General features: G+C 33.4%; 11 protein-coding genes and 1 long non-coding RNA gene across 14 annotated transcripts; 8 read left to right on the top strand and 4 right to left on the bottom strand.

Moving 5' to 3' along the window:
* The first annotated feature begins 490 nt into the window (after positions 1 to 490).
* Positions 491 to 4216, top strand: LOC104646534 (uncharacterized). Its single transcript, XM_069296033.1, has 7 exons — positions 491 to 1101; positions 1170 to 1314; positions 1429 to 1795; positions 1844 to 2003; positions 2946 to 3110; positions 3531 to 3977; positions 4105 to 4216. The coding sequence occupies exons 1-7, from the start codon at positions 491 to 493 to the stop codon at positions 4214 to 4216; spliced, it is 2007 nt and encodes a 668-aa protein (XP_069152134.1).
* Positions 4217 to 10425: 6209 nt separating this feature from the next.
* On the bottom strand, positions 10426 to 15092 carry LOC101257947 (senescence-induced receptor-like serine/threonine-protein kinase). The gene is made up of 14 exons (XM_010320221.4): positions 14849 to 15092; positions 14217 to 14766; positions 13666 to 14138; positions 13362 to 13497; positions 13178 to 13249; positions 12899 to 12970; positions 12731 to 12802; positions 12473 to 12553; positions 12034 to 12233; positions 11724 to 11953; positions 11516 to 11642; positions 11383 to 11445; positions 11073 to 11262; positions 10426 to 10984 (listed from the first exon to the last, which is right to left on the bottom strand). Exons 1-14 carry the CDS (start codon positions 14928 to 14930, stop codon positions 10648 to 10650), a joined length of 2685 nt encoding a protein of 894 aa, XP_010318523.1. The 5' UTR covers positions 14931 to 15092; the 3' UTR covers positions 10426 to 10647.
* Positions 15093 to 17269: 2177 nt separating this feature from the next.
* Positions 17270 to 18730, bottom strand: LOC101250288 (uncharacterized). Its single transcript, XM_004235580.5, has one exon. The coding sequence runs from the start codon at positions 18582 to 18584 to the stop codon at positions 17658 to 17660; it is 927 nt and encodes a 308-aa protein (XP_004235628.1). The 5' UTR covers positions 18585 to 18730; the 3' UTR covers positions 17270 to 17657.
* Positions 18731 to 19489: 759 nt separating this feature from the next.
* Positions 19490 to 23517, top strand: LOC101250585 (mediator of RNA polymerase II transcription subunit 6). 3 transcript variants are annotated; one of them, XR_740636.4, is made up of 6 exons: positions 19557 to 19885; positions 20340 to 20514; positions 22023 to 22092; positions 22628 to 22737; positions 22997 to 23214; positions 23393 to 23517. XR_740636.4 is itself a non-coding variant. In XM_010320222.4 (5 exons), the coding sequence occupies exons 1-5, from the start codon at positions 19647 to 19649 to the stop codon at positions 23144 to 23146; spliced, it is 744 nt and encodes a 247-aa protein (XP_010318524.1). In that variant the 5' UTR covers positions 19490 to 19646; the 3' UTR covers positions 23147 to 23517. The 3 variants fall into 3 exon arrangements, 2 of the variants coding, with proteins under 2 accessions (XP_010318524.1, XP_069151510.1); XM_010320222.4 differs by having other exon boundaries at positions 19490 to 19885; positions 22997 to 23517; XM_069295409.1 differs by lacking the exon at positions 22023 to 22092 and having other exon boundaries at positions 19553 to 19885; positions 22997 to 23517.
* A 1018-nt stretch (positions 23518 to 24535) lies between these two features.
* On the top strand, positions 24536 to 25210 carry LOC138347325 (uncharacterized). Its single transcript, XR_011220186.1, has 2 exons — positions 24536 to 24705; positions 24895 to 25210. It is a non-coding gene; the product is annotated as an uncharacterized lncRNA (long non-coding RNA).
* Positions 25211 to 33132: 7922 nt separating this feature from the next.
* Positions 33133 to 35688, top strand: LOC101251962 (GDSL esterase/lipase APG). Its single transcript, XM_004235584.5, has 5 exons — positions 33133 to 33987; positions 34240 to 34370; positions 34591 to 34824; positions 34959 to 35214; positions 35298 to 35688. The coding sequence occupies exons 1-5, from the start codon at positions 33726 to 33728 to the stop codon at positions 35492 to 35494; spliced, it is 1080 nt and encodes a 359-aa protein (XP_004235632.1). The 5' UTR covers positions 33133 to 33725; the 3' UTR covers positions 35495 to 35688.
* Positions 35689 to 38062: 2374 nt separating this feature from the next.
* LOC101252264 (GDSL esterase/lipase APG) lies at positions 38063 to 40503 on the top strand. Its single transcript, XM_004235585.5, has 5 exons — positions 38063 to 38737; positions 38995 to 39125; positions 39309 to 39542; positions 39708 to 39963; positions 40050 to 40503. Exons 1-5 carry the CDS (start codon positions 38302 to 38304, stop codon positions 40244 to 40246), a joined length of 1254 nt encoding a protein of 417 aa, XP_004235633.1. The 5' UTR covers positions 38063 to 38301; the 3' UTR covers positions 40247 to 40503.
* Positions 40504 to 42629: 2126 nt separating this feature from the next.
* LOC104646634 (putative F-box protein At1g67623) lies at positions 42630 to 43683 on the top strand. Its single transcript, XM_069296081.1, has 3 exons — positions 42630 to 42817; positions 42908 to 43088; positions 43224 to 43683. Exons 1-3 carry the CDS (start codon positions 42636 to 42638, stop codon positions 43635 to 43637), a joined length of 777 nt encoding a protein of 258 aa, XP_069152182.1. The 5' UTR covers positions 42630 to 42635; the 3' UTR covers positions 43638 to 43683.
* A 1664-nt stretch (positions 43684 to 45347) lies between these two features.
* On the bottom strand, positions 45348 to 48147 carry LOC101252567 (protein CHUP1, chloroplastic). Its single transcript, XM_004235586.5, has 4 exons — positions 47649 to 48147; positions 47466 to 47566; positions 46436 to 47197; positions 45348 to 46357 (listed from the first exon to the last, which is right to left on the bottom strand). Exons 1-4 carry the CDS (start codon positions 47800 to 47802, stop codon positions 45494 to 45496), a joined length of 1881 nt encoding a protein of 626 aa, XP_004235634.1. The 5' UTR covers positions 47803 to 48147; the 3' UTR covers positions 45348 to 45493.
* Positions 48148 to 48344: 197 nt separating this feature from the next.
* Positions 48345 to 51950, bottom strand: LOC101252860 (uncharacterized). The gene is made up of 9 exons (XM_004235587.5): positions 51705 to 51950; positions 51548 to 51613; positions 51356 to 51461; positions 50729 to 50771; positions 50338 to 50410; positions 49293 to 49380; positions 49134 to 49190; positions 48929 to 49007; positions 48345 to 48712 (listed from the first exon to the last, which is right to left on the bottom strand). Exons 1-9 carry the CDS (start codon positions 51773 to 51775, stop codon positions 48699 to 48701), a joined length of 597 nt encoding a protein of 198 aa, XP_004235635.1. The 5' UTR covers positions 51776 to 51950; the 3' UTR covers positions 48345 to 48698.
* A 1868-nt stretch (positions 51951 to 53818) lies between these two features.
* Positions 53819 to 63351, top strand: LOC101253170 (uncharacterized). The gene is made up of 15 exons (XM_004235588.4): positions 53819 to 54566; positions 54949 to 55004; positions 55609 to 55667; positions 55770 to 55841; positions 56232 to 56315; positions 57392 to 57499; positions 57899 to 57961; positions 58412 to 58492; positions 59022 to 59087; positions 59582 to 59737; positions 60565 to 60642; positions 60998 to 61036; positions 61624 to 61706; positions 62445 to 62517; positions 63010 to 63351. The coding sequence occupies exons 1-15, from the start codon at positions 53974 to 53976 to the stop codon at positions 63178 to 63180; spliced, it is 1782 nt and encodes a 593-aa protein (XP_004235636.1). The 5' UTR covers positions 53819 to 53973; the 3' UTR covers positions 63181 to 63351.
* An 8-nt stretch (positions 63352 to 63359) lies between these two features.
* LOC101258245 (pentatricopeptide repeat-containing protein At1g51965, mitochondrial) lies at positions 63360 to 67295 on the top strand. Its single transcript, XM_004236348.5, has 2 exons — positions 63360 to 64305; positions 65448 to 67295. The coding sequence occupies exons 1-2, from the start codon at positions 63538 to 63540 to the stop codon at positions 66669 to 66671; spliced, it is 1992 nt and encodes a 663-aa protein (XP_004236396.1). The 5' UTR covers positions 63360 to 63537; the 3' UTR covers positions 66672 to 67295.
* The last annotated feature ends 794 nt before the right edge of the window (positions 67296 to 68089 follow it).

Below are 68089 nucleotides of genomic sequence, written 5' to 3'. Positions count from 1 at the left end.
TATTGGTGCTATTTTGGCCGATATACAATTAATACTTAATGAATTATTTCTTTCAGTTGCTTATCTCTTAAATGTTAGATGGTTGATGATGAACGATTACAAAATGTTAAGAATGTTCAGCAAGTATGATTAAAGAATCAAAAATTTCAAATTTTCCGCTAAAATTAATCTATGTAAAGTAAGAATGACGTAAGCAGGCTTGTCTGCGACCTCTGAGAGGTCAACGACGCCGGTCTCGTCTGGGGTCTAGATTCCGGTCGTGACAAAGTTGGTATCAGAGCGCTAGGTTAAATTCCTCGAATAATGAGTTCACATCAACCACATTGAGTAGTTTCTAAGTCATGGTAGTGAAGTGCACCATTATCCTGGATTAGAGACTGCATGATGCGTAGGAAAGACTTCCCTTCTTCTTATCTTATTGTGCTCTTCCTAATGTTTAAATTCTTGGTGTTACGAACGTGTCTAACATCAACCTTGCTGTTTTCAGAGAATGAATACCTGGGGAACTAAGGGTCTGAGGACGGGAGCAGCAGCAGCTAGGGGTAATCAGAATCCACCCCAGGCTCCAGCTGAAGGAGTGGCCATGCCAGTGAACCCAGCTGGGTTGACTGATGCGGAGGTGAGGGCATCTCTAGCCCAGATGGCACAGGCCATCACGATGCAGGCCCAAGCTATGACTGCCCAAGTCAACCGGCAGGATGTTCTAAGGGAAAACCCACCGGCTCGCAGCATAGCTGACAGACTGCGAGACTTCACGAGGATGAATCCTCCAATTTTCACAGGGGCTAAGACTTCAGAAGATCCCCAGGAATTTATAGACGAGTTGCATAAGATACTGGTGGCCATGGGGGCCACTGATATTGAGAAGGCTGAGTTGGCTTCCTACCAGCTCAAAGATGTTGCACAGACTTGGTGCAAAATGTGGCGAGATAGCCGTGTCCTAGGAGGGGTGCCAGTCACCTGGGAGCTGTTCAAGACAGCATTTTTGGAAAGGTTCTTCCCTAGAGAGATGAAAGAGGCCAAGGTTGAGGAGTTCATCAACCTCAAGCAAGGATCCATGACTGTCAGGGAGTATTCCCTGAAGTTTGTGAAGTTATCAAGGTATGTACTTCCCTTAGTATTTGATAACAAGAATGATGAGAGTACTTAACTTTGTTGAAATCATCCAGGTATGCTACTCCCTTGGTTTCTACTAGCAGGGAGGAGATGAGCAGATTCCTCACAGGAATCAATGGAGACCTGGAGGAAGATTGTCGGGCTGCGATGCTCCATGATAATATGGACCTTTCTAGATTAATGATGCATGTCCAGCAGGTAGAGGACAGCCGAAAGAGGAGAGGTGTACGTGATGTTAGGAGGCCTAGGCCTCAAGATCAGGCAGGTCCCAGTCATGGAGGCCATAGAAACAATTTTAGCGTCCGCGAGCAGCCCAAATTCAAGAAGGGGCAACAGAGTGCTGGAAATTCTGACCCTCAGAGAAATACAACGCCTAGAGGAGGCAGACCCGAACCCAAGAGGGGCAATGGAGGTGAGATGCAGCGTCCAAGGAAGACTTGTACTAAGTGTGGCCGAATGCACCTTGGAGAATGTAGACAGGGCACTAATGCCTGTTTCGGTTGTGGTAAGAGTGGACACATGGTCATAGACTGTCCCCAGAACAGAGGTCAGGCTGGGGGTAATGCTCAGCCTAGGCCTACCCCACATAATGCAGCAGCAGCCGAACCTCCGAAGATGAACAGATTTTATGCCTTGAAAGGTAGGGAGGAGCAGGAGAAGTCCGCTGATGTGGTCACAGGTATGCTGCAAGTATTCTCAACTTCTGTTTATGCTTTACTTGATCCAGGGTCTACGCTTTCCTTTGTAACTCCTCTGCTTGCCCTTACCTTTGAAATACTACCTGAAGTTCTGCATGATCCTATAGTTGTTAGTACGCCTTTAGGAGAAAATGTGAGAACCGAAAGGGTATACAAGAATTGCCCAATAGTTGTGAGTGGCAAGGCTATGTGTGCAAACTTGATTGAGTTACCCATGCATGATTTTGATATTATTCTTGGCATGGACTGGCTTCACAGCCATTATGCTTGCTTGGACTGTCGTAGTAGAGTGGTGAGGTTTCGTTTCCCTAATGAAGAAGAGTTAGTCTGGGAGGGGTACAATCCGATTCGTCCTAACCCCTTGATTTCAAATCTTAAGGCCAATAAAATGATGGCCAAAGGGTTATTATGTCATCTAGTGAGTGTTAATGATTTAGATCATGATGTTCCTTCCATAGACTCGGTGCCTGTAGTAAATGAATTCCTAGATGTGTTTCCTGAAGATTTGCCTGGAGTCCCTCCCATTCGAGAGATTGACTTTGGTATCGACTTAGAACCTGATACTAAACCAATCTCAATTCCTCCTTATAGAATGGCTCCAGCAGAACTCAAGGAGTTGAAGCTGCAGTTAAAAGATCTCACGGATAAGGGTTTCATTCAGCCGAGCATATCCCCTTGGGGCGCTCCAGTGTTGTTTGTAAAGAAAAAGGATGGGACCCTTAGAATGTGTATCGATTATCGGCAGCTCAACAAAGTCACTATAAAGAATAAGTACCCACTTCCCAGAATTGATGATTTGTTCGATCAGCTCCAAGGGTCTAGTTTCTTCTCTAAGATTGATCTTCGTTCAGGGTATCATCAGCTTAGAGTTAGGGATAGGGATGTCCCAAAAACAGCTTTTCGTACCCGTTATGGTCATTATGAGTTCTTGGTTATGTCATTCGGTCTCACGAATGCACCTGCTGCATTTATGGACCTCATGAACAGAGTTTTCCGTGAATACCTTGACTCTTTCGTCATAGTATTCATTGATGACATTCTCATCTACTCTAAGACCAAGGAAGAGCATGAACAGCATTTGAGACTAACCTTGCAGGTACTTAGACAGCATCAGCTGTATGCCAAATTCAGCAAGTGTGAATTCTGGCTGAGATCAGTGACCTTCCTGGGCCATGTTGTGTCCGATCAAGGTGTAGAAGTGGACCCCAGAAAGACTGAAGCAGTTAAGAAATGGCCAAAGCCTCTTACACCCACCGATATCCGTAGCTTTCTGGGATTGGCTGGTTACTACCGCAGGTTCGTGGAGGGATTTTCTTCCATTGCTGCCCCACTTACAACCTTGACAAAGAAGAAATCCAAGTTTGAATGGACGGACACTTGTGAGAAGAGTTTCCAGGAGCTCAAGGACAGACTCACTTCAGCCCCGGTGCTTACTCTGCCTAAGAGTGGCGAGAATTACACTGTCTATTGCGATGCATCTAGGGTCGGTTTGGGATGTGTTCTTATGCAGGCTGGTAAGGTGATAGCTTATGCTTCCAGACAGCTCAAGGTTCATGAAAAGAATTATCCCACTCATGACTTGGAGTTGGCAGCTGTGGTGTTTGCGTTGAAGTTATGGAGGCATTATCTATATGGAGTACACGTGGATGTGTTCACGGATCATAAGAGTCTCCAGTACGTGTTCACGCAGAGGGAGCTGAATCTACGGCAACGCAGATGGTTGGAGCTGTTGAAGGATTATGACATGAATGTGCACTATCATCCAGGTAAGGCTAATGTTGTGGCTGATGCTTTGAGCAGGATGAGCATGGGGAGTACAACCCACGTTGAGGATGAGAAGAATGAGCTAGTGAAAGAGGTACACAGACTGGCCAGGCTGGGTGTACGGTTGGTTGACTCTACTAGTGGAGGTGTATCAGTTCACCCTAGTTCTGAATCATCCCTGATAGTGGAAGTCAAGAAGGGTCAGCATCTCGATCTTGTGTTGATGGAGATGAAGGACTCAGTGTTGTTAAAAATGAATGAGTCTTTTGCTTTGGGAGATGATGGCATACTTAGATACCAGAACCGGTTGTGCGTACCAGATGTAGATGATTTACGGACCAAGATTGTTACAGAGGCCCATGGTTCCAGATATTCCATACATCCAGGTTCCACAAAAATGTATCATGATCTTAAGCAGATTTATTGGTGGAATGGCATGAAGAAGGATATTGCAGACTATGTGGCTAAGTGTCCTAATTGTCAGCAGGTTAAGGCAGAGCATCTTAAGCCTGGTGGTCTGACTCAGATTGTTGAGGTTCCGACTTGGAAATGGGAGGCCATTAATATGGACTTCGTTGTTGGTCTTCCGAGGACTAGGAGGCAGCATGATTCTATATGGATTATTGTGGACAGACTGACTAAGTCTGCCCACTTTATCCCTGTGAAGTCCACTTACAGGGCCGAGGATTACACGAGACTCTACATTGATGAGATTGTGAGATGGCATGGGATTCCTTTGTCTATTATTTCAGATAGAGGAGCTCAGTTTACTTCGCATTTTTGGAGATCTTTCCAGAAAAGCTTAGGCACGCAGGTGAAACTTAGCACTGCCTTTCATCCTCAAACAGATGGGCAGGCAGAGCGCACTATTCAGACATTGGAGGACATGTTGAGAGCGTGTGTGATTGACTTTAGAGGTAATTGGGATGACCATCTACCTTTGATAGAGTTCTCGTATAATAATAGCTACCACTCCAGCATTGGGATGGCACCATTTGAGGCATTGTATGGTAGGAGGTGTAGATCTCCAGTTGGGTGGTTCGAGGTTGGAGAGTCATCTATTTTGGGTCCAGAGATCATTCATGAGGCCTTGGAGAAAGTTAGAATGATTAGAGACAGGTTGGCTACCGCTTACAGCCGACAAAAGTCATATGCAGACAACAGAAAGCGACCCTTAGAATTTAACGTTGGTGACCAGGTTTACTTGAAGATATCGCCTATGAAAGGTGTGATGCGATTTGGTAGAAAAGGGAAGCTTAGTCCGAGGTATGTGGGGCCATATGAGATCCTACAGCGCGTGGGTGAGGTGGCCTATGAGTTAGCATTGCCTGCGGAGCTAGCTTCTGTTCATCCAGTCTTTCATGTCTCTATGTTGAAGAAGTGCCTAGGTGATCCAGCATCAATCCTACCTGTAGAAGGTTTGGGGGTTGGTGAAGACTTGTCCTATGAGGAAGTACCTGTTGAGATCTTAGACAGACAGGTCAAGCGGCTGAGGAACAAGGAGATTGCCACAGTGAAGGTATTGTGGAGAAACCATCTTGTTGAGGGTGCTACGTGGGAGGCTGAGGCCGACATGAGATCCCGATATCCACATCTTTTCAACTCTTGAGGTTAGGCTTCCTACTCGTAAGGCTATAGTTCCTTATCTCTTCATATTTGTTGCTATTGGCTGATTGTACATAGCAATTAAGTTATGATCTCATTGGCATTATGAGGTGAAATGGTAGTGTCATTCGGGGACGAATGTTCCTAAGGGGGGGATAATGTAACGATTCAAAAAAAAAGAGAATTATGTAAATAAGAATAAATAGGTATTTAAGGGCATAATTGTCCTTTCACGTTTTAAATGAATAAATAAATAAATAAATAAAACAGATTTGTATTTATTTATTTTAATGTTATTTGACTAATTCTTGAATTAGTCTCCTAATCCAATTAGCCCTCTCTCTCTCACGCTTCTAAACTCCCTCTCTCACGTTCTCCATCTTCCTCACATTATTTCTGCCAAAATATCAATAATTTTCATGCTTGAAGAACTCACAAAAATTTTTTTTAAGCAAAAGAAAAAGTAATCAAAACGTCAAGGCTAAGAGAGGTATACTTTGAAGTGAATTGGGAGTGGTTTGGAGGAGTTTTCCGGGCAGCAACATTAAAGTTTGAACATCGATTAAGGTATGAGTTTCTCTCATGGAATTCTTTCTCCAAGAGTACTTTCTTTCGGACGTTTCTTAAACTCTTGAAACTAAGGTTGTTCCCCTTCGTATGTCCTTGTCCTTAGCTCCCTAATGAATTTGTAGGATGGGTATGTTGTGCTGCTAGATTTTTGCATGAATGATGTGTTTAAATTAAATATGAGTGTGTTTATGTGCGGGAAATCGCGATAATGATCATCAGAATATGACCGGAAAAAGTTGATGTATGGGTGTGTATAGGGCAGTGTTTTAGGCATTGTTTTGGGGTATATAAGTTGTTTATTTATCATGTATTTTATGTGTGAAATGGGTGTGCAATGTGATGTTCATTTTGATGAAGCATAGTGAAGTGAATGAACCATGAAATCTCCCTAAGAACTAATGTGAAACTTGATGAAAAAGTGCAGAAAAAATAGTGGAATAAATTTCCAAAAACATAGAAATAGGTTTAAAAAGAATCTGGAAATTTTTGGATGTCAAAGAATTAAAAAAAAAAAAATAGAGGGGCTGTGGGGGTTCGAACCCACCACCTCACAGCCTCCTCTTCAGCGAAAATGAGAGGAAAAATAAGGGGGCTGTGGGGGTTCGAACCCACAACCTCCCTATTCAAGCGAATTTAATTAAAAATAATAATAATAGTAAATTAAAATTCTAATTAAAGTTGGAAAATTAATTCTCTTATGTAAACATTGAGATTTAATTTAGAATTTTAATTAAAAATAGAATATTAATTCTTTTATGTAAATATTGAGATTTAAATTGGAATTCTAATTAAATTAGAAAATTATTCTTTCATGTAAATGATTGAAATTTAATTTAGAATTCTAATTAAAATAGAAAATTTATTATTTCACGAAAATGTTGAGACTTAACTTAGAGTTCTAAATTTATGAATATTAGAACAAAAATCAATGAAAAATATAAATGATATCCAAATAATTCAAAATTTGGGTTCTCGTGTCCAAACCTCCGTATTGATACATAAGTCATACGTGAGTGAAATATTCAAGAATAATGTCATCTACGTAGATCAAAAATCAAAGATCTTGGCATATATACAAGATACATAAGTCTTGTAATACATAATCTTAGAAAAACAAGAATTCACTTAACGAACTATAAATGAAGCCTCATGGCTTGTATGTATAGATATATAAGTTTAACATACGTTCAAGAATAAGTGAACCTAAGATATACGTAATGAAATGAAGAATGTGGTGACAATCATGATGTGAGGTTAATGCGTATGATGAGAGCAATCTTAAATGAGCTTAAGTAAATGTTACCGATACATACTCACCAATGAGAGTGTAAGATAATGAAGAGACCAGTCTCTATGAATACTCTAATAAAAATATTGAGTTTAAAACACTTAATACTAATGATGAGATGAGAAATCATCTATTGAGCTATGATGTCTTCATACTAGAAGCAAACTTCTATGATGTATGAGTTGCATGTAATGGAACTTTATACCGAGCACCGATAGGCTAGCTATGAGTGGTGATGCCTTCTTTCGGGAAGGGCGGAGGTTCACGTAATTCTCATGAGATGAGACTGTCCGGCTTGCCGGGTATGGGTCTCCACACATCTCCTAGTCTTTGAACCTATATTGCCACTATAGGGATCTGGCGGGGTTAAATTCCCATATACGCTAGCATGTTATTTGAATCGCTTTGGCCGGTGATTCCACCTCTTTTCGGTGTGGGGAAGACACTGGATTTTATGATGCTCACATGATCTATGTCGGTTAAAGTTAAAGTTCCCAATGAATGAATGAGGCCAGCCTCAAATGAATCATATAAAGAAATGAATGATACCGAAGGTGTTAGGATAGGATAATCAAGAGGTGAGCTAGATTCAGGTAATGACATTAGGTCATTCCTGATCATTGCACAGCAAACCCGATGAAAGTCTTAAACTACATCCTAGGTATAGCTGGTGTTCGCACTGGCCTATGAATGAATTGAAATGAAATACGAATGAATGAGTGAAGCAGACTCTGTGTTTGCTAAAGAAGGCTCCCTAGTTGAGGTCCCATATGTTGAGCCCTCATTTTGGAAAGTCTTAAAGTTAAGTCTATGATAATAAGGTCTCATGGTATACGAATGAATAATATGAAAGAAAGTATGTGTTATATGTTATGTGTTATATGAATATGTTATGTTTTGTGTGCTATACGATAATTATAATGATGCATGTCACTCTCATGGCATAACTTTCCCAATCTCAATTTGGCAAGTCCACTGACTTGACTTCCAAAAATCATGTTGTTAGGAAAGAGCTATTCTTCCTCATGCATGTCCCTGGTGTGTACTTGCATATACTCATACTTAGTACAAGTGTGTACTAATTCCATACGAACATCTATTTTTAGGTGCAGGCACAGGTGGACGCTAGAGCTACAGGTTCGTTGTTGCAGCTATCCGGACATCAGTATTCATCCGGAGTTTGGTAGGTCCTCATGCTTTCGAGGATGCTACTGTTTTACATTCTAGCGTAGTTTTAGAGTTGAGCTAGCGGAACATGTTCCACTAGCGTTTCTTTCCTGTTTTGGTTCAAACTTTGTATTGGTGCTATTTTGGCCGATATACAATTAATACTTAATGAATTATTTCTTTCAGTTGCTTATCTCTTAAATGTTAGATGGTTGATGATGAACGATTACAAAATGTTAAGAATGTTCAGCAAGTATGATTAAAGAATCAAAAATTTCAAATTTTCCGCTAAAATTAATCTATGTAAAGTAAGAATGACGTAAGCAGGCTTGTCTGCGACCTCTGAGAGGTCAACGACGCCGGTCTCGTCTGGGGTCTAGATTCCGGTCGTGACAACAACTGCATTCATGTTGCTTTCTATATCCTCCAAGGAATCTTCAATTCCTTTTGCATTTTGCTCTTCTAAATTAGAGATTTCAAAAGTTTCCTGCAATACACAATTATTAGATATTAGACTGATAGGGTAAGTTAGCTTTAAAATTTTAAATATTTTTCATGGCTAATATATTGAACTTCTTCAATTTGCTAAAAAGTTCTTAAACGTATTCTTTAAATATCTTCATCACTACAAAACATAAATTTCTTCATACATTAAAACAAGAATATTTCTTTGAAACGTTTATTCATGTTGCGAAAAAGACTTAATAAGTTATGTAAAAAAAGATATACGAGGAAAACGCTACCATGATAATTGTTTCAAATTGCTTCAATGGTGAATAGTTGGTTGCTTCAATGGTTTATGTAGAAAAAGAAGAACGTTAATCCAACTAAGAAAACACAAGAAATTATGTATTTTTTATTTTTGGTAAGACAAATAAGAATCCTAATTAAATTTGTACAATTAATTTATAATTCAAGTTACCATATAACACTATGTTATTATTTTTATTTTAATATTAATAATGTTAAAATATATTAATTAAAAAAATAAAATATTTCCAAAAATAAAATGTCCGTGTAATTTTTTTGTCCACCGTCGGTGGATAGCAGTTAAACTCAAAATAAAATTAGAAAAGAAATCTAAAAATAGGATAAAGATTAAAGATACCTTAATCAAATGGATTCTTGTTGATTCAATTTTGGATTAAAAAAACAACCAAAATATATGACAAAAAAATATTTGCAACTTGAATGATGGAGGAAAATCAGAAAAGATAACCATGAGAGAGAGAAAAAAAATTAAATGGAAGAGAGAATTAACAATTTGAAAAGATAAATATGAGAGAGAATAATTTTTTTTTAAATAAAAGATATACAGAATTAATTGAAAAAGAGAGATAAAATAGGAAGAAAATTGGGACACATAAATTTTTTAAAATAATGACATTTTTGACATTATTGCTAATATTTATAAAGTATGGATATTTTTACTAAATATGTTATTTATTTTGACTAGTTTACTAATTTTTCCTTTTGTAAAACTATTTTTAACATGTGTCCAATTGTAATTTGGTTAGGTCATCAATTTTTTAAATAAAAAAATAATAATTCTGAAAAAAATAATAATTTAATTTTTTTGGCTTTTTTTATATTTAAAAAAATTGATGGCAGGCATGTCATCAATTTTTTAAATAAAAAAATATAATTCTGAATAAAATTGAATTTTTTTTAATTAAAAAAATTGATGATGTGGTCAAATTATGTTTGACCACGTATTAAAAATAGTTTTGCAAAATGATTGTTAAAAAATAATGGCATGAATGAATCTTTTTCTTTAAAGGTGATAGCATAAATGAGCTAAACTTTTAACTGATTACATAAATAAGTCTATCCTGAAAGTTTAATAACATATTTGAGCCTTTTCTTTAAAAATAAAATAGAATTTTGGCAAAGCTACTTGATTATTGAACCCATTACTCTTATTCTAGCGTGACCCCTACTATATTGCTTGGAATAGTAGTGTTATATGTATAATTGCAATAATAATTGCTGTTGTACATATATATATATAAAATTACATATATCTAATTATTTAATCGATATACATATAATTTTTACCTCTTTTTCACTTTCTGCCCTAGCTCGCTCGCCTCTCTTCCAGTTTCACTCGTCACTCTCCTCCCTATAACATGTAATTAGGAAGTGTAATTAGCAAATTTTAGCTATGAAGAGTAATTAAATTATTAAAATGTATATATTAAAGATGATGAACTGGTATAATGAAAATACTGTCTCAATGATCATTCCAAATGCGCTCCCATTATCAGAAAAGAAACTATCAATGTGATAGTGCTCTGCACTCACTGATCAAAATACAGTATCTGTACATATATTACATGAAACAAAACTACTAGTTTGTCTTCTACATTCACAATCAAATAAACACAGGGTCATCAATCTCATCTTGGGATGGAGGACATCATCCAAATTTTCTGTTCTTCAATTCGAGTCATAATTCTCAATCATCTGTCTTAAACATTGTTTTATTATCGTGACAACGAGAGATATAGCTGGTCTATTTGTTGGTTCAAGAGAAACACAAGCCATTGCCAATGCCACAATTCTCTTTGCTGAATTCAGATCAACTTGTCCTCCTAATCTTGGATCGATTACTTTTGAAACATCTCCGTTATCATTAATCATACCATTGACCCATGTTATTACATAAATCTTGTCATGTTTTCCTAGTAAATGCCGTCCTGTTATTATTTCCAAAAGAACCACACCGAAACTGTATACATCACTTTTCTCCGTTAGCTTATTTGTCCTGTAGTAACTGCAGGTCAATTCGAGAGTTCAAATTAGATATACATAGTCGTTATTCTTTTTGAGACAAACTAAAAATAAAATGACAGAGCACATACTCAGGGTCAAGATAGCCTGGACTACCCGCGATTATGGTGGTAACATGACTTCCCTCCCCAGTTGGTAAAGTCCTTGACAAACCAAAATCAGCAAGTTTTGCTTGGAATTTATCATCTAATAGAATATTACTAGACTTGATATCTCTGTGTATTATTGATGGCTGGCAACCATGATGCAGATACTCCAGTCCTACATTATTTTTTCAGATAAAATTAAAAGAAACACGTCAAATATATAGTTATTAATCATTCTAAAAGTATTGTGGTAAATCGACTGAAATGATTTTCATCTAGTAGTGTATACATATACCTTGTGCCGCATCCAAGGCTATATGAAGTCTTTCCTCCCATGTTAAAGCATTTGGATTTCTATCTGCACGCCATGATAAAAGACTTGTGAAACATCTGATCTAAAGAACATTTGTTGACTATAAATCAGGTACCTGATAGTTGCATGTCTAAGCTTCGATTGGCCATGTATTCGTAAATAATACCAATGTGGTTGCCTTCAACACAATACCCAACTATAGAAATCAAGTTCTTATGATGTATGCTCATCAGGAGACTAGCCTGTCAAGTCAAGTTTATGTTAGTAAAATTCGAGTTAACTAAATATAATGTCAGGTACAAAAAAGTACTTCTTCAGTTTACCTCAGCCTGGAATTCCTTGAACCCTTGAACTGAAGATGGGGACAGCATCTTAACAGCCACGTCACGGTTATCAACATAGCCAAGATAAACTGTTCCAAAACCTCCTTTACCAAGGACTCTCTGGAAGTTATTTGTCATGTGCAACACCTGTGAGTATGTGAACTGCCTGTTTTTCAACTCCAATGCAATTTTTGGACTCTGTACTGTTGTTTCTGTCTCAGTGATCTTACCTGTTTCAGAAATTAATTAGATTTACTTCTTCAATATCAAATCATCGCGCAAGTATTAATAGATTTTATGATTTGTTCACCTTTTTTGTTTTTCATCCTTCGAATTATAAACCAAAGAAGCAGTAGTAAGGCCAAGACGCCCAAGACCACCACGGATGCAATAATTCCTGCTAGTGCACCAGCACTGAGGTTATTACCATCTTTCGGAGGAAGAAATTCATCTTTCGGAGGAGGACTAATTTCATCTTTCGGAGGAGGAGGAGGACTAAATTCATCATATCTGTATGACAAAAAATTATTTGAAATGTAATTATAAGTAAATAAAAGTGAATCTTCAATATCTAATGACTTGATAACAATTCAATATAACATCATACTTTAACTTTAGATGAGTTGATTTCACAATTTAACTTGTGACCAATTATATGAGAAATTAATATCGATAATTTTCTAAATCAATCTTGGATGTTTTTTGTATACTCATAAATTAATTCATGGATTCTGAGAGTGGAACGAGACCTCAAATCGAGTGATCCATTTCTTGATTTTTCCAGCAATTCTTCAGGAATTTTTTCGGAGAAACTGTTTCCTTTCAAGTATCTGTCACAAAGATAACCAAATTACTCTGTGTTTTAATTAAATAAATAAATATACCTTCTGTTCTAATTCATGTGACAATTAAAATTTTAAAATTCTAAACTTTGATAGTGACTTTGAACGTAAAAATTATCGTAGATCAAGATAATTAACAACAAAGGTCATGAGTGATGAAATTACAGTTTTTTTAAGTAGGGTAGTTTTGCAAGATTGGCAGGGACCTTTCCCGTCAGCAGATTGTTTGACAAGTCCCTTCAACAGAAACACAACAATAATGTAATAAAAATCATATTACTGCAACTGTATCGCATAAATTGAGACTAAATGAGTTATAGGAGAGTAAATTACAGCTCTTGTAAGAAGGCTAGTTGTGAGAGATTGGGAGGCACCTCTCCCGTCAGCTGATTGTTTGACATGTTCCTTCAACAAAAGCACAACAATCTCATAAAAATTACTTAATATATAACTGGAAATTTTATTTTATGCGTCGAGACTTCATTTGTTTCACAAATTGGTGGATTCAAAATTTGTTCGACTCAAATTTGTGAAATAACAAGTAGCCTCGTACAAGTTCTTCATTTTCTAGTTTGGTTCAAGTGACAAAGCTTGCAGTAGATAGATACTTACAACGTTTCTAGTTTTGTGAGACTTATTATGTAAGGCGATATTGCCCCTTGTAATTCACTTGAAGATAAGTCTCTACTCAACAAATTAACTATATGTTAGTTTCATCCTCCAAAGAGCAAAATTAGAAGAAACATGTTTATACTAAAAAAAAAAAATCAAATTTGAGAGCATAGAAGGAAAATACAAGGAAATAACTGTGGGGAGATCCCCATTAAAATTGCATGTGACACCCTTCCAAATGTCAGCTACAGGGCCGCATGGATCTCCTTGCCAGTTCTTTTTAACCTCGTATGTTGATTTGACATTCATAATAGCCTCAACTAATAGCAAAATTAATGTCAAATAATTAGTGGAATCGAAATAAGGACCAAGTATAATTAATCCATCCAAACTTAGGACATAGTTTGTTTGACCAAGCTTTTACGAGTTAAAAGTATTTTTTTTCCTTCTAAAAAGTGAGTTGTTTGTGCGCGCGCACATAAACTTACCATCTAAGTCATTTGTTTGGGGGTTTATGATTTGCTTGACAACTTTATACAACTCTATGGCATTGATGGTAGGATGACGAATTGAATTTCCCGTTTTGTTGAGGGAAATTTGGTGCCTGTCTTTTGGCTTTAGAGCTGATGTTGAAAAAATTGTGGTTACAGACATATAGTCCGGAGCAAATGACCCCTGATACAACTCTCCATCCACATATATGTTGAATTGCCTATTGACATGGTTGGCTTCAATCTCTGCAAAGTGCAAGTAGATATAATACTCATCTGTTGAATTCGCAGGTTCCCACCAAAGTGATATTCCATCGGTGTCATTATCTGCTGCTATTGCTGTGCTCAGCACCTTTGTCGGCGGTAGATAACTGTTGGTGTTATCAATGGTTGAAGTCGTACTCAATGATATCGTGTTTTCATCATTATTATATGGCCACCATAAACGATCGTATATGTCATCTTGGTACCTGATGAAATTTGACAGTAGTACGTTATAATCAAATGTTGTTATAGAGGATGAATTTGAAAGAAAACAGAGTATTTACCTTACTATTTGAGTGGCTGTTGAGCCAAGATCTAGACGTACGAATGTTTGTAGTGACCCGGATGTTGTCTTGTATATGGTTGAGTTCAAGAGTCTCAATTCAAGTGCGGATACAAATGGTGTTCCTCGATCCTTATTTACTAGACAAACCTGAACAAAATCCGATGAGAGAATGTGTATGATCTCTTCATATAACGGAACTGAAGCATTGACAATTTGAATCGTGGTCCAAAAGTCAACTCCGAGGTGAAGATCAAAATTGATCAGTAGCTGACTCTTTCCATCATAGTTTCCGTATAAAAAACTAGCCCTGATCAAGTATTTTTTTCCTTTTCCTTCTGCAACTCTAATGGTGTAGCAATTTCGTTTTCCTTGGGGAAAACTTGTGAGTGTGTACAACTGTTGTTCCAGGTCATCGGAGTGAAACTCACTCGAGATAGTAGCGTTACTACCTGTATCCACGAATGCTGAATCGGAAACATATTGGAGTCCAGTAGCTACATCGGTGTAGTTGGAACCTCGAGGAATTCCACAATCTATGCTTATGAATCCTGAATAAAATTGAAGAATATAACAAGAAGTATCATTTATAATCAAAAATAAAAATGAGTTGATAGAAGAAATTGTATATACCTGATTGATCAATTTGGGCGTTAGCTTCAAGTGCAAAGAGAGAAATACAAATTAGAAAGGTAAAAATCAAGTCTCTAGTCATTTCGCTATTTCAACGTTGAAGCTAAACCAAAACTCTAGATTATTGATTACTATAACAGGAAGTAATTAACAAGCTTAATTATATGCATAATCCAGGTTGCGTCACTAATTATTTTGTTTTTATAAATTCACTAGAAGTTACGACTTTAGAATTATCCCGTACAGGAACTATTCTTATGCATTCTATTTTATCAGTAGCAATCGCATGCCAGAAAGTGAAGTGACGATTAAAATAATTAAGCCTAATTTGTGAGAGAAATTGACTTTTCTAATGATGACAATCTTGATAATTAAGTTCCATTACATTCAAATTTCTGATGAAGTAAGAAAATTCTATTAAATGACATCAAGCAAATGTATCATTAAAGTTATAAAAGAGTGAGTGAATGTGACTGTTCAAGAAGACAGAGACTAGTAAACTAACACCAAAGAGCATATAAAGAGGCAATTACTCGTTATACAAAAAATTCGGTAAGGTTCACGAAGAGGTCACACTCAAAGAATATGATGTAGACAGTCTATCCTGATTATTTTCACGACCTGAACTGTGATCTACAATTTTTATTGTTGCTCCCTTTCAACACACTATGGAGCATGCACATTCCAAAAAACAATCACAACTAGTTTACAGGGGCCTGGTCTAGTCAACTAAAAGAGACTAAGTAAACATTTTTCTTTGAGATCATGAATTGGAGTTGAAATCTCATTAAAATATCTGTGATTTCTCCAGTTGCAGTTTCTCTTTGAGATGCTGAATTACACAAATAGAAAATTCTCAATATTAGCACTATTTGAACTAAATATTTTTAGATTTGAATACGTCAACCACTGCTTGGTCTAAAGTATTTCAAGAGGGAAAATTTGTGACAATGACAATGAAAAACAATATTATCAATTTAATCATGAAGTACTCCGGATGGTTTATGTACGTACATCTATAAGAAAGATACATATATACATATCATATATTATTATAAGCGTGAAGCTCCAAATCCAAAGTTGAATTACCATTTTACCCCTACAATAGTTAATTATGTTTTAGATATTAGTTCATATGATAGATATTATTAAATAATACTTACTGAAATTAATAACATAATAAAGACCTAATTCAATTCTTAAAGTGGAAATTTATTGTCCTTCATTCATAATTATAATTGATTTCTAGATAAAATTTTACTATATAAAAAAATATACATGCATTGGAATAAATAATTTCAAAAATATAGCAATAATGATTTAGCCTTTTAAGTTACCTACTTTTATTATGCTCTTTAAACCATTGTCATTTTTTTTAAAAAAAAAAACTCATATTAAGGTGTTAGGTTAAAGATATCAAAAGATCACTTCTTGAATCACTTAATTTGTAACGTTTTTATCTTCTATTAGCAGATTCTCCATTTTCCTATATTATGTATTCTACTTTCTCATGTAATCATGTTATCTCTATTATTTTTTTATATGAGTTTTTTATGCTCAATGTTTTATTTATCTTTATTTTAACTCATCTATTTGTTGAATATTTCAACTACTAAAGAATTTGGTTAATTTGACTTTTTTATGAAGATACAGTTAAGAAATGACGTTAATATTTCATAGTGATGATGTAGTAAGTGAAGCAACACACATTGAACTGTTTCAAGTGGTATCGATTTCCAGGTAATATATCATTATTCCTTATATGCAATTAATTGCTTCTACATAAGTTGATGTGGTCTTAATTAATTTTTTGTTTGATTTTTATACAAAAATCATTATATAGAAGTTGAAACAGAACACATAATTGGATTCTCGAATAAAAAAAAAGTCTTTTACACAAGGACAAGAAGAAAGACTTCTAACTCACTTACTGCATTCATGAAAATCAATGGAATATCCTACAAGACAAAAAGTTGATGTGATTTCTGTCCAAGTGAATCCAACTCACTAACAAAAAAATTAAAGAAAGATTAAAAAAAAATTATCATGAAGAGAATAAAAATGAAGATGAAGAGATTCAATGGTGTCTTATACGTTGATATGAACCATTGTAACTTTATTCTTTAAATTTACGAGGAAATAAATTATTGACGAAATTTGTGAAATGTACATATATACCTTTGGGTCGGTAACAAATGTGATAATAGCTAATTCTTGATATATATATATATATATATATAGTCTAAATTTATTTTTTGCAGTACAAACTTTATATGAAGGATTTTAGGATAAACGTGCAACGCACGTTCTCGGAAACTAGTATACTTATAATAATAAACTATATGAACAATTTTATCGATCATGTTGACAGCAGAACATGAGATTTCAAGCTCTAAAAGATGTCGAAAGAAATGTCAACCATTTGATGTTCTAATACTGGTGTCATATTGCTGAATAATATACAGAACACAATTTACAAAAGTCACATAGACTTGGAGAAGGATAATAAAAAGGAAAAAATGAAACCCATAAACTTACTCAATCAAATCCCACAAGAAATTTTCTTTGATGCAGAGGCAATCCCTCTCCAAAAACGGACCTTGGATTTGATGAGTTCAATTAAACTAATCGTTTTCAATACAGTACATAAATATACACAATGAAATTTCACTTAAACAATAACAAGTTTAAATTGTGAGAACCTTAAAGGTTGAACTCATCAAGTTTACGATTTGTATCCGTCTCTGCATCATGCCTCCCTTAAGGACTTCCATACCACCTAAACATGTTCTCCTTCTCTCTTTCATCGTTACTCAATCTTCCATGCGCACAAGAAAAGGCAAAAAGGTGAGGCTCTGGAGTGACTCAATGTTGAAAAATACTTAGTATGATCGCTACAATCACTGTCACCTCCAACGCTACTTCCGTCTCTGTCACTTTCCAATTCAGACACACCTGGCTTAAAAATGAACAATCCATGAGTAGAACCAGGTTCACAAAACAACCAAGAATGCACATCCCAAAAAACTTGTACGTGCTGCTCGTTGACTAGTACCGTTTGATTTCCCCTGAATTTCCATTGCAAATTCTTTATGTGAATCAAAACAATTCCATCTATACTTATCCACATTTCAGGATCTCTTGGCCCTGAAGTTGAACTTTCTACAACAATATCACTTTCTTTTTTGTTGTTTTCAAATTTAGCCCTTGTTGAGAAACTTTTCTTACCAAAAACATGTTCTTTTTTGTAAAACAACAATGCATCTACAAGAGCTGGCCTTGATTTTGTTCTCTTATAAGCTTTTTTCTTGTAATCACCTAATAATAAAACAACTTCTTCTTCTGCAATTAACGCGACATAAAAATCTTTAAATGGTTCAGGACTACCTGAAAATTTTGCTGATCTTAAATCCCAATAAGCCTCCAATTGATATCCATCAACCTCAAATGTCTTGTAACCTTTTTTAGCCCAAAAATGCCAAGGTTTAAGATCAATCTTGCAAGTTTGATGATCTTCATTCTCTACGCTATCAACAGATATGGTAAGGCAATGATTCATCATATTTTTTCTCCATATAACAGTCACATTACGCCAATATCCCCCGATATGAGATTGGTAAACACATGTAACGCTACCCTGAGCATTTTTAGGATCTACAGGATCATCTTTTAATTTTTGAGCAATGGATGGTTGAGAAGAAAATGATTTTGCCCTCGCGGTAACACGATGAGGCATTTCTCATATACTTGAAAAATACATAGAATTCATGGCTATTTGCTACATGAATGTCAATTAATCTACATCCTTTGAATGATGAAATATCAATAGAAATAGGAATTAGCGACCAACATATTATATATAAATTACCTTGAGAGATGAAAGTGATTCAGGTCTCATCAAGAGACATCAATGCCTTAACAATATAAGGGATTAATTGTTAGTAGTAATATATTTTGTGGAATTTAGATGGAAATTCAGAGAGTAAAATTTGTTTATTTTTGAAGAAAAATTATGTTGGTAAAAGGTTCTGGGGAAGGAAAGACCTTACCCCTTAGGTGAGAAATTTTTTGAATTTTCTATAGGCTTTGATGCTTTTGTTTATTAACTTAAAACTATAATTATTCTGATAAATCAAAAGTATTTCATTAAGGACGTGTCTGAAAACGTGTTGAAGATACGTTAATAAATTCATAAATAGTAAAAAAAATAAAATTAAGTTTGTATTTTAAAAAATAATTAATATTTTAAATTTAATATTTCGTAATTGATGTTGTTTTCCAACTGACATCACTAAAAAAAAGATCAATATTACAAGATATAAATGGAGCTGAGTAGTATAGTTAATTGACCACTTTTTAGTAATAAACTAGTAATAAAATAGTCATTATCATGTAATATTAGATTTCATATGTAAAATTTTGTGATAAGGATTATTTACTAGACCGTAAGATATTTATTTTAACTATTTTTTAGTAAATAAATTATTTTTTAATATTAATGAATCTCTGATTAAAAAAACAAAATAAATTTTACTAACAAAACGAAATATAAAAGTTGCTCTTTTGAATTCACTTGTATTTATCGTGTCCACCTCATCGTTGTAAATTTGATAAATTTTTTAAAATTAATTGAATTAAATTAGTTTAGTATTTTATATTTTTCTCCGAAATTACTACTAGGTTTTTAAAAATTATCCGTTGTTTAATTATTGTAGTGCTATTTCTTTACTAATCATTAATTATCCGTTGTTTAATTACTACAGTGTCGTGAATACTGGTTAAGTTAATTAAGGACGAGATGGCGTCGACGCCGATGATGCCGCTGAACGCCGATGGAAGTGCACCGGTGGCTCCACCGCTACCTGGGACGGACATGACGAGCATATGTTTCAGAGACCAGCTGTGGCTGAATACTTATCCGCTCGACAAAAACCTGGTGTTCGACTATTTTGCACTCTCCCCGTTCTACGATTGGACCTGCAATAATGAACAACTCCGTGCCCGCGCCATCCACCCGCTGGATTTTTCTCATATCTCGTATGATTTCTTTTCCTTTCCCCCTTTTTTTGCTTAGAAAACGAAGTTTTGATCTTTTTGAATTGCACAATTAGATTTGCTGACATTGCGAAATTGAGTTTTTGGGATTTCAATTCATAGTTTTCCTTTTAATTTTCTGCTGGTAGAAGGTAGATTGAAGATGCGATGTGTAATTAATCAGTTTGGAGTTCTTAGGGCGGGGTTAGAGATTTGGGGGAAAGTAGAGTATGTTGGAAGAGGTAAAATTGATAGACACAAGTACAAGTTGGAGTTAACTGATATTTGGGGAAAATTAACGATTTTGTTGCTCAGCACAAGTTCGTTAGCAAGTGCCCAGACTTAATTTGTATGAGTACTTCTCGATTTTTCAAGACCATATGTGAATGTATGGTATTAGGTAATGGAGACATGCACAACTAAATTTGCAATTGAAAATATGCAACTTGTTTTGTAGGAAAATGACGGGCATGGAATACACGTTGAGTGAAGTAATGGAGCCTAATCTCTTTGTCATCCGTAAGCAAAAGAGGGATAGCCCTGAGAAGGTCACACCAATGCTGACTTATTACATCTTGGATGGTTCAATATACCAAGCTCCGCAGCTCTGCAATGTATTTGCAGCTCGACTTGTTAGTATTCTAGTCCTGTTGATGCCATTAAATTGTCTTTTGCTACCTGTATCTTATATGCCATTATCTAGATAAACTAAGAGTAGCAATCTTTATATTTAGCTTAAGAATCTGGGCAGTTTAGTAGCAAAGAAGTTAAGACTCTTTCTTGGGTAGGAAATATATTTCGCTTCCCCTTCTTCTGTCTTTTTTTTTCAGAGAAAGATAATCGTTATTTAACTGAGCACTCAAGATAAATCTTCTAAAAAAATCCTCCCTTCTGCCTTGTAGAATAGCTTACTTTGCTGGAAAAACATCCCTTCCTATCACCTAGAAGGTCATTGTTCAAAATTCAATAATCATGTGTTATTGATTTATCCAGGAAAAAACTATTTCATACTCCTGGCAGTAGATTGGTTTTGATCTGGTGCTTACATCTGATCTTTCTGTGGGTGATCCATACCAGGTGTGCAATAATTTCCTTGCCCTCAGAAAGGAATTTATTTTGGAACTGTTGAATGCTTTGCAAAAAACTAAGAACATTGAAGCCCTCAGAGGGTGGTGAACATACAAAGCAGAGTTAGATAAAAAATCCTTCTTCATCAACATAAAAAAGTTTGCAGAAAGTACCATTTTAATAATTTAGGATCTGTTCTTTTTTTATTTAAAACTCAATAAACTACAAAAGCATGGCTTCCTAAGGATTTATGTGTACAAGATGATGAGAGACTGGACGGATGAGAGTAAACGGGAACAATGGTTTTGTTCAGTCACTTGAACTTCTCTGTGCAGTGAGGAAATGAAGCTCTGTCTCCTGTACTAGTACTTTAGGAAAGATCACTGTTGATCCTTTATTTTTGCTTTTGATGTGTATGCCTTTAATGTGAGTTATTTGTGGCACTAGATGCTATTAAAGATAGTACACGCCAAGGTCTGGTTCTTGGTTATTGATTTTTAATTACTGCGTATTTTGACTCATAAGAGGAACTTTTGAAGTAGGCATGACATGTTAGGTTCTTTGTATGAAGAAATTTGGTAAGCTATCTCTGGAAGATCTCAGCTAGGTAATGTGGTTCGGTCTGTGGATGGGGTTCTTCTAATTTTATAGGATTTCAAAGGAATTAGAGTTAAAAAGGAAGTTGAAATTGGAGGAAACTGCAGGAATTCCATGTGATTAATTATTTAAAGGTCTCTGTTTCAAACCCGAGTAGCAACATTTCCCTTATCATTAAAAAAAGAAAAAAGGAATTTCATCTGAAAAAATTCATAGGGAGGAAACTTTAGAGGGATAATGCAATGAGGATCAGAATTGGTTACAATGTTCTTCTGTATTTATCTGTCTTTAGTATTGTGTAAAGCAGGTAATATGTGTGAACTTTTGATATGCTTGAAGTACTCTTCTGCTTTTATGGGGAAAACTTGTCCCCCTTTTTTCTGCGATATGGATATCACATATTAATTTTGTGTGGGTCGAATAATTCATTGATGGAATATAAAAAGCAATTGATGTTCATTTACTTATTTGACAGGGGCGTGCTCTATATCATATATCAAAAGCTTTCGGTACTGCATCCTCAAAATTGGAAAAGATTGGATATGGTATCTTGATATCTCATTCCTTAAATTTTCCATCCTTTAAACCCTTTTTTTTGTGCATGTGGGTGCTTTGGAGAAAAGTGTGCCGTTACTGGAATTTTTTCTAGCTATCTACAAAGAAAGGGTTTTGAGTTATGCAAACACCCAAATCTCCATTCCCCCACTCTCACCCACCCCAACCCAAAAAGAGAAAAAAAAAAAAAAAACCCAAAAAGAGGTGAAGATGAAGTAGTAGACAACAAGTTTATTTTATTCTTTAGTTCCTTTTAAGGGCTTGAATGAAAACAAAAAATTTCAGAAGGCTACTTTAACACTGAATTTCTTATTACGACACATAGCCATTTAGTTGTCAGGTTGAAAGTCGGGAGTTCAGACCTGGGTGTGTTTAGATGTCTTACGATAAGTTGGACTTGTGTGCAGTATGTATAAATCTTATATTGTTTAAATCAATAATCTTACGTTCAGCTTGCAATGTCATTTCTATCATTTTTACTATTATTTCATTATGTTGATCCCATTCAATAAATTCTTTTTGCAGTGGAGTCGGAAAACAATAGCCAAGCATCTGAAACTAAGCCCGCCAAAGAGGCCATCGACTTCAAGGAACTTAAGCGAGTTGATCACATCCTTGCTTCTCTACAGCGGAAGGTAAATGTAATTCCTTGTATGGTCTGCATGGAGCTTTCTTACCCTAGATTAACCAATTAATCTTGTCCAGTTCATTTTAAAAGTATGAGGTCGTCAATCTTAATCTTAAGTCAAGTAGCTTCATTTGAGTTGTGAAGTAGTTATCTTGGAAGTATTCTGAAATTTTATTTGCAATCCCAGGCTTCATTTACGGGGATATTTGTGTTGAAATTCAATAGATCAAGTTCTAAAATGGAGATACTTATTTTTATTTGTGCAGCTTCCTGCAGTACCTCTGCCTCCACCTTTACCAGAAGGCTATGCACCCCCTTCCACTTCAGAACCCTCTGAAAACCAGCAACCAGAGACTCAGCCGCCTCCAATTGATCCTATTATTGATCAAGGCCCGTCTAAGAGAATGAAGGTATGAGAAGGGAGTGGTGTGTCAACTGTTGCATAGGAGCAAGAACTTAGACAAGGTTGTCTGAAGTAAAAATGGTAAGTCTGAAGTTACTGATAATTGCATAATTTCTCATCTTTTCTGTCTCCATCAGGAAGTTTGACAATGTACATCAAGCAACACAGTAATTTATTGAAGTCAGATTCAAACAATTCCATTGTTACAAACTCAAACTGAGAAATATCACATTCATTTCGACTACTTGTATCTTTGCAGTATAACTACGCAAGTGTAAGAACAATTCAAAGTCTAAAGAATAAGGAGTTCAACTGTTTATAGAAGAACAATTCAAAGTCTATAATGCTGCAATGAGCAACTGACTCATTTATTTTGGCCCTCAATTGCAATATTCTTCTCTTTAGTTTCTAACTGTTCAAAGGTCGAATTGCATTTATTATATCATTGAAAAAAATAATTATTGAACAGTATTTCAACCATACCTTAATTTCTCCATTACACTTGACAAAAACTCAACTTGTTGAACTCAAAAGTTGTCCTGGCCTGTTATAAACTCCTTCTGTACACTTTTACTGATCACATTTGGACAAAGATTTTTTTATTTTTTATTTTTTGTCTTTTTTTGATATGTTAATGTTACAAGTGACAAGTGAAAATCTAAATTGAAATAGTATGAACAGAAATAGTATAAGTTTAGTTACTGTTTTATTAGATTGGAATATTGATTAATGATGATGAAGAAATTTATATTTGTAACTACCTAAGAAATGACCTGACTTTGTAAATTTTCAGACCCAGAATTAAATTGTTTGAAATTTGTCACACAAGTCAATTCCAAGCACGTGATTAATGCATTTCGATGACTAGCTAGCAGAATTGTAAATATTTGAAACTCTCTAGAAACTAGGTGAAATAGTAGCAGTAGAACAAATGCCAGTTCATATAATTAATTTTTAACAAAGACATGTAAAGAATTGATTGTACATATAGAGCATCTGTAAAACAGGATGCTATTGTTGATTTAATGTGAAGAAAATTGAAATTAGAAAAAAACAATGGCAAGTAATCGTTTTCTGATGTTTATTTCATATGTTATCGTTATATCACATACCAAGATTTTTACGATATTGCAAACTTAAATGACAGTCTAATATTTTATCGATAGGACTGAGCAATATATAAATAAACATTAGACCCAACCTTATTCCAAACTATGTTTTTGTCTTTTAATCTCTAATTCACTTATTAAAACAATTCCAACAGGGTGGTATATTTAATTAAAGCCTCCATCGTATACTTTAAATAAAAATGGTGATTGATTTTTGCCTTGTTGTATCAAGCAACATATATTATAAACATAAACTTATTACATCATCAAGCTCTCTATATATAATAACTAATATAGTGAAATTAGTGTATGCTTAATTAACAACATTATCATAACTTTATCAAAATTTAGTCTAAGGTAATGGCTATGAATTCTGAGAAAACTCTTGTGGCTACAATCATTATGTTTATGCTAGTTTTATCTCCGGCTGTGCCCAGCAACGCCGATCGACTGACTCGTCGAGGTAATTTACTATCGAATAACATTAATTTATCATATTATGTAATATAAGGATATATATATATATATATATATATATAACTTATTGAATTGAAAATTTTAGTGTAACATTTTCATTTTTGAATCCCTTTACTAGAATTTTTGGCTTAAGGACTAAAAATATTTTAAAACGAATTGATGGTGATTGGTGCAGAACTTGGGGTTAAAGAACCAAAATGTGAGAATTGCATCTGTTGCCAACCAAATACGCCGTCGTGTTGCGCCTGCGCTTGTTTCGTTCCGTTTAAGGCCGCCGTGGACCGGCCGTGATCGTGGAATTAAGCAAATTAATGATGAGAAGATCAGAGACATATTGTGTGATGATTTCTACATAACAAGAAAATAATTTGCTCATGTAATTAATGTTTTTGGCAATGTATTTTAGGTCAATTGAATTTTTGTTTGTGTGTGAATAACATTGGATCTATGAAAGTAAATAATATAAAAAAGGGTGTTTAGTTTACTAGGTACTAAGTTTTTTTGTTTTTTTTTTTGATATGATGTACTTTTTAAAATTATTGTTGCTTTAATTCTTTTTTCTTTCATACTCCTATTTTATTTAGAATTATTAAAATGAATGGATTTTAGTTTACCAATTTAATTTTAAATAATGACATATTTTGTAACTTATGAATTCGAATTATAATTCGTTTGAATTATATTCTTCAAAATCTTCTCCTCCGCCATTACCACGGGCCAAATGAATGAAGAATTACAAAAGGAGAAATTGTCTCCTTTTTATATTTTTAAAGTTTATGGATTAAAATTGATGAAATTTATGTAATACGCTTATATTATTAGTTTTTTTAAAAAAAAAGTCAAACTTTTGATGTGGAAATTTTTTGCGGCATAAACCAGAGTATTATTCTGAGAGTTGAAAATCTGCCCCAAAAAAATTAAACTAAAGACTTATTCTAAATTTGCAGTCGCAATTGCTGACTTTTCAATTATTTAATGTTTATTAAAGTAAGATAAGCTCATAAATCCTCCAATTGCATATAAAATTATAGCAAATCTATTTGATTAAGTTGAAGATTCCCCTAAACAAATTAACTTGTAGTCAAAGTCAACCTTGAGTTTGTTGAGTGAGAACACACATTATTTCAATTTTTCTCAAAGGTTCATTAATTTTCCATTTACTAATATTGCACTATAAAATATACTCCTAGTTTTGTTTACTCATCTAAAATTCAAATGGGAGCTATAATTCCAAGATGTTTAATAGTCATAACCCTTGTTTTTATTGGTTTAATTTTATCTCCTGGAATCCAAGAAGGTGTTGCTGCTCGTTCTAATGTGTATAGAGGTAATTCATTATACATATTATTAATTCATCAAAAATATATCGTTGTTATTCATTTATAATATCTTTTATGTAATCCAAATTTAATTATACAGAAGTACTTGTGAGGAGATCAATATGTCCTGCTTGTGTGTGTTGTCAACCTTCAACACCAGGATCTTGTTGCAGCTGTTGTGCTTCTCCTATCAATTCACAGTCCAACAACGTTTCGCCTTAATCGACATATGTAATTCGAAATTTAAAATTCGATTTTTGAGTAATTGTAATTTTTTATTTTTACTTGTCAAATTTGCAATGACATGGTCCTTTCGCATGCCTTACGAAAAGCATTTCAAAAGTCGTATTTGTCTATTTTGTGTCTTCTTGATCATAATCAATAAGCTAAATTGCTTTTATCAAATTCCATGTCATCTTGGGAAGTAACCTATCCATAAAATATATTTGTATACTATGTTATGCTGAATCAATAGAAATATGAAATGTGTTTGTATATAAACTTCTATAATTGTAGATATTGTGTCTGTCACGATCTGATTTAAAAAAATTTACTGTTCAATTATAGACTAATCTTATCACTCGAAACAGCCTGAATCATATTTTAATTGTCTAGTTAAAGCAATAAAGAAAAACTAAATATTTTAATTGTCTAGTTAAAGCAACAAAGCAAAAACTGAAGAAAAAAAAAATTAACATTAGAAATAACAAATTTAAACTTTGACCTTGTTTGTTTTGTGAATAAAAATTTAATATTGAAAGTGTATTCATAAGTCAAAACTTAATAAATTAAATTTTTTACTTATAAAACATACGCACTCAAAAATTCAAAATTATTTATTTCTCAATCTCATTAACGTAAAACAACCCCTATTATTAGGTAAATCACTAATATCTATAAGAAGTAAAGTCAAAAAGAAGTAAAGAGGTAAGAACTCCATAATTACATGATCAATGTGCAATGTGCAGTATAACAATCAACTATGCGTAATTTAATTCACTTATGATACGTGTGTAACAAAAAATTTAAAATTTATCAAACATCGAATCGAATAAAAAATAATAATTAAAACTTGATTAAACACGAGTCCTGCAAATGGGGCAATTTTTATTTATGCTGCTTACCAACCAAAGCATAATGCAATCAGCGTGAAATTTATGGGTACAAGCCGGAACAACACCGTATCTTTCCTCCTTTAAAAACTCCGATAAACAAATCGCGCAATCGTTCTCCTCATTAATGTTCGATTTTCCGCTTTCGTTTCCTTCAATGAAAATCAAAATTTCATAATTATCTTCTTCGAGTGATTCCGCCGGCTGCTGCTGGTGGTGGCTGAAATTAGGTAGGGATGCGGCGGAGGACGGCAGCGCGTGGCGGGAAGAAATTGGTAATACGGCGCCGTTGTTAGATGAAAGTCTTCTTCTTCTCCTAATCCTCGTATCGATTCTTCTTTTAGCCCAACTATCGCACAAATAGAGAATGAAAATACAGGCAAAAATCAAACACCATATGGCCTTCATTCGTAATTCTTCTTTCATTCATTAATTAATTCTGATAAACTTCGTTTAAGAGGTTTAATAACAGTGCAATCCTTATTTACAATTATTAAATTGATATAAATAAAGTTAGATTATTTAAAATTAATTTATATATATATATATATATATATATATGGTAATGTTTAGTACTAATACTATTTAATTTCTACTTTTATAGTAGGTAAAAGAGTAATACTTGTGTAGTTGCGTTAGTCACCTTCTGAAAAATAAACCAAAATACATTTATTGTACTTTCTAAATCAAGTTTAGATTATAGATGATTCTCTCAATTTACTTTTATTTAGTCCTTATACTTTAAAAATATGTTTACTAATTATTAATCTAGTTAAAATAAACCAAAATACTATATTGTACTTTCTAAATCTAAGTTTAGATTATAGCTATGATTCTCTCAATTTACTTTTACTTAGTCCTTATACTTTAAAAAATGTTTACTAATTATTAATCTAGTTTAAAGAATCAAGAGGTAATTGTTACTTAGTTTCTGATTTATTTTTATAATTAACTACAGTTATAACTTAAAACATTAGATTTATTGTTATTTTTTTAAAAAAATGTGGGTGGGAAAAGAGAAAAATGGAGGAATTTATATATCTAATTTTTCAATTCAATTTGATTATTTTTGTGTTTTGTTTAATTTTAAGTAAAATTAAAATTAAATTAAATAATATCAATTTTCAAAGTTTAAAAATCAAATTTAAGCAGACAAAATCAAACATTATTTTTCTTAAACAATTTAATTGAATTAAGTTGCGATTCAATTTAATATTTTTATCATAATCGTGAACAACCCTAAAAATAAATTATATAAAAAATTTATATGGTAAAAATCTTCTGCTGCTGTAGTGAATAATGCATTAAATTTCACGACTTTCCAAGGGATTTTAGCAGGCTAGCCTATATTTTGTCTCTCCGGAATTGTTTGTCATGTTATGCTTATTAAAAATTATTTTGCTTAATTTTTAAAAGTAAATTGGATCACACTAATTTGATATTTTATAAAAAAAATAGATATTCTAAAACTATATAAAAAGTACTATAAATTACAATTTTTTGTATATTAATATGATGAAAAAATATATCATAAAATATTAGTCAAAATTTTTATAGTCATGACAAATTATACCGGACGAAGGGAGTATGTTATAGTGGCCTATTATTTATAATAAATTACTCCTTTTGTTTCAAAGAGAATGTATAATTTAATTTAGAATGAAATTTAAGAAAATAAAGAAGACTTTTTAATTTTGTGATTTTAAATTAAAATTATATTAAATATATTAAAATACTTTTTAATTTTATAATTTTAAATATGTCATATGAAATGTTAAAATATTATAAAAAAATTTATTCATTTAAACAAAATAAACAGGAAAGAGATTCATTATTTTTTGAAACGGAGTTCGTAAAAGAAACTTGAGCATTGCACATGAACATTTTTTACAGCTAGTAGCTAGTGATACCAGTACAAGGTAAAAATAATAATTATATTAATTGATGAGTACAAATACAATGCAGAGTGTGACCACTATATGTATATTAACATTAATATCGATACATTAATAATAATGAGCCAGCCCTACGAGTCTACTTTAGGCTAGCAAAGAGAATTTATAGTTCGAACGTACATTATTTTTTTCAAAACTCCATACATATGCAGAATTTTATTTTATTTTTATCTGGAGAAAGAGTAAAATATGCCTCTAAATATATACCTTTCATTTAAAGTTTGGTTCATTAATTTTCTCGCCATCCAACTTTTGGTTCAAATATACGTTAGTGGTCATGTTGAACGTATCCAACTCATTTTTCATTTCTTTAAATGCCACATGGAATTGTCATGTCATTTTGGTCTTACCACGTAACATTTATATGAAAATGAAATGATATTCAGACTCATAAACACCTAATTCGACCCATAAATCAAGCTCCTTCTAAATAAATTATTTGACCAATTTTCAACAATTTTGTTAATTTTATTTTTTCGATAAATTCCAAAAATGAGTAATTGATTAATAAAAAAAGGAAAATATGAAAAAAATTTAAAATTAACACAAAAATTCAGAAATAATTATATTAACCTTAAATTCAATTTAAACACTTTTTTATATTTTTTTATTTTTCGATAAATTCCGAAATGAGTAATTGATTAATAAAAAGTATGGGAAAAAATTAAATTAACGCCAAAAATTAAAAAAATAAATACAGTAACCTTAAATTCAACAATTTCAACTTTTTTTTAATTTTTAATTTTTTCGACAAATCCCAAAAATGAGTTTATTAACAAAAAATATGAAAAAATATAAAAAATTGTGCAAAAAAATTCAGAAATAAAAAATAGGAAAATATGAAAAAAAAAATATATTTTTTAAAATTATTGAATTTAAGTTTACTATATTTATTTGTGAATTTTGACGTATATTTTTTTTTTCATATTTTTCCCTTTTTATTAAAAAATAACTCATTTTCGGGATTTGCCAAAAAATATAAAAAAATTTAAAAAAAATATAGACTGAAATGTTACTATATTTATTTGTGAACTTTTGGCGTTAATTTTTTTTTTCATTATATATTTTTTTTCATACTTTTCATAATTTTTATTAATCAATTACTATTTTTTAGATTTACCGAAAAATAAAAAATTTAAAAAAATGAAATGTTAGATTTAAGGTTACTATATTTATTTGTGACTTTTTGGCGTTAATTTTATATTTTTTCTATTTTTATTAATCAATTACTTATTTTCGGGATTTACCGCAATAATAAAAATTAAACAAAATTGTTAAAAATGGTCGGATAGTGAATTTAAAAGGAGCTGATTTATGGGTCGGATTAGGTGTTTATGAGTCCAAATATCTTTCCATTTTCGTATAAATGTTATGTGGTAGGTCAAAATGACATGACAATTTCATGTGGCATTTAAAGAAATGAAAAATGAATTGGATATGTCCACCATGACAACTAACGCCCATAAGGACATATTTGGACCAAAAATTGGACGACGAGGGCACGTATGGACCAAACTTTAAATGGACATCTAAAACTTTTCGAATATAATTTAGGGACATATTTGATCCTTTTCCCTTTTTATCTCTACTCAGATCAAGTGAGAAAATACGAAAATGACTTTGAATTTACCTCCAATAATTTTATTTTTTTTAGGAATATTAGATAGAGAGGTGGAACTGAATTCTGCCAAACCGACTTTAGTACAAATTGCCAAAATAGTAATTAGTACTAATAAATGTGCCACTGAGTAGCATTAGTACAATCCTTTATTACTATAATAAAAGTATTATTTTTTAATCCTTTTTAGGTTTGATTTCTAAAAAATATGACAAAAATAGTTCATGTCAATAGAGCTAATTCTCGATCTATTTAAAAAGTATTTCACATTATAAAATTAAACATGTTAATGATGTAGCTCTAGAAGTGATTTTCGTCATCTCAAAGCTATAAATGCAATACCAAAAATTAGTTAAGTTAGGAACATTGAAATTCGTTAACAGTGACTTTCTAATTCATCCGAAAATGTTAAGACATAATTAACTAACAACGTTCTTTCTTTAATTAATATTTTTAAAAGGAAAAAAATGTTTTAAATATAAAAAAATACATTTTTGGTCATAATTTTGATTATCCATGACCATCACACGTCTTGCTGGTGTTTTTTTTGTATGCATTCAAGTTTCATTGCGTTACGACTTTAAAGGGATTCAAGTACACGCGGTTTCTATGTAGTTCAATTGTTAATGCAAAGTTAATTATTTTGTACTGACCGAGTGGAGCGGTAAATATTCATTTATTCTTAATTAGAGGTTTTGAATTTGATATTTAATCGATTTTGTTAGGGAGCGTTTCAGCTAGAACTTTCTAGTAGAATTCAAATCCGGTTGGATTATAATGAAAATATCGGACACCAGATGAAAAATTGAAAAAAAATAAATATATGGTAGTAGTTACTAGTTAGTAAGTGTAGAAGAACAATCATGGCATATGGTTATGGAGATGATGAATATGAGAGTGAGTGGTTCTCCTTCACATTTAAGAGCTTTGCTGCATACTGCTATTGAAATCACTCTTTTAAAGTCGCTTGTCTACCATCCTTGGACCAAATTTCTCTCAAACCTAACTTCCTTCTCATTATTGTTTCAATTATCAACAACACAACCAACATGAACCTGTTGCATCGTTGTACCTACATGTGACGTCCTTGTCTATAAATTCGAGTAAAACTCAATTTTGAAAATTATAAATTTGAGTATAACTCAATTTTGAAAATTAGCTTACAAGGAAAGAATTGTTCGAGACCATGCAAAGAAACCAAACACCCATTCGCCACTGGGAGAATCAACACTCGTCGCACACCTGTGACATAGCATTTGAAGCATGGACATTATAAGATAGGTCCAACATCTAATAAACACAATAAAGTGAGATAGAATTGATAATTAAAAACTACTTTAAGTCTAACTTAAGCTCACAAGCTAGCTCACGAGAAAAGAATCGTCCAAATAGTCTATCCACAACCAACATGTCGTGGGAGAATCAAAGTAGAACTAGTTTTTTCCAGTAATAACAAAATACATCGAAAAAAAGAATAAAAGAAAAAATAGGCAACATATAGTACTCTCTCTATTCCCATTTATATTACTTAATTTATAGTCACACATATTGAACCGAAAATAAGTAGGTGTAAATGCGAAAGCTAGCAAAGCAAACCTCGAGAGATCACGAGTAAAAACACAACGAGAAATATATCAAAAGACACAAAGATTTAACGTGGTTCGGTCAATCGACCTACGTCCACAAAGGAGATGGACAATCCACTATAAATATGAGAGTACAAAATACAGAGAGAAACAACCTCAATTAGTTCACTCGAAATACATGAGAGGTCCACACAAGTAATAACGTATCAAACTTGTGAGCCTCAAATTCTCCCCCTAATCAAAACTCTCAAAGCCCTTTAAGACTACATTGTGAATGATGATTAAGTTAGAAAGAACATGTCTCTATTTATAGAGTCCTAAATCTTTTCCTACTTGAAAAAAAGATTTGTCAATTCAAAACCTTTTCCTAAAAGAAAAATCTATTTACGCTAAGAAATTTAGGACAAATAAAACTTAACAACACAAATATCTATCACTTATTTAAATCATAAATTTTAAAAATCTTTATCTTTTTTCTTAAATTTCGTATCAAATTCATTCTCAACTGATCCTATGTAACACAAACTGGTATCCAGATGTAAATATATGTATAATGCCTCATCATTTGTGAGGCAGGCAGTGAATTATGAAAGAGGTAATTAAAGTGTATCACATGCATGCTCCCTAGCTAGCTCGTGGCCGCAGCCCAATGCTATACCAAATGCCTCTCAACTACTTCCTTTTTTTTCATTATTAGCTTCGTGTAAGAATTGACAACATACTTACTTTCTATCTCTATAATTATTGCACCCTACCAATTTTGATCTGTTTGTGAGGTTGACAAACAATCCTTCTTATTGTCAATACTGGCAATGAAAGCTCTGTTTAATGAATAATATTTCATTTTTGTTTTCAGGGATAATGTCTAAATTTACCGTTTGTGTACAAAATATCTTAATTTTACTCCTTCTAGGAGGACATGACAAAAGTATGGCATGAATGACCATATATCGGTGTAATATCGGCTCAAACTTTATATTTATGTTAAAAGTTTCACTTAATATATCTTTATTCAATTTATTCGAATTCAAAATTCTAATTTTAGGTCATTCGCAAATTTTACCGAGTTTCAGCATGGATTGAATCGATTCCACGAGTTAAAATAGTGTAAACTTGAATTTATTAACTAGGAGACGATTTTGTTAATGATGATTGATATAAATAATCTCAATGTTTATGAAAAGGTGAAAATTAAGATATTTCGTACTGACTATATTTACATTGATTTTAGCAACTTGTGAATTAATGGCACTTAACTACCTCCAAAGCGGCATTAATGGCTATAGCTCAACCTTCATCTCCCTTCTTTGAATGCACAGCTATTCATCCTCAGTCGGTTCTGACTTACATTTGGCTCACTATAAAGTTTTGGTTGAGGAAAGTCAGTAACAAAGTACAAAGTTTTGTTTTGGAAATATGGGTATCTACAGACAGCAAAAATTGGCATTTTTCTTTGTGGCTTTATTGGGCTTTATTCACATCCGTCTGAATAATGCTCAAAGTTCCACAACACTTGTTCCGGCAATCATTACATTTGGCGATTCCGCTGTGGATGTAGGAAACAATGACTACATTCATACTCTTTTTAAGGCTAATTATCCACCTTATGGAAGGGATTTTGTCACTCGTCAACCCACCGGTAGATTCTGCAATGGAAAATTAGCTACGGATATCACTGGTAAGTTATTTGTTTTTGAAGTTTGAAATTAATGACTCGACTAATTCATAATTTAGTGTTCTCCATGGATTTGACAGAATTCAATAACTTCAGTTCAAGCTTTGTAGTCTAACAGAATCCATAAAAAAAAAATTATAATTTAAAACACATACTCTAAAAATTCTAGCTTCGTCTTTGAATTTTACGTAACTTTTACTTAGATATATACTATTAATTTAACAGTTGTGGTTTAATATTCTTTTAATGTTGTAGCTGATACACTTGGGTTCACTACTTACCCGGCTGCATATTTGAGCCCTGAAGCATCAGGAAAGAATCTCCTTATTGGTACTAATTTCGCTTCTGCTGCTGCTGGATTTGATGATAAAACCGCCATCCTCAACGTAAGTTTTACAAGCACTCTGTTTTTTTTCTCTTACGGTAATCATAGCAAGGTTTGGTGAAAAAATATGCTAAACGATGTTAGATACAGAGCAAATAATCAATTGTTTGATTTATTATTGTAGCTAAAGATCGTTTTTGATGTAGTGTTGAGTTGTGATAAAATTTAGTTAATTTGCGGAACTGTGACTAACTATTGTTGACAATTTTTTGTTGATGCAGCATGCAATTCCATTTTCAACACAGATGCAATACTACAAGGAGTATCAATCCAAGCTAGCAAAAGTTGCAGGCAGTCAAAAAGCGGCATCCATCCTAAAGGATGCACTTTACATAATAAGTGCAGGAAGCAGTGATTTCTTACAGAATTACTACATCAATCCGTATCTTAACAAACTCTACACTCCTGATCAATATGGTTCTTATCTTGTCGGCATATTCACTAGCTCCGTCAAGGTAATAATTTGTTTCATGATGCTATTTTGGTTGATCAATTCAATTCGTGTTTTCAATCAAACTTGAATTAAATTAGTTGCGAGACACTATCTCTAGTCTTTACTAAACGTTCCACCATAAATTTTGTAAAACAGGATTTGTATGGGCAAGGAGCAAGAAGAATTGGGGTAACTTCACTTCCACCATTGGGCTGTCTACCAGCTGCTAGAACATTATTCGGATTTCATGAGAATGGATGTGTGTCAAAGATCAATACAGATGCCCAACAATTCAACAAGAAAATGAATTCAGCTGCAACACAGTTACAAAAGCAACTTCCTGGACTTAAGATTGCTGTCTTTGACATCTTCCAACCCCTATATGACCTCGTCAAATCTCCATCAGACCACGGTAATTTTTTCATATAAACTCTACTGCTTATAAAAAAAAATCCTGCGTTATTGACGTACTTTTTTTTGGTGATTGATTATTAGGATTCGCGGAAGCAAACAGAGGGTGTTGTGGAACAGGAACAGTGGAGACAACATCATTATTATGCAACCCAAAATCACCAGGAACATGTAGCAATGCAACACAATATGTGTTTTGGGATAGTGTGCATCCATCTCAAGCAGCTAACCAAGTTCTAGCTGATTCACTCATTATTCAAGGCATCAACCTAATTGGATAATTAATCCAATAAAAATATGTGAATTTTATATGTAAGACCTTTTAAAGTTACTTTCCTCTTTTTACTTTTTAAAATTTATCGTTTTCTTGTTGAGATGCATGAAGATGAAAATGATGTTTGTATTAGTTATTTTTACTGTTATTAATGAGTGTTGACTTGGAAAAAAATGTACTAAGGAAAATTTAAATTGAAAAGTCTCCTCTTATTTTTCAAGCCTACAATAAACATTTATTCTCATCCTAACGTATGAAAAATGGCTCATAAATTTTCATCTGCTTTTTGATTAAAAAAATAATCTCAATCTTTATTTTTTCGCTGAAAAATATCACTCAAATTAATATCCAAATCTGATTTTTTTATTGTAATTTAAAATAGTACTTATCATGATTGGCCATATATGTTAGTACTTTACTTAAAAATTAAATCCACCACTTTTTAAACCCAATTTCGCTGACCCATTTGATTTGAGTATCAGACCCATTTCTTCAAAGGCAAACTCCGTTGTAAATACAATTTTTTTTTTGGCAAATTTATCGGTAGACAAAGTGTTTTTAGCGGTCTTTTATTAGAAAAAAAAAAATCTCAAGAAGCTAAATCTCATCTTACCAATCTTAATAAAGTATTTTGTCATCACCACAGAGTTTATAATAATATTAAAATGATGATGTTTAAATATTAACAATCTTCATACGTCAACTTCCATGCCAGGTCCAACAACTGAACTATGAAGTATAGTTTCATTAAACGTGAAAGAAAAATAACAATTCATACAAAGAAATATAAAAATAGTAAAACTCTATGATGCTTCTAGCTGTCGATAAGTCAAATGTATGTATATATTATTCATAAGAATATGAAATTTATTATATAAAATAATTGAATTCAAAATAAATGGGTGTGCGACGCAACCTGGGCAAATTTCCAGATGCACTTTCACTTTCGCTGCCTCTTAGCTCACTTTTCCTTTGTATTAGGTAGTATCTCTTTCTATTTTACTGTAGTAATTTGTTTTCTTTTAAATTATTATTTTTTAAGGGAAAAGGATATGATATAACCCTCAACTTTATCATTTAGAGCTGATATACCCCTCGTTATAAAAGTGGCTCATATATACCCTACTTGTAAATAAATGGCCTACATATACCCTTTTTCTATAACGGAAATGAAAAAAATAATCTAAATTTTTATTATTTTTTTCCAAAAAATATAATCCCATATAAGTAAATTTAATCCTTGTCAAACATATTTTTTTTTGACTTTTTTTTTGTTTTGATGACTAATTTATAATTATTATTTTGATAATCAAATTTATTTATGTTTCACTAATATTCTTATAAAACTTATTATAGATGACCAAATTTTTTCTTCGAATACGAAATTAAATTACAATACACACAAAAAAAATAGTTTAAATTTTTTTCTTTAAATTAAGGAATGAAAGAAAAAAAACAAAATAAGAATAAGAAGCTCAAATAATTATAATAAAAGAAGTCAAAAAATAATTTATGTATGAAAAAAATTAAAATATACTTTGAACTTTGATAAAAAAAATCATATATACCCCTAAATAATTTTTAAAAAAAAATTAGAAGTAACAAATATAAATTTAAAACTAATTTTTTAATTTCCGTTAAATAAAAGATATATGTGAGCCATTTTGTAACGGCAGGGATATATGTGAGCCGTTTGTATAACGGTAAGGACATATATGAGCCACATTTATAACGAGAGGTATATCAGCTCTAAATGACAAAGTTGAAGGGTATATCAGACCCTTCTCCTTTTTTTAATTTCTTGAGATAAGACTTGTAATCTAGGTCCTAAACCCAAAATATGCTCAGGGAGGGTGAGGTTTTTATTCTAAACAAGGGCAAATTTCATTTGCTAATCTCTTTATATGTTTAGGTAAATCAGAAAATATATTAAAGCCTCATCAATTCTGTGACTTTGTCCACTGGCCTCTTAGCTTCTTTGAAGCAATGATTGTGTCTTCAATTATTTTCTAACACTTCTTGTCAATTTGCTTTAAATTCTCCATGAAATACAACTTATTTTAAAACAAATGAAATATAATGTTACGCAAGTAATAACAAAATATAATACGTTTTTAGTTAAACATCAGTCTTATGTTGCAAAGCTATTGCAACCGACAAAAAGCAGTAATGGGCTACTGGCTAGCTTAACGTCCCTTCTATTTTTATTTTTTCAAAATTAAAATGACGGTACTCAAAATTTGCACGTATCATGGTGATTAGTGGCGGAGCAACACTCCTAAACCTAACATTAATGAAAATTAATAAGAAATATAATGAAGATGAAATAAATCTGAGCTCCACTTTTTTGTGCTAATCGGTATTTTTAAAGTCGCTTTTGGGAAAAGTCTCAAGTGAATCCATAAAATATAGTAGATTCACGAAATCGACTACTTAAGGTATAGACCGATCTAGAGAAAAGCAAAATATATATATATATATATATATTTATCACTTTAAGGGTGTGGGGAAGTTAGCCCCAACCCCTACCATGTCTGTAAGACTATAACACATAGATATATAAAAAGGCTGAAATGACATAAATTTTCATACTATTAAGCATAATACATTGATTCCAACTAACACAAAAAAAATTATATTTGTCGCATCTTCTCCTTGTGAATTCTATACCTAACCTAAATCATAATGACTCTCCAAACAGATCTTAACAAAAACGTATTAAAGCCTTAGTTCTAAAGTAGGTAGATAAGCAACAAATTTTCAAAGTTCTGAAGAAAATTGAGTAACGCTGATAGAATTATAAAGATGAAATAAATGAGGACCTGGGCCAGTGTAGCCTGTGCTCCCTTGCTGTTTCAGGTCCCTTGTATTGAATGCAGAATTGTTCATCCTTTAATTATTGATGTGATCAGACTTGCAACATACTGTGATCATTATATAGTTTTCAAGTGTCTAGCTAACACACACTGTACGATTCCTTTTTGGAGAATGGGCATCTACAATAATAGACCAGCATTGTTATTGTTGTTGGTGGCGTTATTGGGTTCTGCGATCCGTTTGAGTAGTGCTCAAGAATCAACAACGCTTGTTCCAGCAATTATTACGTTTGGGGATTCAGCTTCTGATGTAGGAAATAATGACTACATTATTACTCTTTTTAAGGCTAATTATCCACCTTATGGAAGGGATTTTGTAACTCATCAACCTACTGGTAGATTCTGTAATGGCAAATTAGTAACTGATATGACTGGTAAGTTAACTTGCTAATTCCTACTCTAAAGTGTTTAGTATTGACAACTTTAATGAGTTACCATCACTCGACTAACAATTTTTACTTCAGAAACTCATTCAACTTTGTTTCGTAACACAAAAGTCACACAACTATTGTTCACCTATAAGGTTAATCATTCATCCAAAATAAAATTTCTAGATTCACGTTTCTGAATTTATTTATAGGATCCTGTTAGTTTTTAGTTATTACTATCAAGCTAACGTATGTGGTTGTAGCTGATGCACTTGGCTTCACTACTTACCCGGCTGCGTATTTGAGCCCTGAAGCATCAGGAAAGAATCTCCTTATTGGTACTAATTTCGCTTCTGCCGCTGCTGGCTATGATGATAAAACAGCCATCCTCAACGTAAGTTTTACAAGCGCTCTGTTCTTACTGTTGTCATTATATAGTCGATGTCTTTACTAAAACAAGCAGATCGTGAATTGTGTGTAACGATTAATTGCTAAAGACCGTTTTTGTTGTAATGCATCTTCGGTTATCAAATTTGGGGCTGAGTGTAGTTGACAATTTTTTTTTTTGGTGATGCAGCATGCAATTCCATTGTCTAAACAAATGCAATATTATAAGGAGTACAAATCCAAGCTAGTAAAAGTTGCTGGCAGCCAAAAAGCGGAATCCATCCTAAAGGATGCACTCTACATATTAAGTGCTGGAACAGCTGATTTCTTACAGAATTACTACTTCAATCCTTATCTTAACAAAATTTCTACTCCTCGTCAGTATAGTTCTTATCTTGTTCGCATATTCACTCACTTTGTCAAGGTAATTTAGCGATGAATTAGCAGCAACAAAGTTCATAACTAATTTCAACTTTTTTTAAGTGTTGGGTCGCAAGACACAACTCACTCAACATGATACAACCGATTTAAACTATGATGAATCAGAAGTTAGTTAAATATTTATTTGATTAATTATGTAAATAAACAGGATTTGTATGGGCAAGGAGCACGAAGAATTGGGGTGACTTCATTGCCACCATTGGGGTGTCTTCCAGCTGCGAAAACAATGTTTGGATTTCATAAGAGTGGTTGTATCTCAAAGATCAATAGAGATGCCAAACAATTCAACAAAAAGATGAATTCAACTGCAGCACAATTGAGAAAGCAACTTCCTGGCCTTAAGATTGCTATCTTTGACGTCTTCCAGCCCATGTATGACCTCGTCAATTATCCATCAGACCACGGTAATTTTCCATATAAAACCTACTATTCAACCACTGCTTATACAAAATCCTGTTTGTTATTGACATAATCATTTGGTGGTTATTAGGATTCGTGGTAGCGAATCGAGGGTGCTGTGGGACAGGTAAAGTTGAAACAACATCACTATTTTGCAACCCAAAGTTAGCAGGGACTTGCAGCAATGCAACAGAGTATGTGTTTTGGGATGGAATTCATCTATCTGAAGCTGCAAACAAAGTTCTAGCCGATACGCTTATTATGCAAGGGATCTACCTACTTGGATAGCTAATACAACAAAATATGTGAATTTTAACAACCGAGTTGATTGGTTATTTAAACTTTTGCTTAGTTGAAAAAGTTCGATTTATCACCTTTCAATTCTCATTTATTTGTTTAGATGTTGAAGATGAAAATGATGTATCGTGTAGCTGTCAGTTACTTGTTTCTATTTTTAATGAATGTACCATGTTGTGTGTTTGTGATGTATTTTCAATTGTTCTTTGTATTAAATGCAAAATGACATGCCCTTTCGTTTGGTTTTACTTATTCTTTATATTAAAAATTTATTTTCTTAGTTCACTTTTACTTGTTATATTTAAATTTGACATATTTATTAACAAATATCAATGATTGATAGGATAGTTTTACCATACTATGGCTTGCCCTTAATTTCATTATACGTTTAATTTGAACCCTATAATTATACCGTGACACTAATTTGCCCTACATTTAAATGGAGCGTCGTCAACGTGGAAGCTCGAAAAAAGAAGAAACATTTAAAATTTCTGATTCTAATTAAAAGAATAGCGAATTTTTTATGGGAAAAGGGTCTGATATACCCCTCAACTTTGTCATTTGGAGCTGATATACCCTTCGTTATAAAAGTGGCTCATATATGCTCTTACCATTATACAAACGGCTCACATATACCCATGCCGTTATAAAATGGCTCACATATACTCTTCATTTAACGGAAGTTAAAAAATTAGTTTAAAATTTATATTTATTACTTCTATTTTTGTAAAAAAAATTATTTAGTGGTATATATGATTCTTCTATCAAAGTTCAAGGTATATTTTAATTTTTTTCATACATAAATTATTTTTTGACTTCTTTTATTATAATTATTTGAATTTTTTTATTCTTATTTGGGAAAAGGGTCTGATATACCCCTCAGCTTTATCATTTGGAGCTGATATACCCCTCTTTATAAAAGTGGTTCATATATGCCCTTACCGTTATACAAACGGCTCACATATACCCCTGTCGTTACAAAATGGCTCACATATACCCTTCATTTAACGGATTTTAAAAAATTAGTTTTAAATTTATATTTATTACTTCTAATTTTTTTAAAAAATTTATTTAGGGGTATATATGATTCTTCCAAGGTATATTTTAATTTTTTTCATACATAAATTATTTTTTGACTTCTTTTATTATAATTATTTGAATTTCTTATTCTTATTTTATTTTTCTTTCATTCCTTATTTAAAGAATAAAAAATTAAACTATTTTTTTGTGTGTATTGTAATTTAATTTCGTAATCGAAGAAAAAATATGATCATCTACAATAAGTTTTACAAGAATATTAGTGAAACATAAATAAATTTGATTATCAAATAATAATTATAAATTAGTCATTGAAACAAAAAAAGTCAAAAAAATAAGTTTGACGAGGATTAAATTTACTCATATGGGATTATATTTTTTAGAAAAAAATAATAAAAATTTAGATTAAAATTATTATTTTTTTCATTTCCGTTAGAGGAAAAGGGTATATGTGAGTCATTTGTTTACAAATAGGGGTATATATGAGCCACTTTAATAACAAGGGGTATATCAGCTCTAAATGACAAAATTGAGGGGTATATCAGACCCTTTTCCCTTCTTATTTTGTTTTTTTTTCTTTCATTCCTTAGTTTAAAGAATAAAAAAATAAAATTTTTTTTTGTGTGTATTGTAATTTAATATCGTATTCGAAGAAAAAATTTGGTCATCTACAATAAGTTTTACAAGAATATTAGTGAAACATAAATGAATTTGATTATCAAAATAATAATTATAAATTAGTCATTGAAACAAAAAAAAGTCAAAAAAATATATTTGACGAGAATTAAATTTACTCATACGGAATTATATTTTTTAGAAAAAAATAATAAAAATTTAGATTAAGATTATTATTCTTTTCATTTCCGTTAGAGGAAAAAGGGTATATGTGAGTCATTAGTTTACAAGTAGGGGTATATATGAGTCAGTTTCATAACAAAGGATACATTAGCTCTAAATGACAAAGTTAAGGGGTATATCACACCCTTTTCCCATTTTTTATTCATATGCCCTGCCCAATATTACACAAAATTTATATAAAATAGTAAAGTTATATAAATAAAAGTTTCTAAAAACAAACCTCAGTTATATAAAATAAAAGTTTCTAAAAACGAACCTCTCTCGACGTACATGTAAGAAAAGGAAAGTTTTCTTACTAACGCCAACACACTTTCCTACTTTCACCTGAAATAAGAAGAAAAAATAAAATCAACAAACTAAAAATTTTCCAAATCCGATTTAAAGAAGGAAACCTGAAAAAAACAGAAACTAAGCTGTAAAAAAACTTATATATATAACATAATTGCGTTCATTATTTATCATAAGTTTAATTGTTCAAAGAAAAATGGTGATCAATCGTCATTCAAGAAAAAATATGAAGAGCATTGCAAGAAAACGTAATAATAACAAACTAATCGAACAAAATTTTTGTTCTTCAATTGAATCTCTTCCCAATGAGTTACTTACTGATATTGTTGCAAGAGTTGCTTCTTTTTCCTTCAAAAATTTTATCAATGTCAAATTAAGGTATGTATGTATATAGATATATATTTATAAATATTTTATTTTTTAAATGAACAATTTTTAATTTTTTCCTAACCGATCGATATTTTTTAGTTGCAAGGTTCTTAATGAAATTTCAGATGAACGATACATATATCAGAAGGTGACGCTGGTAAACTTTCCAATAGAACCTTTGTGGCAAAAGGAGAAGGATGAGAAGATAAATAAAGTTACTTCTTTCATGGAGCTATGTAGAGAATGCGGTAATACAGAAGCCCTATACAGAAAAGGAGTGGTAATAATCAATTTTAGACTTTAGACTCGTAACTTTATTCCAATTAAACACTCACGACTCAAATTTTGATTTTCTTCGTATGTGTTCAGGTGCCAACTTGATATTAATATGTGCTTAATGTGTTTTTATTTTTAGATGGACTTTTTTAAAAACAATAGACCAGATTTTGCAGTGGAATTGCTGAAGCAAGCAGCAAAAGGAGGCCACATTGGGGCATTGTACGTGATTGGCATAATTGGAGTCTTTTTGGGTGGTGAATTCAAGCGGAAAGGGGTAACGTTGATTGGTAACATGAAAGAAACCAAGACACTTAGAAAAGTAACTAGAGAATGTCGAAAGAGTTTAGAAGAGATCTTGAAAAATATTTGGGTGAAGAATCCTTTAGTTTTGGGAGAAAGGCCCACTCGTTGCACTATTCAACATCAGCATCGCGTTCGTAGGAATGGCTGGCCTCTTGATAGTGACGATGAACAAATCGATTTTCATTGTCATGCTTGTAGTTGTGATGTAGAAATTTCTTATATTGTTAGTGTTTTGCCTAGATATTAGAATTACATGTAATTATCTTTTGAATATATAATATTTTTTACTCTGATTCGTTATTTTTTTAAAATTTGTTATTATCTTCAAAATTTCGTTGAATATTGTACAAAAATCTTGGCCTCCTAAGTTGATTTTGAAGTTCCATTGATAACAGTTTCTTGCTCCTTGAGACCATAATACCCTGGCTGGAAAAATCCATCTCTGTCCTCGTGCAAAAGAAACGAAAAAACAGATCAGCTTGCAACAATCGTATATTTATTCTTTAGAAAAGTCATAATTCTTCAGAAAAACATATCTCTTCACAAAAGTTGCAATTCACCAGAAAAATCACAATCTTATGAAAAAGTCACAATATTTCAGAAAAGTTCGTAAAAGTCTTCAGAAAAAACATAACTTTTTCATTTTTCATTCAAACTTTTTATAAAACCCAAACATATAATTCAATTGCATTCATTGTTAGTAAAAATCTCTTCAAGAAAAATGTTGATCAATGGTCATTCAAGAAAAAATATGAAGAGGACCGTTAGAAATAATAACAAAGTCATAAAAGAAAATACTTCTTCTCCCATTTTATTGCTTCCCAACGAGATACTTACTGAAATTGTTGGAAGAGTTGCTTCTTCTTCCTTTAAAAGTTTAATTAATATCAAATTAAGGTACGTATATATCAGTAGGAATACAGCTAGTTAATTTTCTAATGGTTCTCTGAATTACTTCTCTGTCAATATTTTAATTATTTTACTACACTATAATATATTTTAAAAATGCTTCAATATATATTTTATTTTGTACCCTGTGCAAACGATGTACGGATTATGTATGTTGTTTCCCGCTCTTCACCAGGTTAGCATTTTAGAATTTAATTTTATTTCCTAACCAATTGATATTTTAGTTGCAAGATTTTAAATGAAGTCGCAAATGAACGATTTGTATATCAGAAGGTAACGTTGGTAGACTTTCCGATTGAACCTTGGTGGAAAGAGCAGACGCAAGAGAAGAAAAATAAAGTTGTTTCTTTCATGGAGCTATGTAGAGAATGTGGGAACACAGAATTTTTATACAGAAAAGGCGTGGTAAGAATTAATTTTAAACTTTACTCTTTACTTTGTTCCTATGCAACTCAAAATTTTTGGAAAAAAAAATTCTGCATTTGTTTAGGTGCTTAGTTTGAACATGATTAATTCGAGTGTCTAAATGAACTTATCCATGTATTCAGCCTGACTGATATTTAACTGTTCTTTTATTTGCAGTTGGACTTTTTCAAAAACGATAAGCCAGAAGTTGCGATGGAATTTCTGAAGCAAGCAGCAAACGGAGACCACTTTGGGGCATTGTATGTGATTGGCATAATACGAGTCTTTTTGGGGGATGAATATAAGCAAAAAGGGGTGAAGTTGATCGGGATCATGAAAAAAACAGAGGCATCTAGAAAAATAACAAGGCAATGTCGAAAAAGTTTATTAGAGATGTTGAAAACTATTTGGGTGAAGAATCCTTTAATTTTGGGAAAAAGACCCGCTTGTTGCACTATCCAACATGAAAAAAACATTCTCAGGAATGGCTGGCTTGACAGGGACGATGAACATGCCTACATTCATTGTGATGCTTGTAGTTGTGATGTAGAAATTTCTTATATCCTTGATGTTTTGCCTGCATATTAGTATTATCTTTCGATTATGTAATATTTTTCGGATCTGAACCATGGAGATAAGTTGATTCGTTATTTGTCAAAGTCTGTTGTTATTTGTCTTTAAAATTCATGAATATGTACAAACTCAGTAACATAATATGATTAGAATTCAGCACTCGTGAGTTTTTAAATCATGATTCCACCTCTGTGACAGTTTGAGCAAACACAAATGTTAGAAGGAACTAACAGATGATGATCTCCTGCCAAATCCCATTTTAGAACGGGACCCTTTTAAAGCTTTTGCATACTTCAGCAATTCTGCTTTCTCAGGCTCATTTTTACTTGTGTTCTCTTGAGGTGAATCCAATCTTCTTGAACCTGACGACGAACCCCCATCACTATTTTGCCTACTATTCATCTGATAGTTGTTGTTTTCTCCTAATTTGCCGCTCCTTGAACCTTGAGACACAGAATGTAGGTCCAGAAATTGTTTGGATGAACCTTGCGATGACGTTCTTGACCTGATGTTGAGACCATTAGCACCGGAATCTATGTACCCTGGAGAATAACTAGAATGTCCTGCTACATTATCTTCTAGAGTGTGCACCGTATCCATAGAAGAACTTCGACTAAGTGGGCGGCCTTTTCCTCTTAGGAGTCTCATAAGCTTACTAAACACTTTCTTTTTGCTCGAAGACTGAGTCTTACAGGGTGATGAGTTATCAGTAGAAGTTTCATCAAATTCAACAGAGTCTGTAAGAAAGGATGTTTGGGAGGAGGACCATTCGGAATCAAGATCACTAACATTAACCTCCCTTTCTCCTTGACTTTCTTCTTTATTCGCATATTCAAGAATTAGTTGCTTGGCTTTCTCCTCTGACTTGGGGCTTAATGTTTTGCTGAGGTCTCTTGCAATTGTCTTACCTGTGTCTGGCTGATAGTTCCTCAGCTCATGCCGCAAACAAGCATTTATCCATCGGAGATAGACTAGTTCCTCAGCATCAGTGCAGCGATCTGCTTGAAGACGTTCAACATCCTTTGCTAAATCCTCATTTTGCTTTTTCAACTGTAGAGTTTCCTTCTTCAGTGCTTCTGTCTGAAATAAGAAATGTTCAATAAGTAGACAACACTAAACAAAGTGTAAAATGAAATGTAACATGAACAGAGGAATTACTTCTTCGTTCTCCAAGACAGAAGAAGCAATGATCTGAACAGATTCTAGTCTATGAGCAAGATCTGAATTTTCTTTTCTTAAACTTTGGTTAGACTTATTCAACTCAACAGTCTGAATCTCCAAATCCTCGAGTCTTCGGAGCTTTAACTGGACATCCGATTCAGCTTCAACATTCTTCTTTTCCTGATCATGCAACTTCATAACTTTTTCTTGAAGGGCTAAAATATGTTCTTTACTATGATCAGCTTCTGATCTCACTTTCTTTTTTAGTTGCTTTATCTTGACTTTTGCAGCTTCGAGCTCACAAACAGCTTTTCCATAATCAGACACTTTAGCCTCTAACCTCATCTTATCCTCGGTCAGTGACTCAATCTTGAGACCAAAAATCTTGGCCTCCACATTGTTTATTTTTAGTTGATTTTGAAGTTCCATGATAGCAGTTTCTTGCTCCTTGAGACCATAATACTCGAGCAATTGGATCTCTAAAATCCTCTCCCTCTCTTGGAGAGTTTTAACAGTGTTTTTCAGACTCTTAATCTCTTGCTCATGGTTAACAATTTCTACAATTCTATATTCTCTGGGTGAATCTTCATGCTGCATCACTGTTTCAATGTCTCTCTTTGAGGTAGATAAAGCAAGTTCCTTGACAAGTTCATTGAACTCTGGCAGGAAAAATCCATCTCTCTCCGCGTTGAATATAACACTACTAGATGGAACACCTATGGAATTATCAATGATGTGTTTAGAGATGTAAAGGTCCTCCTGCAAGAGAAACGAAAAAACAGATTAGCTTGCAACAACCAAATATATATTACAGGAAAATTCACTACTAACATAAATTGTTCAATGCCAACTATAGAGAAAGTGCATAAAATTGTTCATTCAATACATGATGTTCGCGCACCAAATAGCAATGACATGAGATTGACTGGACTAGACGAGTACAACTTCCCAGTAATCTAACTATATTAACCCAAAGCATTTTGTCAACAGATGCTTGAAGAATCAAAGAACAAATGTATAATCTTACGTGTTTCTCTGACGCAGTAGAAACTGATTTCCGGGAGGAAGGTGACGGAGTTGCAGGGGAGGCATGATCAATATCATTTGTGAGCTCAAAATTTTGACCACCTGTAAACTCAATTCACAAAATCAAAAGCAGAGAGAAAAAAACATCTAATCAAAAAAACATTAAAATACAAAAAAAATTAACCTGTTGCATATGAAGGTGAGGATGAATTTGATTTGGAGGTTTTGATTCTTTTGGTTCTGAAAATTGTATAGATAATTCCACCAAGAGATATAGCCAAAACAACGCCAATTTTGAAGACAACAGGCCTTATAATGTTCCTATTATCTCTCACCATTATCAATTTCTATTACAAAAAAAACATCATCATGGATTTGATTTCCCCTCTTCCTCCTCCTCATCTAAATACCCCCAAACAACACCAAAAAAAAAAAAAGGATAAAAAATATGGGGATTATTGAAACAAGGAAGGGGAATCACTTCTCCAAGATGATAAAGTTAGAAAATGATAATGGTGTTAGGATAATTATGGAAGTTTATTCCTAGTACTCTATATTAATATTGAGATAATGGCCTATACATGTACCATTTTTTGTTGTGATATTTCAACATTTATATGCTCTATTTATTTACATGCGGCACAAAAAAAGGAGATAAGTCTAAATTCAATGCATTATTATAGGTTTGATGTGTATTTTTAGGCCTAGCAGATATCATAATTAAATTTATTACTACAAAATGGAAAATCGAACTCTAAACATCAGAGTGAAAATTTAAATGCCAAAAGCTGCTCAAAGGCCCTCTTTTCAATTACTCTATGAAGTTAACGTAATTTAAAATTTCAACCCCAGTATCACATTCTATTTTTGAACAAAGATATGGATAAATACTCAAACTGTGTATTCATTCGCGGTGAGACATTGTGGCTGAGGAATTACAGCTAATAGCACTGATAATAGTTCTGTAGCAAGGTATGCGCTTCAGCACAACAGTATATACACAGAGACCGCAAGTAGATCCGAATGCGGATTTTCTTTTCTATCAGAAACCAGAAAAATGAAAAAGATTCATATCATTGGGATACAGAAATTCCTAAGGTACAAAATTGATAATGATGTTTCAGCTATTATAATCCAACACTGCAGAGAGATGGAAGTCTTGTCGTAGTGACAAGACGTAGGCAATTGGAACCACCATCCAGCGCTTGGGAATTCATTGTTAGCTTCCATATCATCAAAATCTTGGAGCTGCAGAAATACAAGGAAGAAGAGATTAGATGAGAAATCGAGAAACAATTGACTGGAAAAAGATAAGTGTGTTCCCTTTTTATTATGTCAGGGTGGGGGTGGGGAACTAACCTATCGACCCCAATAAATGCTACGAATTTAGATTCTTGGAAAATTCCGAGTAAAATATTTTGCAGCTGTAAGAAAGAGACAATATATGCAACGAGTAGGCCTTACCTCCACCAATCGTTGCTTCAGGCAACCTTTCAATAGAGTACTTGTGTTGAGTGATGTACATGATTGGTACACCAGGGACCTGATCATTCAACGTTAAATGTCAGTTTTTTTTATAAATATATACACGAGGAACAAAATACAATAGTTAAACAGCAGAAGAGAGGAAAAGAGTACGAAAAGGAGGATATGAGCTAATCTGTCATACCTTGCGTATTCTACGTTTCAAATCTCGATCACATGTTGCGACAATATAGCACTTGTGCTGTAGAGGAATGAAATCATCCATACATGCAGTAGGATTACAAATTGGTTTACACAACTAACAACTTCAGAGAACATTATGCACAATGGATTAAGATCATACCTGTGTAACTCTCTCAACAATACAATCATCGGCATATGTCCCTTTGTGAGTACAGGGAAGCCTTTCGAATCGGGGATCTTTTGCAATTCTATTTACAACAAAGAAAAATGTAAGGGAATAAGAACATCCATTATCATGAGGACAAAAACCAAAAGTCATGTTCTTGCCACCAATTTTACTGTTGTTGAAAGGGAGGAGTTCACATTATAATCTAAATGAAATGATGATGAAACAGATTTATTCTTTGCAGAGAACTTCCGAAACATTACAGAAACTTAAATCCTTTAGTACTACACAAAGTTACCCATGCTGGTATCATCACTAGAAGCTGAAAAAAGCATCTGCATGACTAGTTAACATCGTTTGCTCAATCTAAACACAGTTTAAGGCAATAATACTAGCTGTCCTGCTATTGATCTGGAAAATTCTCCGCAAGGTAGTATTCTTTGCACTCATGATATCGATAGTTCCAAAAAAAAAGAAAAAAAAGAGCACATACAGGCCATCCACAAGAAGGTCTTCTGTTCTGCATTTATCCTTAGAGCAGAGCTTATATCTCCTTGAGGTCAAATTGTCTATTTTGGTCTCAGGGCCTTTTACTTTTTTCAACATGTGGGGGTCAGAAGTGATTCCTGCTTATCTACTAGTCATTTCATCAATTCATAACTATCTAAGTGAAGGGGTAAAGCTTCTACTAATGCTTGCATATTTCTTTTTCCCTTTTTAGGTGAAAAAGTTTCTATTATTTCTTCGCCCTTTGCATTCGAGGAAGGACTAAGAAATGATTAAGCCTTAGATGTACACAATATAGTTTGTTTTATTATGTTGATATTAAATGAAACAAAATTTTAACCATAAAACTAATTAACAATACCCTCGAATCGCTAAATATATATACGGGGAAAGTAGTTTCTCTACAAAAACCGTTGCTATAGCTAATCATCCACCTTTCCCAAGTGTGAGAAAAAAGGGACAAAACTAAACAGCACTTAGTTTAATACAGCTTGACTAGTGATAGAATCAAAAGATAACTTGAAACAAGTACCTAAGAGCAACACGGTATTTCTGACCCAGCTTCTCAAGCTCAGCCATGACACAGTCTGTAATGCAAGGAGTACCTGTGAAAGGACAATATGTTCAGCGGAAAAATGCGACTTCTCTGTAAATACAAATCCAGTTCTTCTTTGGATTTTTAGTGATGAATTCAGATAGATCACAGTGGCAATCACTTGCATCAAGAATTTTCAAAATTAAAACAAAAAAACAACAACTACCATACCATGAAACAGTTATCTCATTTCATTTTGACAATGTTTTAGACACAACCATTATGTACCTCAATACTTTAAACATAAATGTATTCGACCAAGGGAAGATAGTGATAAAGAAGCGGGGATGGGGAAAGTGAGAAACCACCTAGTGATGAGGTAACTTACATTTGGCATACAAGCAATCCATCATCCCTTTCTCCAGGTCCAACTGAAACAGAAGAGTCAAGCTCGATCAACTTAGTCATACAAATCAGAAATATAAAATATATCAAGTAAAAGAAATCATTAGCCAGAGAGCCAAAAAAATCATATATAATCCACATTGTTCACTAGCAACCACTGTCTTCGGATTTCTTTGTAGAAAGGAACCCACATTCTACTTATTGGAAAATAAAGGAAGGGAAAAACAATGAATCTGATAGAAGAAAACCTATGTTGTTCTAAATCATTCCGGGCACCATAAAGCTAAGCACGCACTTCTCTCACCTATATAGTTATATATCTTAAGCTATATGATACTCAGTTGATTTCTAGCTGCCAAGCACGGAAAGTTTAAAGCATAATGGATGTCACAACCCTTTATCCACAAAAATTCTCAACAACTCAAACGTTTCTGATGCGAGATTTTTTTAAGAATCCTATATTTTTCCTAACACGTATTATGGTACAAACAAGATATAAAACTTGAAGGCTTAATGCTGGGTGGAATAATATATAGAGGAGACGACACCAAAACTGTGAAACAATTAACAAATTATTTTACTTTACAAAAATTAAAAAGAAGCCACTTACTTTATTCTGAATAGAGAAATTAATAAAGTTAGTATCAACTAAAACAAGATACGGCGGCCCTAAAGCTGTGTTGTACTTGAAGAAGAGTGCAGAAGAAACATAAGGCCTGAAACACATAACCAGCAACTCAAATTCAAAATCAACAAAGTCCTTTGCTTTAAATTAGAAATTGAAGCTAAAAAACAAACTTACACGTTTCTTGGGAGCTTCTCTTTAGTTAAATCTTTCTTATTAGGGTTCAAAACTGCCTCTTTATGCCTGAAATTAAAACATCATTAAAATTCAAAAAAAATTGAAAACCAAATACGATAATAGATGCGCGAAAGAGGGAATCAACACAATAACTCACTCCTTGATTGCTTTGTGAGTAACCATTTTCTTCATCACTGCAAATTTGGGAGCCTTTTTTGCTTTCCCCATTTTTGGTTCTCAAAAATCTGAAACTGGACAAAGGGGTTCTGCAGTGCAATTTCAAGAATGTGCTCCAATTCTCAAAACCCTAACGTGATATAGAGCGGGTCAAGGTGCGTATAGTTGGAGCCGGTGTTTATAATTGGGGAAAAAAATCGTGGACTATCCAGTGTTGGGCCCAGTATTGATGTTTGGAATTTTTACCCATATATAACCAATGCCACAATAATTTATCCCTATAATTCTACAATGTCTTATTTTTATTTTGTGAAAGTGAAAAAAATATTTTAAAAAGACATTTTTAAACACATACATACTTCACTATTTACTTATTTTTGGTCAATATATATAAATTATATATTGATTGATTATATGTTAGATATTTTAAATTTAAGCATTTAATAGGTCATTATTTAGATTAATTCTTCTTAGATGGACAATTTTACTAACCATTTTAACTAGAGTAACTTTCACCTATATCAATATAAAAATTATATTCGTATATTATAGCTATAGTTTGCATAATTATGCTTTATAATAAACATAAATATGTATATTCGTTATATATATATATATATATATATATATATATAAAAAGTAAATTATAACTCGCTATACATATACAAAGAAACTAATTGTATAATCCGTTATACATATACAAAAAAAAATAGTTGTATACAAAAGATGAATTATATAATTTGTGTATGTATAAAGCGAGAAAGAAAGAAAGACAAAAGAAAATTGCGTAGAGAAATATTTATGTTGTATAATTATAAATGTGTAGGACGAAGACAAATCTATTTGGATACAATTTTCTCTCGCTTTATACAAACAGAAATGCAATTTATACATTTCGTTTCTGTTTGTATAAGCGAGAGAGACGAGGGTGATGAGCGATATATGAAACAGCGGCGAGCGAGATCTGGGAAAGGGAAAGAAAATACATGTATATAAACAATTTTCTCTCGCTTTATACAAATAGAAACACAAACGCATTTTATACATTTGTGTTTGTATAAAAGCGAGAAAGACGAGCGAGATGCCACCAAAAGAGAGTGACGAGCGAGATTCCACCATGGAGAGAGGCAAAAATAGCAATAATTTGCTATAAGATACAATTAAATTAAAATATATTTATAATATTTAATTTAAATTAATAATTTATTTTTATATACAATTTTCTTTTTTTAACTAATTACCGAATGAGCATGCTTTAGATTAAATTGAATATATCTATTACCGAATGAGCATGCTTTAGATTAAATTGAATATTAAAAAATGTTATCTTGGATTTCATTTGTTCTTGATTTAAAAAATTCAAACATCTTTTTGAATTACAAATTGTTTTTTTTTAAAAAAAAAATAAAAATTTACTTCAAATGTTTTAGGTGAGTAGTTTTTAGTAATGTCTTTCTAAATAACCAAAAAATACAATTTTAATGCTTTTATGTTACGTTTGATATCGATAAATGTGTCATTCGACGAAAAAAGCATAAACTTTTGTTTTAATCCATTAATGAATATAATTTAGATTTGATATTAATCTTTTTTTTTTTGACAGATTTTAAATTTATGTAACTATTTTTTAAAAAAACAAACATATATAATGCCAAATATTCTAGTTACATTGCCTTTTAATCTTCAATTGTACTAAGTTATTTTTTTTCGAAAGGAAATAGAATTATCTATTTTAAAAATAATCTATAAACGTTTAAGTCCTACTTGAGTTAAAGATGGTTGAATTTTAACTCTATTATTCCTAAGTAAACATATTGCATCTCAACCAATATTTATTTTATATATAGTATACACGTTTTTCAAATAAATTATGAGAGATAAGTATCATTTACTATTTCTATAAAGTATGAATCATAAATTCTCCATCCATTCGAGATTCAATTTGCGTAGAACGTATATACTATTATTCTTATTATATTTATATTTATTAGTCATGCCCGACAATTTTTTTGAATTCCGACACAAAAATGAAAAAAAAAATTAGTTTGTTTTGTTCAAACACAATATGAATTTAGTGGGTGAATACAAATATACAATGTACAATATTGAAAACGGGAAGAAGAAAAAACAAAAGTTAGCAAAAAGCTAATAAGGGGGAGTTTCCGTTCCCGCCGTTTAACAGTCAGTGAGAGTGCTCTGTTCAAAATTTGCGCCTATAAAACTCCCGGAATCCTCCATTTTCTCTGTAAATGCAAGTACCAAACATGCAAGCACTAAGAGCTCTCCGTTTCCAAAAACACTTGCTCAATCTCCCCCCAACGAACCCCCTTTCATCTCTCCGTTTCACTATCATAAACACTTCTCGCCAGTTTCACTTTACTCGCCGGAAACACTTCCCTGAAGAGTCCACAGCTCTCACCAACGACGCCGTACAGGGCTGGGCCGCTCCTTCAGCTGCTAGAGAAAACCCTAGTGGTGAGAATGTTCCGCAAAGGGAGTCTAAATCGAGTGCAAATTACTCCAATGTTTTGGGTTCAAAGAGTAGGGTTTATGAGGTTACAGGGAATGGGAACAAGAAGAAGGGGAAAGGCAAGAGTAAAACAGTGTGGGTGTGTTCTGATTGTGGGTATGATGATGGACAGTGGTGGGGGATATGTAAGCAGTGTAATGGGGTGAATACTATGAAGCGGTTTTCTGAAGGTGTAGAGCATCTCACGAGTGGGTTTGAGGTTTTAGAGAATGTGACAAGGTCGTGGCTGCCTCATCAGTCTGTTAGAGCTTTGCCCACGAAATTGACGGATGTGAATAAGGGGATTAATCAATCGAATTGGCGAATACCTCTGTAAGTGAAGTGACAGTTTGTACCAACTTGAATTTGAGTTTGTCTATTTATTATGCATACGATGTCAGGATTTTGACTTTCTAGTTTATTGATATATACTAATCCTGTCTATGTTTTAGTTGGAATATCTACCAAGTTTTCTAGCTGCTCGAATGAGTGAATGTTTAGATTAGGTGAAATTTTGACAAGAGTGTAGGACAAGGTGGACTGTCGTATATCAATTCGATTCTAGTGGAACACTGAATTTGAAAATGAATGCTACTGCCTCTTTCTAAAGTCATATCTTTGGATGAGTTCTTTTGGCCATTTAAGGTTCATATATAATATAGGGAGATCATTGATAAATGTCAATAAACACTCTGAATTAATGGTCTTGTTATAGGTCTGGCCTTTTTGGAGCTGAAGTAGGAAGAGTACTTGGTGGTGGTCTTGTGCCAGGTACTGCCATGTTCAGACCCTGCTTTTACATGAAGTTCATTTTGTCTTGCTACTCTTTTATTAATGACCATGAGGCATGAATTTGTGGACCCAAGTATCTATGCTATTCTGTAAGAATTCCAGCAACGATTAAAGTAATGTAGTCAGCTTGCTACTCTGTTATTAATGAAATTCGGTTACTACAGCGTTCACTTTAACCTTGCAATTTTGCTAGAAGCCAGAGTATATTATATATAAAAGACTTAGTTATCCACCTGCAAATTAAAAAGGAAAGCTTCCAGAGTTGTTGCATTCTGTAATTCTTTTTTACCTGTATTTGTTATGGTAGGCTACACCTTGAACTGTACCACAGATGGATTAGGAGCATCAACCAACTTTAAATCTATGCCTGCAGATAAATAAATGCTGCTAAATGTACAGTCACTCTCTAGGTTGCCTTTAGTCTCTGCTTCTCACAATTTAACTGTTCCCATTGCTTTCGTGGAGCATTTTGACTTTGAATTATTGAGAGCTATTTGGTCTTAATTTTTTTCTTTAATAGGTAAGTTGGTCTCTACCTTCTCAACAAGGACCAATTCATTTTTTTCACCTTTCTATGTTGCAGGTTGCTTAGTTTTAATTGGCGGTGATCCGGGTGTTGGTAAGAGCACATTACTTTTACAGGTATGATGCTGTGTGCGACATAAGTTTTTCGTTTTAGGTCATATTTTTCGGAGTTCTCTTTTATTCTCCAATCACTTTAACTATCTTACTCTCTATTGCAAGATTGCAGCCATAGTTGCAGAGGGGTGTGATATGGGGGGACCAGCACCAGTTCTCTATGTGTCTGGGGAAGAGGTGGGTGATTATCCTTCTTAATTGGGCAGTGCCATTATTCTTCTTGAAGCTTTTGATATGTTGCATCTGCTAAACTGAAATTTAGACCAAGGGCATGAGTTCATGAAGGAGAAGTGATTGATTTATCTGGAAAAGGGAATAGGAATAGCAATTGTATAAAAAAACTACATGATTTCAAGTTCAGTAAATTTGAGGGAGCACACTCTTTTTGAGTGCAGATACTTGTCTTTTGCCTTAAAATACATGAAATTTTTTTGGGGAAGTGTTGATGGCAAATTTTCCAAATTTATATCCTATCTTTCTTGTTTAAATAAGTCTTTTTCCTTGTGTGCAATTTTATGCTCTTGAAAAATATTGGTATCTTACTGTCTTGAGTCATCTGCATGCCAGAGTATTGAGCAAATTGGGAACAGAGCAGATCGGATGAGAATCGGGACAGATGAACTATTTTTATATGCGAGTACAGATGTTGAGGTTAACCCCTTTATATCATTCAATAATTATGAATTTCAATTTTATTTTTGGTATGGTTGACCTTTTTAAGTAGTTGTTCAAATTGATAGTTGACCAGTAGTCTTAAATTGGCTTGTGGTGGGACAACTATGACTAGAGGTAAAACATGAGGACCTTTCCGACCCTTGTCCCCTTGAAAGTGTAGCAAGTTGAGCTTAAGATAACTAGCTTGACTGCGGCGATGCAAACATGGGTGCTAGGTTCATTAAAACAAACAGTGCAAGATTAGACTTCATATGATCTGAGAAGGAGGAAGATTTAAAGTTGAACCTTTAGATGGGAACTGATTAGTGGTTCTAACAGTTGCAGTTGGATTAATGTGCATGCTGACACATTATAGTTACCTTTTTATTGTTGCAGAGGCTTCGAATAAACAATTGCACTACAAAAAAATGAAAACAAACCATGTTATCCATGCTCTTAATTTTCCACATATCTCTTTGTTATATCATGCAAGCTTCACCTTATAGGCTTGTAATAATCAAAAGCTTCAACTTACTAGTCGTCCTCAGTACTTCATCACATAATTAACTAGGTGTAAAATGTTTTTAGTCTTTGTTTAGTTGGAGACAAGCTGATTTTGCCGACCCTAGAACATAAAGTTAGTGGTATGTTACCTTGCATGTTTTTACCAAAATATCTTTCTAGTTGTACTTCCATTTTATTTTTTGAACCAACTTATGATATTCTTAGATGTGACCAATGTTTAGCCGAAGTTGCATCTCACTCAAGGATTCTATAAGTGTAGGAAGGATGGGAATATCAATATTTTTATCTTTATGATCTTTAAACATGCAAGCTATAAAAATGATCATTTAATGGAAGATAGGCCGTTTATCTTTGTCAATGATGAAAGATAGCTTTGTATTAGTTCAAGTGCTTCGTTTCTCTTGTAAAGGCTAGGTCCTTTGCATATTTGTTCAACAAATAACCTGGATTACTTGAAGGTTGCAGAATGAGATAATTGTTTAACAGATGGTTAGAGTGAATAAATCTGATGTATTTATGTTTTATTCCATGTTGCCGTCTTTCTTCAGGATATTTTGGAAAAGACCCAAACTCTCCCACTGCGAGCTTTGGTAATTGATTCCATCCAGACAGTATATCTGAGAGGAGTAACTGGAAGTGCAGGTGGTCTATCGCAGGTTCACTGTTTTGTACTACCTACCTTTTGTATTATCACAGGTTCACTGTTTTGTACTACCTACCTTTTGTATTATCACAGGTTCACTGTTTTGTGCTATATTTTGTAGTAGTGAGAGTTTTACTTAGAGTTCATCCGAACTTTTTATCCATTTGAATGGGAGGGTAGATCTAAAGTCATTTGTTATTGAAAGCTATCATGTGAAGGAGCTTCCTATAAATAAATTCTCTGTCTCAAGGCAGCTGTGCTAATGGAGATTCCGGAAAAGATTTTGCCTCTAAAGAATGTCTTGATAAAGCTTTGTTTACCTGCTTTTCAAACTACTGAGATAGACAACCATTAAATTGCTTCTCACTATGGTGTTCAGTGATCTTACTTAACGCTGATTCATTCATGACAGGTAAAAGAATGCACAGAAGTGTTGCTGCGGTTTGCCAAGAAGACCAATATCCCTGTGTTTCTGGTGAGGATGAACAATTGAGCACTGTGCTTTAACTTAAGACATCTGGTTGATATATTTATTGCTGTAACTTAATTTAAGGTTGTTTGTCTTTTTTGTCACGTTAGGTGGCTTTCTTTAATTACCCTCTCCTCCTTTGCAAAAGTAAATTAAATTATCTCAATATTTTTTTTAGTATTTTTTATGACAGAGGTAAAAATGATAAGAAGAGTTTCACCTTTATTTGAGAGGTATCATCTCGATTACCTTTATCAGAGGATATACTTTTTTTTCTCTTCGATGGATAAATTTTTGCTTTGTCGTATGAACCTATGCACAACTAAAAATTTGTTTTCTGACTTGATGATATGTTGTCAGCAGCCAGAATCTTTTGATAGGTTTAGAGAAATCTTCCTCTATTCTCTTTGCCAGTTATTTATCTGTTGATCTGATACTAAACTTGGGAAATTTCAGATTGGACATGTGACTAAATCTGGAGAAATAGCTGGTCCTCGAGTCTTGGAACACATAGTTGATGTTGTTCTCTATATGGAAGTTGGTACCTTCTGAATTTCAGATTTGAGCAGTATCTTCTCCTACTCTGATGTTATTTGCTGTATACACATGTTTTTTTCTAGCTTGTATTTATCTTTTAAAGAGAATAAAGAGATTTTGATATGGTTCTGAGTTTTGACACTGAAGATGAAACCATGTGCTCATGCTTGTAATGCTGTATGGTAAAGTGCCTATTTTTTTTAGTGATCAAGTGTAGAATGCTTGGTTAATTTATTCAGAGTCCATGAACATTTGGGTGTATCCTTTATAATTTGTGGCTTCATTGGCTCGTTTGCATGCCCTTTTTTACTTAATAGAGATAATAAGTTATGTTTGTGCATATTTTCTTTTGGTTGCATTTAGAATTTAATGTGTCTGGAGTCCGCTCTTGCAAGACAGAGCACTACACATCCGCCGTAGAAGAACTTTCTCTATTGTTTTTCCTTCCTTTAGGAGGTTCTTATTCTTGCTTTTGATTATGCCATATCTGCTTCTCATCAATGCTCGGGTCACACATTGAAAATTGCAGGGAGAGAAGTGTTCATCTCATCGTTTACTTCGTTCAGTGAAGAATCGATTTGGATCCACAGATGAGGTATTCAGATGCTTCTGCTCATTTTTCTTGTTCTTTCCTTTTGTTGAAATGCTCTATATGATTTTAGATGTTCATGGGACTTGAGACAGAGCTTCTTTTTCATTGTTTGATGGGGAGATAAGGGGAAACTTAAAAGGAAGATCTATGCATTGCATGAATCAGTTAGTTTCAAGTTTAGTAGAAGGTTATCCTTCTTATCTGGTCAGCATATCCTGATTGAGAAAGGTTATCACTTTTCTCATGGTTGAAGATTTTCCAAAAGTTTAATTTGAAGGACAAAAAAGAGGCCTGACTTAATATAGAGTAAAATTGTCAAAAGATTTCTCAAACTCCTTCAGTATGGATTATGCTATTCTCTTTGTAGGATCTCATCTCAGGACTAGTTGTGATTATCAAACATCATAGTGAATATTTGGACCATCCCTAGTGACTTCCTGAATCTTTTTTTTAAATGTATTTTTTGTCTTTTGGGCTCTGACATGTTCTGCTTGCAGCTTGGAGTGTTTGAAATGTCACAATCAGGCTTGCAGGCTGTTTCAAACCCAAGTGAAATGTTTCTAAGTGAACAGCAGTCGGATTCTGAGTTTCTGGCTGGATTAGCTGTTACTGTAATTATGGATGGATCTCGAGCCTTTCTTATTGAAATTCAGGTATGTGATATGTCATTATGTAATAATTTGTTTTTGGGTATCTCTTGATGTAAGCTGCCAAGCACTAAGCTAGTTCTGATAATTACAGAATAGGTCTCCTTGTGCAAAAACAGAAAGGAGGGTTCCCCCTTATCAGAGATTACTCCAGTAGTTAGGTGATAAAGTCTGTCATGCTATCTTTCCAATATACATCCTGCATATTTCACCAGAGTCCCGATAATCACATTTATTAGTTATTGTTCTTGTAATTATCATTTTTGTATAAATCTGCTGAGTGCAGAGTGCCAACCTAGTCTAGCAATTAACATGTGACTTTTTTATGCTCAAGTGGAACCAAGGGTTGTGAAGAAGGTTCATCATAGACAAATATGGAACCCAAGGACAATGAAGGACTGATTAAATACCATGCCTTATGGGGTAGGACTATGAAGGGGTATAACAAAGATATGAGGGAATTGGAGGGGTATGACAAAGATATTGGGGTGGTGGGGGTGGAATTGCTATGACAAACATCAAAGTGAGCAATGGAGCTAGAATCAGGTCCTGGAAACAAAAATGGTGTAGTGATATTTCCTTATGCAACATCTTCTCTACATTTTTCTCCAAAAGCTATGACAACTGCACAGGTGTACCAATGAGGGGAAGGAAGAGCTTCTGATTTAAGCAAGTATCTCTCTAGTTATGGCCACATGAATCTGTGCTTCTAATGTTTTTTTTTCAAGTCAATGGCCATCAGATGGCCTTATAAGATTCTGCTCTTCTAAGTTCTAATGTAATATTTTATCATACATTCTTTTATCGATTGAATAAAGTTTATATCCATGTAGGCATTGTGTGTTGCTGGTTCATCTGTCTCAAGACAAGTAAATGGTGTTCAAGCTGGCAGAGCTGAGATGATAATTTCAGTGAGTGATTACTCCTTCCAGAGTTTAAATGAACTCGTAAAGAAATTTTGCAAGGAAATTACATGTGCTGAAACTTGTGGCACATGCCATTCTTGAAAATCGTTGATATTCCCTTGTCGTTTTCCTGTAACTGAATGATTCAGAATCCATGGGCTATTTCTTTGGAATCAGATATGCTGAAGATTGCAAATTAATTGGTTCTTAATTACTGTACAGAAACCATTTAATACTCTTGGAAATTGTTGATATGTCCTTTTCATTTCCTGAAACTGAACAATTCAGATGCCATGAGCTAGTATTTTGGATCAGATATGCTGAAGTTTGCAAATAACGTTTTCTTTACTGCTGTATTCAGGTTCTTATAAAGCAAGCTGGTCTCAAGCTGCAAGAGAATGTAATGATTCTAATGAACCTTTCCCCAATACTTTCTTCATTTTATGGCTTCTTTTCTATGTGCTGCATATGACTTTTAGATTGTGTGGATTACAGTAACCCCATAAAGTCTATTATGGTAAATGACTTAAGCAATCTAAATCTTAGTTTGTTCTTGTTTTACCTTCATTGTGATCCCTTTGATAGTTGTATTTTAAAGTTTTTTGTTACTTTCCATCAACTGGCTTTCACATGACTCTGGATCTTTCTTGGCAACATAATGGCCAGTTTTCATAATAGAAGAGAGATCATTCATGCAAATGAACTGGTATTATGATCTATCTGATCTCGAAAAACCTTTACCAACTTAAAAAGACTAGGCTATTAGGAGCACCATTAACATATACTAAAGCATTTGGCAATTTTTAATGTAATTGATTCACTTTTACTATACAGATTTCTCTGTAGGATGTCTTATCTGGTATTTCTTTGATTTGGTCCTCCATTATATATATTTGGTTTCTCAGTGTATACATACTTTCTGTTTTCTGTTACAATCTGATATATTATTTAGATCTTTGATATAGTTTTTGTTTAATTTGATTATAGGGCGTTTTTCTCAATGTTGTCAGTGGTGTTAGCCTGTCTGAGACTGCTGGTGATCTTGCAGTAGCAGCAGCAATTTGCAGCAGGTATTCTTTTGATATATACTAGTCATCAGTCTGCTCAGGTCGACAACCAACATAGTTCTCTGTCTCAATTTGTATTATTATTATTTTACACAGCTTCCACAATTTTTAAAAGGTCAAATTCTTTCAATTAATCAAACATATTATTTGATGGGGTGTTTTTCCTGCAACTAACTTTGAAAATATTAATTTGCTTTAGTTCTTGTATAACATAGAAGTCAAATAGACAGCTTAAACTCCATGCTGGCTAAATGGTGTCACATTAATTACGAAGGAATACCTGATACTAGTGGACGTTTTCTGTACATTAATATCTTACCATGTAAAAGACAAAGAGGGAAGTGAATGAACAGAAATGGAGAAGAAGAAAAAATCAAGCAGTTTTTCTTGATGACATGAAATTGCTTTGTCTTGAATTGGAAGATAAATTTGCCGAGCTGTAAGCAAAACAATGTGGAACACATGACCAATGCCCTAGCCCCTATTAAAGTAAAACAAACAGATTTGTGCATGGCTTTGCTGAAGTTGATGATAGTGCTGGTTTTCAGTATAAACAGTCAAATTGAGGTTATCCTTCTTTAACATGAATTGGAACCTTCTTTTACGCCACAAGGGTGATATCACTCTTGAGAGGGAAATAGACTAGTGGATTTCTGCATTTGTCATACTTCTTGTAATTGTTTTTACATTTCCCGTCAAGTATGTAGATGTTTGTAAGCATGTGTGCTGTGTCCTTTTCAGTTTTTTGGAATTCCCTCTTCCTGTGGGCATTGCATTCATTGGGGAAATTGGCCTTGGTGGTGAAATTCGTATGGTATGTATACTTACCCAACCCTCCTTCTCCAACTTTCTGTACACTTGAAAGTATTTTTTTTGTAAAAGTTTGGACTTTGCGTCCTGATAACATGGCTTTCTCAAATTAGAGGGTGCTATGTGGACCCTTCATACAATGCATTGAGATCAAATAGCATCCTCAAATTTGAATAAGCCAGTTGATATCAATATATATATTTTTTAGAAAAAGGCAGAGATATGCTTTTATGGTCTTCCATTTTCTCTGTTATAAAAAATAAAGGACTATAATTCATGCATACACAACTGTTGCTAGGAATGAATAATTAATTTTGTTCTCTGCATACAACAGTAGGCCATTTGGTTCTCAAGAAAAAGCATTACAGTTTCTAGCTGGAGATCGTATGATTCACCATATTAGCCCACCGTGCACAAGACACGATCTTTTCCTCTTCCTCTTCCTCCTGTTCTAATCTACTTTTGTTTGTTCCCCTTTCAAAAAAAAAAAAAATAGGTACCAAGAATGGACAAAAGGATAAATACAGTGGTGAAGCTGGGATACAAGAAATGTATAATTCCCAAATCAGCTGAAACATTACTGTCAGCTTTAGATCTTGGAGATACTGAGATTGTGGCCTGCAGGAATTTGAAGGAGATGATAAACATTGTGTTCAGAAAACGCTGAGATATTGGTTGTACCGAGTTTTTTATGTGTAGATTATCTAGGCTGTTCCTTGTAATTTTTGCGCAGAGTTGTATCATTTTGCACGCAGTACTGTATATCAACATAGACAAATTATCTAAACTTTCTCACCTAATTCTTTTAGCATCTATAAATTGGCACAAGCGTTTGATATCTCCGTGTTTATAACTAATTAGTGAATGTGTATCTTCTGTATACATATATATTAAATTCCTGAAGTCCATTAAGAGCCTCGGCCCAATGGGAGATGGGCCGTTAGGTAAAACAGTCCATAGACTGGTGCTGGGTTCCTTTACTCTTCCTCCTGTCTGTGCCCAATTTAACATAACAAAATAATTCATGCAGCTCAGGCATCCCTGTCACCGGCTCCGGCTGATTTACCGGCAGCAGTTCCGATACTTGGCCACCAAGTACAGTGGCAGAGTAGTGGTGGAAGCTGAAGATGGCCGTTCATTCGCCGTCGAAGTGGATGCCCCTACTCTTCACACCGACTCCAGAGGCTATGCTCTCCCCCGCCGTGACCTAATCTGTAAGGTCTCCCAGATTCTTAAGTCACGTCCTTCCCCTTCTTCTGATCCTTTCCTTGACTTATCTGACTATCTGGATACATTGACAATAACCCTAACTCCCTCTGAAGCTTCTGAAGTTCTCAAATCCCTCAAGTCTCCAAACCTTGCTCTTCGCTTCTTCCGATTTTGCCCCTCTGAAATCCCTAAATTCCGCCATGACTGCTTCACTTACAACCGCATCCTTCTCATCCTCTCCAAATCTTCTCTTCCGAACCGGCTCGATTGCGTCCGCGAGATTGTTGATGAAATGGAACGCACTGGTATTCGGGGAAACATATCCACTGTTAATCTTCTTATTGGTACATTTGGTGACGGCCAAGGGAATGGTGTTAATGAGCTAACTAGGTGTTTGGGGTTGGTTCAAAAATGGGATTTGAAGTTGAATTGCTATAGTTATAAGTGTCTTTTACAAGCCTATATCAGATTGTGCAATCCCGACAAGGCTTTGGAAGTTTACCAACAAATGAGGAGACGTGGGTACAGATTGGATATATTTGCATACAACATGCTTCTTGATGCTCTTGCTAGGGACCAAAAGGTTTCTTCTTTGTGATTGTCTCTCATATTATTCAGTGTTTTTGGAGTTTAAGGTTTTCAAGTTTCAGTCTGAGACTGTCTGTGGCATTATTAACTATTCTTTTTTTTTTAAAAAAAAAAAACATATGGTGAAAAAGACGTCGTCTTTAATTTCAATTTTTGAAATTAATGAATACAATAAACACTAAGTTTGGGATAGATGGTTCATATCATGTTTCTCCTTCTGAAATGTGAATCCTTACTGAGTTTGTGCACTTTGTATACCAATTCAATGAAAACAAGCTGTCTTAGTTATACACAAAATAGAAAAGGAATAGTTATGCAAAATGAAGTTCATTAATTTTACCTCCAGAAGGGTGGCTTAGCTGTTGAAAAACTAGAGTCACAAGTTTGGCTATGAAAGTTCATAGTCCAACTAAGGTGGAACATGGTGAACTTTCTCTAGTATTCTAAACCTTGGTGTGCACACACATGTTGGCTCTTTTAGGAAGGAAGTATCTTACTGTAAGGTGGATAGGAAGATTTCTAGTCTATGTAGTGCTATTATGAGAAGGATTTTTCAATTAACCTTCGGCAAGGACATACTTTTGAAAAACTAGAAACAATTTTTAAGATGCTTTAAAGATATTTTATTAGTCGTTAGTGCATAATATGAATAAAGCGTCTTAAGGTCAACATCTTGGGAAAATGCCTCTACATTGCGAACAAAGTCTTGTTGGCGAGGCACAAGCATTTTTTTTTAAATCATAAAGTAGAATTCTTCTTTCACTAAGGAATGGGTGAGTGTTTCGACATGTCCTCCTTTGGGAAATGGGAGGGTTGGCAAAAGTCTTGATTTCAATTGAAAAAAGTCGAAAGAAAGCTTTGATTCATCTATCTACAAATAAATCCGTCTCTAATCACAGACGCCATCATTATTTCTTGGTATTGGAACAATACAAGTATGGTCAGATCTCTTATTATTGGGTTTTTCTATCTGATAAATGTAATAATTGTCTCTGAGATAAAATACTTAATAAACTGTATACATGCATTTGAAAATGCTATAGAGGTGTTTTGAGTCCACTTCATGCGTGAGTCTTGAAATATATGATGAATATGGTTCTGCTTTGCTAATGAATCTAATGTGCAGCGCTTTGCCAGGTTGATCAGGTCCACAAGGTTTTCGAGGACATGAAGAAGTGGCACTGCGAACCTGATGAATATACGTATACCATTCTGATTAGAATGACTGGGAAATTAGGGAAGCCCGGGGAATCACTTTCTTTCTTTTTGGAAATGCTGTCTAACGGTATTTCACCAAATTTAATTGCTTATAATACTATGATCGAAGCTCTTGCCAAAGGCCATATGGTTGATAAGAGTATCTTCGTCTTCTCTAAGATGGTGGAGAATAGTTGCCGGCCCAATGAATTTACTTACAGTATTATTTTAAATGTATTGGCCGCAGAAGGGCAACTTGGAAGACTTGATGAAGTTGTGGAAATATCTAAGAGATACATGAATAAATCGATATACGCATATCTTGTTAGAACGTTGAGTAAAATAGGCCATGCAAGCGAAGCTCATAGGTTGTTTTGCAATATGTGGAGCTTCCATGATAGAGGAGATCGTGATGCCTACTTGTCCATGTTAGAGAGCTTATGCAACTCTAAGAAAGTAACTGAGGCTATTGATTTGCTGAATAAGATGAATGAAAAGGGAGTACAAGCAGATAGCTTCATGTATAATACCGTCTTCTCTGCACTTGGGAAGCTAAAGCAGATTCCTCATCTTCATGATCTCTATGAAAAGATGAAACGGGATGGCCCCACACCAGACATATTTACTTATAACATTTTGATATCTAGCTTTGGTAGAGCGGGGGAGGTTGGGGAAGCTCTCAAGATTTTTGAAGAACTTGAGAATAGCAATTGTAAACCTGATATTGTCTCCTACAACTCCTTGATAAATTGTCTGGGAAAGAACGGAGACATTGATGAAGCACACATGAAATTCATTGAGATGCAGGAGAAGGGCTTGAATCCTGATGTTGTAACATACAGCACTCTCATTGAGTGCTTTGGGAAGACTGAAAAAGTTGAGATGGCACGTCGGCTATTCGATGAAATGCTTGCAGCTGGCTGTTATCCTAACATAGTGACATACAATATCTTACTTGACTGTCTCGAGAGAAGTGGGAGAACTTCAGAAGCTGTTAGTTTATATGCAAAACTGAAGGAACAAGGTTTGGCAGCTGATTCAATCACATACACCATCCTTGAACGTTTACAAAGTGGTTCTCATAGAACATCAAGAGTTCGCAGAAAAAATCCTATCACCGGTTGGGTGGTTAGCCCATTAAGGTGGCATGTAAACAAGGATTAGATTAAGATGCTCATGATTACACGCTTAAAGGTTGAGCTTTCGCTTGAGCCAGCATGGTGCTAAAGTGACCTGACATTGAATTTATACTGAGAACTCTGTTGATGAGGATTTAAACTGTCTCAAAGAGTGACCTGCTGTAGACGACATGAACTGTTTCTTATGTGAAAGTAGTTACAAGATCTCATCTCTTTGTTAGAGAGGCAACTGTATATTGGTGAAATTGCACCAATCACTCATGTTGCCAAAGTTGGGATGAGAAGTGAATAGAAGACGGTTACAAGTGCGAAGCTGGTTATTTGTAGAACTAGAACTGGCACTGTTTCTGGAAATCAAATATTTAACTGAACCGATCAATTGTTTTGAGGTGAAAAGTGAATCAGTAAGCAGGGTCAGGTCACAGGTGGGAAGGTGTTTTGTTTTTAGCTCTGGAAATTATCTATTTTTGCATCTTGCTGTCGATGAATGTATCATATTGTGGGTGTATAACTATATGTGCTATTTGGATTCATTATTTTAAGCTCCCACTTGGAGTGATTGTTCCTGAACCAGTTCTCCATCCCAATCTGCATTTGTATATTTTTTGTGTTCAAGACTGAACAATTAGTGAAAATTTTCAGGTACATACCGATCAATTGTCAATATGGAATTCAATAGAACTTGACTCAAAACTTTGTATAATATCGAGTAGAATTCATAAGTGAAGTCCGAAGAAGATGGCGGCCTGTACCTTATGGGCTATGTAAATAAGCTACTATTGTTGTCTCCCTTTGGGCATCACTTGGGCTTCATTGTTGGGCTGAGAATTCAATTTTCTTGTACTGACTTTGGAAATTTTTTAAAATGTCAATATTTTAGCATTTAAGAGGACTCATTATCAACAATTTTAATATTTAGTAAAAATGTCATTTTAGTTTGTTATGTATATTTTTATTATTTATTTTTATTTAAAGAATATAATTATTTAATAACAAAAAGGAGAAAATTAAGGAGGGAATATTTCAAAAAAAGGCAAGCATCCTTAATTTTTTCATCAGTTACATTTTCAAATTAAATATAAATTTTGTTTTTTTTTTCTCCAGAATTTTACCTTTTTAAAATTATATTCATTCCACAATATATTCTATTTATATTTATTATAGTTTTTTATTAGTTTGTATTCATTTCAATAGGTATGCCGAATTTATCTATATAGTCATTTAAGAAATATATTTGTATTTTCATATATTTTTTCCTTATATAGTTATTTTTTTCTTCAAAAATATTGTATGTATTCATTTCAATATGTATTTCTTTTGTATTTCTATTTATTCTAGTTTTTATTTAGAATTTTGTATAATAATATATAAAATACAAAAAATTAGTATGATGAAAAAGTAAATGAAATATAAAATTGAAAAGAAATAATTGAATATTTGGTG

The sequence above is a fragment of the Solanum lycopersicum genome, chromosome 3 (genome assembly GCF_036512215.1).
Source record: "Solanum lycopersicum chromosome 3, SLM_r2.1".
Taxonomy (NCBI): domain Eukaryota; kingdom Viridiplantae; phylum Streptophyta; class Magnoliopsida; order Solanales; family Solanaceae; genus Solanum; species Solanum lycopersicum.
This window is presented reverse-complemented; position numbering and strand designations above follow the sequence as displayed.

Coding starts and splice junctions, on each gene's coding strand:
- LOC104646534 (XM_069296033.1), top strand. CDS start 491: ATGAATACCTGGGGAACTAAGGGTCTGAGGACGGGAGCAGCAGCAGCT. Junction 1,102..1,169: donor AAGTTTGTGAAGTTATCAAG/GTATGTACTTCC, acceptor GAAATCATCCAG/GTATGCTACTCCCTTGGTTT. Junction 3,111..3,530: donor TTGGCTGGTTACTACCGCAG/GTTCGTGGAGGG, acceptor ACGGCAACGCAG/ATGGTTGGAGCTGTTGAAGG.
- LOC101257947 (XM_010320221.4), bottom strand. CDS start 14,930: ATGACTAGAGACTTGATTTTTACCTTTCTAATTTGTATTTCTCTCTTT. Junction 14,767..14,848: donor CGCCCAAATTGATCAATCAG/GTATATACAATT, acceptor AATTTTATTCAG/GATTCATAAGCATAGATTGT. Junction 12,554..12,730: donor CTACCCTACTTAAAAAAACT/GTAATTTCATCA, acceptor TCTTTGTGACAG/ATACTTGAAAGGAAACAGTT.
- LOC101250288 (XM_004235580.5), bottom strand. CDS start 18,584: ATGCCTCATCGTGTTACCGCGAGGGCAAAATCATTTTCTTCTCAACCA.
- LOC101250585 (XM_010320222.4), top strand. CDS start 19,647: ATGGCGTCGACGCCGATGATGCCGCTGAACGCCGATGGAAGTGCACCG. Junction 19,886..20,339: donor CTGGATTTTTCTCATATCTC/GTATGATTTCTT, acceptor CTTGTTTTGTAG/GAAAATGACGGGCATGGAAT. Junction 20,515..22,022: donor ATGTATTTGCAGCTCGACTT/GTTAGTATTCTA, acceptor CTTATTTGACAG/GGGCGTGCTCTATATCATAT.
- LOC101251962 (XM_004235584.5), top strand. CDS start 33,726: ATGGGTATCTACAGACAGCAAAAATTGGCATTTTTCTTTGTGGCTTTA. Junction 33,988..34,239: donor ATTAGCTACGGATATCACTG/GTAAGTTATTTG, acceptor TTAATGTTGTAG/CTGATACACTTGGGTTCACT. Junction 34,825..34,958: donor TATTCACTAGCTCCGTCAAG/GTAATAATTTGT, acceptor TTTGTAAAACAG/GATTTGTATGGGCAAGGAGC.
- LOC101252264 (XM_004235585.5), top strand. CDS start 38,302: ATGAGGACCTGGGCCAGTGTAGCCTGTGCTCCCTTGCTGTTTCAGGTC. Junction 38,738..38,994: donor ATTAGTAACTGATATGACTG/GTAAGTTAACTT, acceptor ATGTGGTTGTAG/CTGATGCACTTGGCTTCACT. Junction 39,543..39,707: donor TATTCACTCACTTTGTCAAG/GTAATTTAGCGA, acceptor GTAAATAAACAG/GATTTGTATGGGCAAGGAGC.
- LOC104646634 (XM_069296081.1), top strand. CDS start 42,636: ATGGTGATCAATCGTCATTCAAGAAAAAATATGAAGAGCATTGCAAGA. Junction 42,818..42,907: donor TTTATCAATGTCAAATTAAG/GTATGTATGTAT, acceptor GATATTTTTTAG/TTGCAAGGTTCTTAATGAAA. Junction 43,089..43,223: donor CCCTATACAGAAAAGGAGTG/GTAATAATCAAT, acceptor TTTTATTTTTAG/ATGGACTTTTTTAAAAACAA.
- LOC101252567 (XM_004235586.5), bottom strand. CDS start 47,802: ATGGTGAGAGATAATAGGAACATTATAAGGCCTGTTGTCTTCAAAATT. Junction 47,567..47,648: donor CTCACCTTCATATGCAACAG/GTTAATTTTTTT, acceptor TTGAGTTTACAG/GTGGTCAAAATTTTGAGCTC. Junction 47,198..47,465: donor CTACTGCGTCAGAGAAACAC/GTAAGATTATAC, acceptor TTTCTCTTGCAG/GAGGACCTTTACATCTCTAA.
- LOC101252860 (XM_004235587.5), bottom strand. CDS start 51,775: ATGGGGAAAGCAAAAAAGGCTCCCAAATTTGCAGTGATGAAGAAAATG. Junction 50,772..51,355: donor ATTTCTCTATTCAGAATAAA/GTAAGTGGCTTC, acceptor CTTCTGTTTCAG/TTGGACCTGGAGAAAGGGAT. Junction 49,381..50,337: donor AAATACCGTGTTGCTCTTAG/GTACTTGTTTCA, acceptor TGTTGTAAATAG/AATTGCAAAAGATCCCCGAT.
- LOC101253170 (XM_004235588.4), top strand. CDS start 53,974: ATGCAAGTACCAAACATGCAAGCACTAAGAGCTCTCCGTTTCCAAAAA. Junction 59,088..59,581: donor GATTTGGATCCACAGATGAG/GTATTCAGATGC, acceptor TTCTGCTTGCAG/CTTGGAGTGTTTGAAATGTC. Junction 59,738..60,564: donor CCTTTCTTATTGAAATTCAG/GTATGTGATATG, acceptor ATATCCATGTAG/GCATTGTGTGTTGCTGGTTC.
- LOC101258245 (XM_004236348.5), top strand. CDS start 63,538: ATGCAGCTCAGGCATCCCTGTCACCGGCTCCGGCTGATTTACCGGCAG. Junction 64,306..65,447: donor CTCTTGCTAGGGACCAAAAG/GTTTCTTCTTTG, acceptor GCGCTTTGCCAG/GTTGATCAGGTCCACAAGGT.